Source organism: Panthera leo, chromosome B2, assembly GCF_018350215.1.
Source record: "Panthera leo isolate Ple1 chromosome B2, P.leo_Ple1_pat1.1, whole genome shotgun sequence".
Classification (NCBI taxonomy): Eukaryota; Metazoa; Chordata; class Mammalia; order Carnivora; family Felidae; genus Panthera; species Panthera leo.
In genome coordinates this window covers 125,359,733-125,431,821 of record NC_056683.1, presented here as the reverse complement: position 1 = coordinate 125,431,821, position 72,089 = coordinate 125,359,733, and the positions used below count along the sequence as shown (strand labels likewise).

The window sequence follows — 72,089 nt, the reverse complement described above, 5'->3', positions numbered from 1 at the left end:
AAAAGCAGCAGATATATATATGGGAAGCATATGTTTTCAAGAGAAAAGTGTATTTTCAAGAGATAAAGTATAACACCAGGGTAATATTAACAGTTTCAAATGATTGTATCCTAATGTACAGAGAATGCTATAGTAAGGCAAGCTTAGAATTTTTACAAAAGACAATACACAAATCTGGTGTGTTAATGAGATTTGAAATAGAGCAATGAACATTGTGTTTACCAAAAGCTTATATGCTTATTCAAAGTAATTAGAGTATAAGACAAGAGACCAAGACTTACGCAGTTACATAAAATTCCACGAGCTACCAGAGTAAACTAGAGAAGGGGCCATTTAGGTGAGAAATAAAAGAGAGGGAGAGAGAATGTAACAGAATGGCAGGACACTTTTGATGTAGGACAGCAACCTGTCCTTGTTAGACTTAATCCTGGTGCATGCCTGTTTTCCCAGTGAAATTGCTAATAGCCTATCTTTCACTCTCAAAAGTGTCCTGATTTGAATAAAAAGTATATGGTGCCCTTAGTGGAATGTAAATATAGACTGCAAACTTAGATTACATTTATAAATGCATAGTGTGCCTATTAAAAAAGAAAAGAGGCTCATTGTATTTAAGCGATACAAACAGTGCTGTGTTCAAACCTAGTTTCTATACATTAAAAATAAAACAAACGAGGGTAACCTAAGCTAACAAAGAGCTACAAATTCTATCATTAGAGAATCAATTCAAGCACGAAAACAAGAAAAGACTTAAAGCTAACATGATATTGACTTTATTGTTTTCATAAATGTTTCATGAAACAATGGTGATTCAGCTACATCTTTAATATTGTAACAGGAGGAGGGGCGTCTGGGGGGCTCAGTCGGTTGAGCGTCCGACTTCGGCTCAGGTCATGATCTCACAGCCGGTGAGTTCCAGCCCCGCGTCGGGCTCTGTGCTGACAACTCAGAGCCTGGAGCCTGCTTCATGTTCTATGTCTCCCTCTCTCTCTCTACCCCTCCGCCACTCATGCTGTCTCTCTCTGTCTCTCAAAAATAAATACACATTAAAAAATAAAAAAAAAAAATTATGTCATAGGAGGATGTAGGATTGCTGGGTAGAATTCATAGAAGGGCAGATTTCAATGGACCTTAAGCAAGCTCTTCCTCATATTGAGAATTGCTCTAAAAAGGAATGAACTGCGTTGAGAGCCAGTGAGCATCCTGTCCCTTGTTGAGTTGAATCAGAGGCTGGATGTCCGCCAGTCACGGATGATACAGAAGTAAATCTCACTTTCTTAGGAGTCTGGACTCTAGTACTCAGAAGACTCTATGTATCCATAGCTTAATTCTCCAGCAAATGAAGTGTGCCTCTCCTCTGAGCTCTCGGTAGCTCAGTAAAGGCAGATGGCCAATATCCACTTAGAGCTATAGATTCATAAACAAATAGAGTTTGTTGTTTATAGACCTGTAAGTAAATAATATTTAGTAAATCCCCACTTTATACCAGAGCTTTTCACAAGTAGTAATACTTTTAATTCTCAGAGTAGTCACATGAGAAACTCCCTGTTATCCTTTCCAAACAGAGAAAGAAAATGAGGTGCAGAAAGCTGCTGATGTGCCCAAAGTTATTCAGTTAAAAACTGGTAGAATTGGGATCCTCATAATACCCTGTGATACCCATCTATTCAAGCTGACTTTTATTTTGTGCTCCCCATGCCCCAGCAGTGTCCCCTCCTGGGAGGAGAGCTGAAATGCTCTATTTCTTTACCTCTTTCTGTATTTTCCATAAAATCAGTACAGCATAGCTCTTGACTACAGGAAATCAAATACCAGATGATACCAGAGGAATGTGCTGTAGAGAGTCTTTCTCCCCCTCTCTGTGTATGTCACCACTTTTGGTGATATACCTCTCTTCTCTCCTAAGGCTAAAATTAAACCAGTGGAAAATGTTTGCCTCAAAGTACATGCCCTCTTAATGAAACGCAACTGTAGTTAAAGGTCAGTAGATCAACAAGGGAACACAGATAGACAGTGTTCTTATCTGGTAGGCAGAGAGATAGTGCCAGCATAGGCATTTGGAGAATAAGAAAAATAAGATGGTGGGGGGGAAGGGGGACGTAATATAGACGGACCAGGGATAGCAGGTGAGGTGAGAGAAAATAGGAGATAGTTGAAGCTGGACAAGTGTTTGAAAGTCATGTTCAGACTAATAGCAATTCAGGGACCAGCAGCGATATGGTTTAAGAAATCATTTGTCCTAAAATTACTGCGAAATAATAAATAAACCTCATATGTGCACAGCACTTCATGCTTTACAGGACATGTTCACTTGCATTACTTTATTGGGTTGTTGTGATATTTGAGAAAAATAAGCATAATTGTCTCCCATTATACCAAAGAGGAAACTGGGCTCCAGAGACATAAGTGACTTACCAGTGTCCATAAATTGGGAGCTGTCTAGTGATAATGTTTTTCCACTATATTTCTTTTATTCCACAAATACATTATTTGGTCCTTTGGCGATCATTTTGGCTGCCTGTTATCAAGTTGCATGTAAAAAGAGAGTTTTGACTTGTATTAGAAAATCTGAGCAAACAGATGTTAATAAAGGGACCTAGATACCACCTCTATTTATGATACTTATTTGTTTTTGATGCAATGCTTCTTTTCCCTGTGTACAATTATTCTGAGTGAATAATTGTACTCGGTGGTTCCAGATGAAAATTTTACGGACCTGTAAAGAAAAAAGTTGTTTGAAATTAGCCAGAGGATTATCATCTGGTTAGATTTGTGACTCATTCATTCCAAAGTGATCTATCTGTCTCTTGCTTGCGAAACCAATCTTTGCTGGGGTTGATTTTCATTATTGAACAAGGTCATCTAAAATACTCCACAGCGGCGTGCCCGTGTGGCTCAGTCCAACAAGCGTCCAACTCTTGGCATGGGGGTCAGGTCATGATTTCACAGTTCATGAGTTTGAGCCCCACGTCAGGTTCTGCGGCGACAGCACAAAGTCTGCTTGGGATTTCTCTCTCCCTCTCGCTCTGCCCCTTCTTGGCTTGCTCTGTCTCTCCATAAATAAATAAATATTTTTTAAAAATTAAATTCTAAAAAAAAAAGTACTCTACACCAAGGATCAATGAAAGTCACAGTTTTTTACATAAAAATCTGCTTTAGGGAGCAAAAAGATAGTTAGACGACTTTTACCACCAAGAAATAATTTGTCAGCCAGCAATGACATTCACTGAGTTGAGCCATATGATTTTCAGCACTATTTTTTGGAGATTTTCTTCTATCCCTAGAATATCTTATAAATACCAACATAGATGGCAATATAACAAGATAAATTTGACAATGATTTCTACCTGTCCGTTTGTCAAGGGGGTAAAAATGGAGCCAATGCCCTGCACGTTGACTAAGAGGCATGACATCAAGGCCTTTGAGACAATTGAGTGTCTTTCCCAAATAAAAAGAATGGAGTCAAATTAGAAGGGGTTTTGGTGTATCGCAATTTTTCTGAGTTTATTCTCTTAACGTGTCACATCTTCTCGTGATCTTCACATGGAATCATCTGAGAATCAGCAACTTTTACCAAAGCAGCTTACATCGTTAGTACTGGAGCATTGAAAGTTTGGATTTGCTTTACAAGAGCTTCCAAGGAGACACTGGTGGTGGGGGTGAGAGATGTCGCTTTATCTTGGCATAATCCTCTAATGACCCTTCTACATGAAAGAATGGATTATAGCACAAAACACTCATTCTTTTAGTGTATTGACTAGAGATCACGGAGGAAACTGCAAATCGCCCACCAAAATATACTCTTCCCTTCTTCTATAGATTAGCCCATGACTGCATGGCTGCCCTCTGTTTCCCAACATCCTTCGCTGTTACGTATGGGCATGAGACATATTTCTCACAAAGGGATTGTTAAGGGAAGTCGTGTCTGCCATTTCCAGGTCTTGGACCACACAGGCATGGAAAATGCCCAGATGATGGCAGATCTCCTGTCACCTAAACCAGCCACATTTTGCTTGAAAGCAAAAGAGACTTTTACTCTTTTCTTTTAAACCACTGCATTTGAGCCCTTCAGATACAGCAGCCTGATCTCTACCCTAATTACGACAAAAGCTGACTGAAAGCTCATCAGCTGTCTGTTAACCTCATCATAAAGGAAAAGGCACCAGGCTACATAAAGGTCAAGATGAGGAACAGCAATTTATACCTCCTCATTGTCAGAATTCAAACAGAATTCAGCCTTCGAAGCGGGTGTGTAAAGAGGCATTTCAATTCTTTGCCGAATTTGTGCCCCTTTCCTTCCTGTCTACGAGAACTGTGTCCACTGTGAAACACAGACTTGACGTTTTGTCGCATCTATTTCTGAGTGCACGGTGGCCAACTGTTCTTAGGGCGTATGCAGTATTTTGCCAGACGCGAGAGACATCACAGTGACCCAGTTTTCAATGGAGACATTAACTACATTGAAGGTGATAGCATGGAACATTATTTCCTAATGAAGTTTCCTTAAAATGAGTATGTGCCAGGTTTTTGTGGGGGGTTTTCTTTTTCTTTTCTTTTTTTTTTTTTTTTTTGCAGAAGCAGAGGAATGTCCTTGCGTTCAGAAAGTGCTGAGGTCACGTCATTTACGTAGAAGTCCTGGCAGATCACTTTTTGTATTCTAAATTGTATCAGAAAAGTTAAGTCAACAAGCAGTGTTTAGCCACCTACTATGTGTTGAGCACTGGGTAAGGGCTACATGCATGAAAAGAAAAAAAGACACAAAGTCTACCTTAAAGAATTTGTGTATATGACAGTTCATCTTCATCCACCACAGAGCTACGTATCAATCACTGTTCCCGACTCTGGCATCAACGCCTGATCCCCACCTACCCTGTTCTACGTCTCTGTTTCCCAGAGTCCAATTACCTTTTAATTTATTATATAATTTACCTGTCATATTTGTTATTTCGTCCCCACCCCAGCTATCATCACTAGAATGTAACCCCAGAAGACAGAACTCTTTGTTTGTTTACTGAGGTATCTCGAGAATTAAAACAGTGCCTGAGACACAGTAGGCACTCAGTAAATATTTGTGAAAGAATGCTGTCCAAAGGGGTGATGGATACAAATGAGTAGTGCCACCTGGCATAGATGTAGGATTTATTGGGGTGGGGAGGAGTTACAAACAAAGAAATAGTTAGAATGCAAGCAATCATCTGAACTCTGTGACCCTGCCATTGAGAACAGTCATAAATGATCTTTATTTACACCCCATAGCTAACATTCTAGTAGAGAGGGTCCCCCACCCCATAATGCATTGTGTAGCAATGACTGGAGAAATAGCCACATTAGGAAGAGGTGCTTTTTATGCCTGTGATTGCTATCCAATTTGGGGCTAAATCTAACTCAAACCTGCTGAGCCAAACTTCAGCCAGACTACCAAAAAGGGAAAGAACATGAACATCCAGAGCATCCAATTTTCCTCTCACTAATAAATCTACAAATAAATACTAAATCAAAGAATACATTTGATCTCTTTAATCCACTAATACATGGGCAATGGTGTTTAGTCTACCACACGGTCTGTTTGAGTGAAACAGGGAAAGACTTAAGAAATATACACTACATCCTGTCTGTTTCCTGGCCCCATAGTCCATGAAGATCAGCTTCCATATTCACCATCATGGATTATGACTGGGTTTGGTGGCGGGGGGGGGAGTCCCATTTTACTGCCAATATATTGAGTGCCCCATACTTGCCTGTCTTAGAGAACTAGGAAAATGTAGCTGCTGATGGTGATGCTTCTTTTTATTTCATTTTGTAGATTTTGGTGATCTGCCAATATGGCAAGAAAAGTAGCAGGGACTGTATCTGAAGGTGTTACTATAGCAGATCAAAGAAAAATGGCTACAAATGGAAAAATAAGATCAAAAGGAATGAGTTTAGTTTGATTTCCAGAATTCAAGGAATAAAATATACGCTGAAGTCCACCAATGATTTTCAGTAAATTTAGTACCAGTATTGGGTACGCAGGTCAAAAACTCTTAAAATCGAATCTTAAATTTTATCTTTTCTCCCCTTTTTTTTGTTTCCCATTCAATCTCTATCATTAAAATTGTTATTATTACTGTATTAAGGAGGGCAAAGTGACTATATTACAAAAAAATATCTGAAGATAGGCTTTTTACTTACAGAGATAGGAAGGTGTAATTTGTATGAGGAAGGAAATTTATTTTTAAATAATTCAATGAATCTACTGTGGTATGAAAAATGAACCCCCTCCCGAAGAGGAGATCTGGAGGAAACCTGTAAGATGTTAATCAAGAAAATTAAGTTCCTGGAGCGCCTGGGTGGCTCAGTTGGTTAAGCCTCCGACTTCGGCTCAGGTCACGATCTCGCGGTATGTGAGTTCGAGCCCCGCATCGGGCTCTGTGCTGACAGCTCAGAGCCTGGAGCCTGTTTCAGATTCTGTGCCTCCCTCTTTCTCTGGCCCTCCCCCGTTCATGCTCTGTCTCTCTCTATCTCAATAATAAATAAACGTTAAAAAAAAATTTTTTTTAAAGAAAATTAAGTTCCTATTAGCAACACAGGCGAGAGAATAAGGGACACATTAACAGTAAGAATTGGTGACGAGGGGCCATGGAGACAGAGGCATGCCAGCAACAAGGTGTAAGCAGGAGCAGACATAGGGATGTGACCTGTGAAAAAGTCCTCAAGATAAGAGATGCTCAGTACATTTCTACTATACTACGTGACATCGATTTGAAGGTAATTCTGCTTTACTGACTAAATAACCTCACCAACCACAAACCTTTAGTAAAAAGTATGCTCCACGCTTTCTGCTGATGGTGAAGTTATTTTCTGCTCTGTTCTATACCCCCCACTGTCTTCTAACCTTCAGGAAAGCCTCTTCTGTACCCTCCCTCTTGGGTTAGTGGTACATAAAAGTAATGCAAGAATCGGAGGTGGTGGGCGGAGAAAGCAGATAGTCAGAGACAGCAGCAAAGTATGAAGCAGACTGCAGAATCATCTGACCAGAAGAACAGAAATAAGTTCACAGAGATGTGCGCCATCTTGCTGGATATTACAGTAAGGGGTAACCTCTGAGGGTTGGAAGCCATGTGGGTGCTCTGAATTACACCTGGAAAGTGTGTCTGGAATTGCTCTCGGCTCTGGTGCATAGCCTCCAACATCCTGAACCAAGCAGTATGCAGGATCTGAGCCAGAAGTGCACCCTTCCCATATTTACAAAATGGGAGCGGCATGTTCTGTGGACGTGCCATCACACAGCAATCTGGGGACGGTGGCACCAACTTCCTTACCAGGCCAGATGGGGACATTGCATTAGAAGTTTTGTTTTGTTTTGTTTTGTTTTTTCCTGAAGGCTTAGCCTGCATCTTGTAACACCAGTCCTTCCAATGATTCCATGAGCAACACCTTCTTGTGTAACTAGGTAGAGTGGATTCTGATGTTTCCAGCTAGGAAGATTGACAAATATAACAGCCTAACCCTGAAATAAAAGAAAGTAGAAGAAAGAAGAAGAAAGAAAGAAAGAAAGAAAGAAAGAAAGAAAGAAAGAAAGAAGAAAGAAAGAGAAAGGAGAAAGGAGAAAGAAAGAAAGAGAAAGGAGAAAGAAAGAAAGAAAGAAAGAAAGAAAGGAGGGAAACAAGGAAGGAAAGAAAACTATTATTGTAAAATACACAGAACATAAAATTTACCACGTTACCCATTTTTTTAATGTGTATTTATTTATTTTGAGAGGGGGAGTGAGACAGTGCAAGCAGGGATGGGGCAGAGAGAGAGGGAAAGAGAATCCCAAGCAGGCTCCACACTGAGCGTGGAGCCCAACACAGGGCTGTAACCCACAACCCTGGGATCACAACCTGAGCCAAAATCAAGAGTCAGACGCTTAACCACCTAAACCACCCAGGCACCCCTCTGTGTTAAGAATTTGTGAATGTACAGTTAAGTGGTATTAAATACATTTGTCATGTTGTACAAGTATCACCACTATCTCTATAAATCTGTTCATTTTGTAAAACTTAAACTATATCCATTAAATACAAACTCTCCATTATCCCCTCCTCCCAGCCTGTGGCAACACCCTTCTACCTTCCGTGTCTATGATTTTGACTGTTCAAAGTACCTCACGTAAGTGGGATCATGCGGTATTTGTCTTTTTGAGACTGGCCGTTTCACTTAAAATAACATCCTCAAGGTTCATCCGTGCTGTAGCTTACGTCAGAATTTCCTTCCTTTTTAAGGCTGGATAATATTTTATTGAGTGTATATGTCACATGTTTAACAATCCATTCATCCATCAATGGACACCTGAGTTGCCTCCACATCTTAGCCTTTATGAAGAATGCTGCTGTGAATATGAGTGTACAAATACCTCTTCGAGCCTGCTTTCGATTATCTTGAGTATATGCCTAGAATACTTGCTGAATTTCACATGAGAGACATCTTTATATGATTAAGATCTAGTCATTAGACTTCTGATATTGGCAGAAGTCCTGGTTATCATAAGCAGATACTGGGGAAACTATTAGAGATGCACAAGTAACAATTTTTAAATTATGCACCAAAGAGAGGGAGAAGAAGTCTTCCTAATATGCTAATATTAGAACACAGCTAATATTAGAACAAGTCATTTACCAGGTTTATTTTCCTCCACCAAGTTCACCGTCTTTTCGTAGTCCACTTTTAAAAACATTATAAAACCCGACCTTCTCTCAGTCATGTTAACTACATATGCTACCTCCCTCATTTTCTCACCCTCCTGCTTTTATTAGTTATAACATTTCCACAATTTCATGGTGTAAAATGTTCAGAGTTAGTTCCATAAGCATAATTCCCACAGTTGTTAGCATTAGTCGAACGTTTAAATGGATTCACTGCTCACCATGACTCCATTTATCTTGACTTTTAAATTCATATTTTGGTTGGCTTAACTCTGTCCTCCAGGAGTTTTTACAAGAATGTTTATGGAAACAATATTTCTTGATTTCTTATAGGTTCGAAAATCTCTTCCCTTGGTTCTTATTATTGCACAGTGGGATAGCTGGACATAAAACATGATGATGTTCCTTTTCATTAAAACTTTGTAGACATTGTTCCATAGTTGCTAGCATTGGATGTGATTCTAGAGGACTTTAAATCCAGACTTACTGTTTTTCCTCCCTAAATATCAGGCTCTATTTTTTCTGCCTTTGCCAGAGGCTCACAGGAGTGTTCGGATATGGTTACATCCAATAACCTTCCTCGGGAAAGACTCGTAGTTGATCAATCTGCATCAGTGTTTCCTGTGACACATTCCTGCTCTCAACTGTTAGAATGTCTTCAATTATTCCAGGAAATTTTTTTTAACATATTGGTGGAAATTTTGTCTTCTTACTGGATATTGACAGACGAACATCTATCGATGCTTCAGAGGTTTTCACATTTTCCTGCTAATTCTTTGAAACTTTTCGTACGTACTTTTGCTCACTTTTTATCAAAATCTGCTCTCCCTGATTGTGTTTTTAGCCGTGTCTATAGTTTTATCTGCTTCTAAAATTTACATTGTATCTACGGTGGTTTTATTTTTTTCTCCTTCCATTTTTTGTTTTGGTGGTGGTTGTCATTGTTTATGACCTCTGTGTTCACACTTTGAATAAATAATGCGTGAATAGCGTTCAAACGTTAAGCAGCGTAAGCTTTATCCCCTAGGACTCCCCTTCTAGTCTCCATCTCTACAATGAATGCTCATCTGTATCTTCCCAGATGTGCAAGCAATAAAAAATATTTATTATTCTCTCTCTTGACCCACATAGTGGCCCCTCATACATGTGCTATTCTGAATTTTGATTTTTTTTTTTTTTTGTATATTTTAAATTTATCTTGGAGAGCTTTCTCTATTAATATATAAAGGGTTTCTTTTCTTTTCTTTCCTGATTTCTTTCATTTTTTTCCCTTTTCCTTTTTAGTTCTCTTTCTTTCTACAGTTGGATAGCATTCTTCACATAGAATTTCTTCAGACTCCTGTAGGCAGACATCGAGGTTGTTTTTATTCTTTTGTTATTACAAACGATGCCGTACTGAATAATTTGGTAGGGATGTCATCTCACAAATGTGCACATATATTTGTTAGGGACATTCTTAAAGGTGTAATTGCTGAACTAAAAAATATTTGTTTTAATAATTTGTATAAATATTGCCAGCTTGTGATCCGTAAGAGCTGCCCTAATTCACACTCCCACCAGAAACATATCAGTTTTCTCACACCCATGCTAACACATGTTATGAAACGTTTGCTCTTTGCCAATCTGATAGGGAAAAGATGGCATTTATTGTTGTGTTTATTTGCATTTCTCTCAGTATGAGCGAGTTGAATACCTAGGCACGTGTTTAAGGGCTGCTTGTATCTTCTTTTCCTTGTGTTTTTCCTTGTATCCCTCACTCATTTTTATTGGGTTATTGATTTTTTTTTTAATTTTCTAAACACGTAATAGAAGTTATAAATAGTAAGTCGTTTTCTACAAGTTTCTCGTCCATATTCTAATTTCATTAACGGCGATTTTTTTTCTCAGCATACTTTTTAGGCCAAATAATCTTTCAACCTTTATCTTTTTATGATTACTGAAATTTATATCTTACTTCAAAGTTCTTGGCACTCTAACGTCATTACAACTTATTCCCATATGGCTATCCTTTTTTTCAAGCATGATTTATTCAATACTAAAATTCAATAATTTATTCAATTTGTGCATCTCCACTGATTTGAGATGCTAGCCTGTGCATTGAATGATTTCTGGACTTTTATTTCTGTTCCATTGATTGGTCCACCCAGTTTGTTTTTTTTTTTTTTTTTTTTTTGCCATTACCACATTGTTTTGATTTTTGCAACTGTGTATTATTCTTTTATTCAGAATTTTCTCTGCTTATTTATTTTGAATATGAATTCAAGATTGTCTAGATACCCCAAAATCATCTACACGTTTTATTGTTATTGTGCTAATATGTTCACCTAAAGAAAATTGATATTTATATTATATTGATCTTCCTATCTAAAAAATGTTATGAGATTCACTTTGTTTAAGCCCTTGAATCACTCAGAAAAGTGTTAAACCTTTCTTTATAGAGATCTTACACACTTCTTACATTTATTCTACATATAGAATTCTCTGTCCAATCATTTGGTGATCACTAATCTAATGCAACAGACTGCAGTGGTCACACCCATTAGAGAATACAGACTTTACAGAGTTAGGTGAATTGAGTCATTCAGAAAACAAAACAAAACAAAACAAAAAAAGAAAAAAAAACAGCAACAACAAATTCTGAAGAGGGGAATATTTAAGATATATCAGGTTTCATATATTTTTTGTTGTTGTTTCTGAACAAAAATTGTGAGATATTCAAAGAATCAAGCAAGTATGGGCCATAAACCAGAGAGGAAAAAAGCAGCTAATAGACCTCTGAGGAGCTCCAGGGGTTGGACATGCTAGATCAAAACATAAAATCAAATATTTTAAATATGTTCAAAAATGAAATAACTAAAGGAAACTGTGCTAACAAACTAAAGAATAGAATCAGAATGATGTCTCACCAAATGTAGAATATCAATAAAGAGATAGAATTTATCGTCCAATAATAATGAAACAGAAGAATAAAAAAGACACAGGACACCTAGCAAACAAATAAAAAATGGCAGTTATAAATCATCCCTTATCAATAACTAAATTAATTATAAATGGATTAAAGACTCCAATCTAAACTAAAAAATTTGCAGAATACACTAAAACTATGATCCAAGTATATGTCATCTATGGAGACAGAATTTAGATTCAAAGGCACATACTTCAGATGCAAATACACAAAACGATTGAAAGTAAAAAGATGGAAAAAAGTATATCATGCAAACAATAATTAAAAACTATCAGGAATGACTATATGGATATCAGATAACATACACTTTAAGAGAAAAATGATAACTGGAAACAAAAAAAGGATATTTTATCATGATGAAATATCAATCCATCAAGAAGACACACCTTTCGTAAACAAATATTCACTTACCAAAAAGAACCCCAAAATGCATTAAGTAAAAATTGATAAAACTTAAGGTAGAAAAAGACATTTCAGCAATATTTAAAGGTTCAGTAACTCACTTTCAGTAATGGATAGAACAACTAGATAGAAGATTAACAGGTAAAACTTGAACAACATTATTAAACCACTAATCTGAATAGATATCTATAAAGTACTCCATCTAAAAATAGCAGCATGTATATTCTTTCCCTTTGCACATGGAACATTACCCATAGGTTAGGCCATAATATAAGACAACAGTTGTGCAAGTATTGGAATCATACAAATAATATTGAATTAGAAATTAATAACAGAAAAAAACTGGGGAAATTCACAAATGTGCAAATTAAACAATCTGCCAGAAAAGCCAATTAGTCAAAGAAGAATTCACAAGGAATATTAGAAACTACTTTGAGATGAATGAAAATGAAGGGATAACAAAAAACAAAATGTATGAGATGTAGCTAAAGTATTGCTTAGAGGTAAATTTTGAGAGAAAACTACATTCAAGTAAAGCAGAAAGAAGAAAAGAATAAGTACCACGAGAGAACTAAGTTGAATAAAAAATAGAACAAAGAGACAATCAATGAAACCAAAAGTTTGTTCTTTGGAAAGTCAACTAAAGAAACTAAAAACTTTTAGGTAAACTGACCAAGAAAGGAGAATGAAGACTCAAATTACAAAGATCAGGAATGAAAAGGGGATATTACTACTGGCCATACAGAAATAACAAAGATTATAAGGTAATACTATGAACAATTGTATAGTAACAAATTAGATAACCTAGATGAAATGAACAAATTCTGAGAAAGAGAGAAACTGCTGAAATTCACTAAAGAATAAATTTTTAAAAATTGAATAGGACTACACAATAAGTAGATTGAATTGAATCAGTAATCCAAAATTTCTTACAAAAAGAAAAAACTCTTAGAACTAGATGGTTTCAATGGTGAATTCCACCAAATATTGAAGGAAGAATACCAATTCTTCACACACAAAGGAAACTTCTTAAAAAAAAAAACAGAAGAAAGGGGAACACTTCCCAATTCATTTGATGAAGCAAGTACTATCTGGATTCCAAAACTGAAGACATACAAGAAAATTACAGATCAAATATAGACACGAAAATCCTCAGCGAAATATTAATTAAATACAGACACACACAAAAAAGGTGTATGCTATGAAATAAAATTCATCCCAGAAATGCATGATTTTTAAGCACATGAAAATCAATCAATGTAATAAATCACGTTAAGAAGATAAAGGAAAAACCACCTGAGTGATAAGATGGAAATGCCTATCAAAATCCTGGATGCTCTTTTTTGTAAGAAATGGGTACACTGATCTTAAAATTTATACTGAAATGCAAGGGACCAGAATAGGCAAAACAATCCTGAAAAGAAGAACAACGTTGGAGGACTCACATTTCCTGATTTCAAATTTTACCACAATGCAAAAGAAATCAAGACAGTGTGACACTGATATACGGGTCAGTGGGATAGAAGAGACAGGAAAAAATTCTAAAATTATGGTCAATTGAGTTTTGGCAATGGTGCCAAGAAAATTCAACAGGAGACAAAGTAGTCTTTTCAACAAATGGTACTCAGAATAATGGATACCCAAATGCAAAATAATGAAGTTGGGCCCTAACGCATACCAGATACATAAATTAAGTTAAAATGAATAAAAGATCTAAATGCATACACCTAAAAGTATATAGCTAAAAGTATATGGTTCTTAGAAGAAAACATAAGCATAAATCTTTGTGACTTTGGATTAAGTAATAATTTTTTTTTTTAAATATGATACCAGGAACAAAAGTAACAAAAGAAAACCCTTAAATTTGACTTCATGAAAATGTAAAACTTTGTGTATTAAAGGACACGATGGATAATAACAAGTATTGGTGAGGGTACAAAGAAATTGGAACTGTCATTTATTGCTGGGTAATATCAAATGTCATAGATGCTTTGGAAACCGTTTGGCAGTTTCTCATGGAGTTATTGTAAGATTCAGAAAATCCATACCTAGATGCATACACAAGAGAATTAAAAGCATGTCCATGGCAAAATGAATATTCAAATGCTCATTGCAGCATTATGCATAATAGTAAAAAAAAAAAAAAAAAAAAAAAAGAAACAACCCCAATGTCCACTGACCACTGAATGGCTATATACATGTGGCATATCCATACAATAAAATATTATTTTGCCAAAAATGAATGAAAAACTGACATACTACAGGATGGATGAACTTGAATGTATTGTAAGTGAAGTAATCCAGACAGAAAGGTTACATATTATATGATAACATGTATATAAAATGTCCAGAATAGGCAAACCTATACAGGTAGAAAGTAGATTGAAGTTTGGGAAGAATGGGGTGTGCCAGCTAATGAGTACAGGTTTTGTTTTGGTGACAACAAATATTCTAGAATTAGAGAGTACTGATGGTAGCACAAGCTTGTGAGTATACTAAAACCAGTGAATTGTACACTTTAAAAAGGTGGATTCTATGGCATATGAATTTTATGACAATAGAAGAAAAGTTAAAATGGGCTACCTATTAGGAGAATTGTGTATTTCGCCATCTTGGCCCAAGGTTTTCAGCAGCAGCCATCTTGTGGTGTCACTTTCTCTTCTATTATTCTAGTCCACCTTTCACTGTGTTTAGCAATTCTTCGTCAAATGTTTCAGATCAGAATTTCAGCCTTTCCATTATTTCATGGAATAGCTTCCATTTTTGTTTTTCTCTCTTTGTCATTTTTCAATCAATTTTTAAGGAAAAGCAAAAGCTAATTTATAATTTTCTTCTCTCACATTCTGAAGATGTCTGAAAAACTCTTTTCCCCTAATATTATCAGGCATCAGGTTTTTTTTTGGGGGGGTGGTCTCAGGACCCCTTTGTGATATTGAAAATTATTGAGGATCCCAAGGAACTTTTATCTATGTATACTACATGCTATGTACATCATAGCAGATATTAAAAACAGAATGTAATTTTTTTTTAATTTATTAATTTGTTTTAAAATAGCTTTAACAGCACATTACCTGTAACATATTTTTTCCATTTTTTTAACGTTTATTTATTTTTGCTAACGTTTATTTATTTTTGAGAGAAAGAGACAGAGCAGGAGCGGGAGAGGGTCAGAGAGAGGGAGACACAGAATCTGAAGCAGGCTCCAAGCTCTGAGCCATCTGCACACAGCCCGACGCGGGGCTCGAACCCACAAGTGGTGAGATCGTGACCTGAGCCAAAGTCAGACGCTCAACTGACTGAGCCACCCAGGCACCCCTGTAACATATTTTTTTTTTTTACAAAAATACCTATATTTTAAAACATAGAAGTGTGGCATTATTTTACATTTCTACGAATACCTTAAATGTCTTGCATAATAGAAAGCAGCTGGATCCTCATCTACTTCTCTGTTCCATCTGTCGCAATATCAAACATCTTGTCAAGCCACTGGAAAATTCCAACAACCATTTACAAGAGAATAAATGAAAAATGTAAATGACATTTCAGTATTATTATAAAAACAGTTTTGATATCATGGAGTCCCAAAATGGTCGTGAGGAGCCCAAGACTCCCCAGACCATACCTGAGGAACTACTGTTCCAAACTATATGTATTATACTATACACTTCTTTCCAAGCCTATAAAAGTCCATTCTCAAAATTCAGGGAGTCTGTGTCTCCCCTCTGATTCCCCATCTCATGTTCTGCCTATCTTCTTGGACACATCACAGAAGCAAGAGAAATAGGCTCTAAGAGTGAAATCCGTGCTGTTCGATCAATCCCGTTAGCAGAAGACATTTGCCACCTGGACAGCTGCTCTGTAAAAAATAATCCTGGCATAACAGGAGCCTGAGTTAACATGGGGAATCTCCTAAGGGAAAAAGGTATCTTTTCACAGTGTTTAAGCCCTCACCAGCTTCGGGGACAATATGCTAGACTGTGGGATATGTTTCTCAGTGAAATGTTTTGAATCTACTCTGATGTTTTGAATCGACTCTACCACAATGGGTTGCTCACCATTCTGGAATGTTCCACTCTGCCCAGAAGAAAAAAAAGGCAATGGCTTCTTTCAAATACTCTCTCCGGGATCACCTTGCTTGTTGATTATTTTTTCAGGTAAACTATGTTTGATCCAAAATACTTTAGGTTGGACGACTTGACATCTTTTCAGAAAGCTAGGGAGGTTGGGGGAAGAGAGGCTAGCATGTGCTGTTACCTAGCGATGCTGTGTCTCAGTACCTAGGACAGCATCTTACACATGGCAGGACCTCATCAACTTGTTTGTTGAATGACTAAGAGAATGAATGATGGTCTCCCAGCACCAAAATGGGGCCATCATTTCAAGTAAATAGTATAGCTTTCTGGCACTTCTCTCTCCCTTTCCTCACATTGGTGCAACGTACTCTTCTCCCTTACTCTTTGTGATTAAAAATAATCTCATAATGATTCATATACAATATAGATTTCAATAGAGGCAAGAGGGTACTTTTGTAAATTTTCATGGAAATAATACCTTTAGTCTATGAAAATAAAGTCTAGTGATGAAGAAAGTCATTACAAATGGCAAAAATAGTCTGGACAGGGAAGTTATTTCATGTACTTCATAAACCACGAAAGAGAAAAAATATCTGGTCCACCTCTGGATAAAATGGTCACAGCTAAATCCTTTCGTGGGAAATCGGATTTTTTTTAGTTATATTTTCCTCCTAACTCTTTTGTGGAATGCATGTCAAGGGCCCTGCAGTGACTTTTTTTCTTTAATATTATCTCTACCCATTTTAAATTAACAGTTAGGATATCCTTCCCAGTCCAAGAGTCAGATTCTGATCTTCTCTATGCCAGGTGTATACAAACAATTTTTCACAATTCAGAGATTTTTTTTATCTCTTCATGGAATATTTTAGGTGCCATATAGCCCAAAGTCTACCAAGACCATCTTTTGGTCTATTTATTTACAAACAAAAATGAATAACAGCGACTTAAATCTATACTTAGTCCACATACCATACATTTTGTTTTGTTTCATCTTCATTTTCATTCATCTCAAAGTATTTTCTTTTTTTCATTTACTGTTTCTATTTTATTTTTGAGAGAGCGAGAGACAGAGAGTGAGCAGGGGAGGAGCAGAGAGAGAGGGAGACACAGAATCCCAAGCAGGCTCCAGGCTCTAAACTGTCAGCACAGAGCCCTATACAGGGTTTGAACTCACAAACTGTGAGATCATGACCTGAGCCGAAGTAGGATGCTCAACTGACTAAGCCCCCCAGGCACCCCTCTCAAAGTATTTTCTAATATCTCTTGTGATTTCTTCTTTGACCAAATGGCTATTCTGGAATATTGGTTAAATTACATACTTGTAAATTTACCCAGTTTTCTTCTGTTATTAATTTCTAATTCAATGATATTCATCCGATTCCAATACTTATACAACAATTGTCTTATTTTATGTCTTAACCAATGGGGAATATTCCATGTGCACTGAGAAAGAATATGTATCCTGCTATTTTTAGATGGAGTCTTTTATAGATGTCTATTAGGACTAGCTGGTTAATAATGTTGAAGCCTTACTTGTTGATCTTCTATCTAGTTGTTTATCCATTATTGAAAGTGAGCGACTAAAACCTTCAAATATTACTGTTGAGTTGTCCTTTTCTACCACATGGGCATGCACATGCTTGATTTTGATAACTGCTATGTTTACATTTGGAAGCAGTTAAATGTAATGGATATACTAAGGGGACCTTAAGTCAGAGGCCTGAGTTTTACCTTGTGTCTATGTATTACCAGCCGTATAAACTTAGGTAATTTATTCAGCACTTCTGATTTCAATTTCCTCCCTTATATAGTGGGTATAGCAATAATAACACTACCTGACAGTAATATTATGAGATTTGAAAGAAAAAATTGTGAGCATGCCATGTAAACTATAAAGCATCTTATGGGTATCTATCCCATGACACCGCACAGTCATTCTTGACCTTATTTCTGCTATACCACTAGAAATGGGTGATGTGCATATACACAATGCACTGCCGTGCTTAAGCTTCAGGATTGGGCAGAACTACATTAGAATCCTTGCTCTGCCATTAATTGAACATCTCTAAGTTTTCCTTTCCTATCTAAAGCATGGCGAAAGTAATAATAATAATTAATAAGTGACAATGCATATAAAACATAGTGATTGACACATAATAGTGACTAACAGATGTTTAATTACTACTTTGATTCCAATCATACTGCCTTTAACTCTATCCATTCTCTCCTATGCACAGAAAAATACCACCATAAAAGTGGGAGTAATGATTTTCTGATATACCATTGAATGCACCTGATTTAGTCTTTATTGGATCAGTCTCAAATTCGACACTTTAACTATTCTTTTAAAAATATTATTTCGGGGCACCTGGGTGGCTCAGTTGGTTAAGCATCTGCCTCGGTTTTATTTAGTTCAGGTCATGATCTCACGTTTCATGGATTGGAGCCCCACATTGGGCTCTGCGCTGACAGCACGGATCCTGCTTGGGATTCTCTCTCCCTCTCTCTCTGCCCCTCCCAGTTTGTTCTCTCTGTCTCTCTCTCAAAATACATAAATAAACTTGAAAAAGCAAAAATTTTATTTCTAACCCACCTCTTGATCAACTTTTATACACCAATTTTATATAACTTTCTCCCCAAGTTGTATATCCCTGACTGATAAAAGAGCTCGGGAATTATTGAAACACGTCCTGAGTTTTATCTGTAAACCAACTACATAAAATAAAACTATTCTTAAGTTGGAGTTCACCAGGTATTTTAACATTTAACATGGTTAAGAATTAAAATATGAAGAAGCTTGGAAGCAATACCTTTCAGAAAATTTCCAAATGACTGAAACCATAACCAATTAATTTACATCATCAAAATTCTAACACTACTGTAGGCTAGGGGAATAGTTAATCAGTTTTTCTTGATGATGGTTTGATGGAACAATGCGAGGTGAGAACGAAATTAGGAACCTGAAATTAGAGGCGATGAATTCTGACCTAGATGTCTTTTCTGGTAAGTAAGCATTATGCTTCTCTAAAATGTTGAATTCTTGATTGAAACAGCCGCCACTAAAACTCCTTCTGGTTAGAATTATGATTCTGTTGTCAAGGTGCTGCTAATGGATCAGCGGACAGATGCTTTTTTCGATGAACATTCATTTTCATGATAAGAGATTATAAGAGATTATGACAGATACAAGAGGAACAGAAGCCAGTCTTGAAGATGCCACCGATGATGGTAAGGTTAGCTATATGTTACTACAGCTGCACAAGCATGCTTGTTTGAATGCAGTAAGAAGTGAGAGGAAACTCAAGGGAACGGTTATAGAAGTTTTCTATAGACCTAAATAACTACTTGGATTAACTTTTTCTTTCTTTTTTCAAATCAATTGCCAAATCGATTTTGTCAAATCAATCGTGTGTTGACTGAGATTCAAAGCAATTAATCTCTCTATAGATACATAGAAAAATAGATCGATCTATGTTTATCACATTGGATGGGGGATTTGAAATATTGCTGGAGTTTGTGGGACTGGACAAGTGAAGTATACTCAAGGAGAGTGTATGGGGAAAAAAAAAGAACAGAGGACAAAGTTGAGTCAAAAACTTGTCTGTTATAGGTACTAACTCTTACCTATGGTGAATTTCTGATGCCTACCCCAGCTGTTGCTTTCAACATTCAAAACCTTTGAATGGCAGCCAGGATTAGATCTTTTTCTGAATCAACAGCATAGAACTTTAACCATCTCAGTCAAAACTCTTTCATTTTGTCCAATAACATCAGATTGAAAACGTTACCAAAACATAATTTTCCTACCATCAGTCCACTTGACAGAGATTATCTCATTTAAACCTTACCGCAACTCTGTGAAGTAGGGATTAATATTATCTCCATCTTACTCATGAAAAAGCCAAAGAACAGAGAGCAAATTGTGTATCATCACATATCTCACAAGCTTCAGAGCTGAGATTTGAATCCGGAGAAGTTCATGATCATACTTGTGCTTTGAATCACTATATCTATACTTCTTCCAAGAATAAAGTGCTTAACAATGGGATCCTTGGAAGATAGATACATATTCATTTCATTGCAATTACCTGAAAAAGATTTGGAACACTTTTTGGAATTATATCCATAGTACTTTACCAGATTTATTTATCTCTATGTCTATTTTTCTATATCATCTATATCTTTAACTATATCTATATCTATCTATATCATCTCTATCTATATATAGTTATATATAAATATAAAAAAGAAACTTTAATTACTTTCTTGTTACAAAGAAGTGAAAGTTCCCTTTTTCTCCTCCTTTCTTAGATTTCTCAGTTTGATTCACTTACCTACATAATACAGAGCTTAATTTTAAAAAATGTAGGCGGGAAAGGTAATACAACATAAAGAAGTCGTGGAATCAACTCAAGGTTGGAAGTTGGAAGGTCAGAGGTTAGTCTCTCCCTGCTGTACATGCTCTGAAAGCGTGGATGTGACAGGTTGAGGATAGCGAATGGGAATATTTGAGAGACCACACTAAGCCAAGGACTAATATTCTACAACACTATGCGATTAAATGTTGAATGCATAGAAAGAAAACAAAATCAGTTCAGAGATTGGAAAAAGATCAATGTTAGAATCTTTATTGTAAATGGAAATTAAACTGGATTTTAGAGGAATGGGGTACATTCAAAACAGCAGAGAAAATGAAGGCGGGAATTCCTAGCAGAAGGATACTATGAGCCACGCCTGCAGCCTGACTTAGCGGGATATGTTTACAAGACACCGAGGAGAAACCATGTACTAGAATGCTGTGAGCATTTTGTTGAAAGTAGAAAATAAAGTGAGGACTGGAAGATAAGTTATAAAAAGCTACTTAGAGCTGAATTATTTAATGCCGAATGATCTGGTATAAGTCTTTACACTTTTATTTGTAAGCATGTCCGGGCAATGAATGACATTTTATGCAAGTTGAATTTATGTGAGGAGAAAGTAGGGTAGAGAGAGCATTACAAAATGCTTGTACGTTGAAGACAGGAGATGACAAAGTTCTTGACTACAGTGGTGGCAAAGGGCATAGGAGCAGCAAGACAGATGTGAAATTTTAAAAGAATCTGCAGAACTTAACGACAGATGATCCTTGGGAAGAGAAGTGTAAGGATTCAAAAAATAACTTTAAAACTAAGACCCTCATTATCTGGTAAAAAATATATGAGTGCCTTTGGTGGACTCTAGGAAAATGGAAAGAGGTTGTCAATTTTGACAGGAAAGAAAGAAACTCATGTGGAATGTGCACTTGGCAATCTACCAATATGGCAGAGTGGGAGGTCACAGGTTGAGGTTCATCTTTGGGAGATAGACCCATAAAGGTAAATATTATATTTCTATGAATGATAGGTCCTTCAAGAACAGTTAAGAAATTTTCTTCTGACCATGATGAATAAACAGGGCTCAGATTTATACTCCTATCTTAACTAAAAAATATGAAACAAGAATTCTGAAACATTTGACATAGGACTATACATTTGACATTTCAGGACGATAATCCCTAAAAAAATCCCTAAAAAAACAAATGAGGTGAACCCTAAAATTGCACCCACATTTCTGCCACAGTTCAGACAGGCCAAAGTGGTTAAAATCTACAGTTCAGAATATCAGAGAGGAAGGGCACAGAGAGATTACTTCAAGGATTGCAGAGAGGGCCCCTCAAGTACTTGTGCGAGTACTGCTCTGCACACATACGGAACAGAAACTACCAAAGGCTGAAGAAAAATCTGCTGGAAATCAATACATTAAATAATTTCCAGAGCTCACACAAAACTGGGAATGATTCACATTCCCACCAGCCAATGTAAATAGGCACAGAACACTGGGTAGAGTTCTTAGAATTTAGGAGTAGCCTTAGACCCTTAGAATGTTGGTCTTAGACTAAAGGTTGCCTGGATTTCACCCCACCAATCCGAGAAAGTTTCAAATGAAGCCTAAAATGACCTATTTGATTCCAGTAAATGTGCATTAAGAAAAGTACAAGACTCCTGGGTGGCTCAGTCAGTTAAGCGTCCGACTTCAAATCAGGTCATGACCTCAGAGTTCGTGAGTTCGAGCCCTGAGTCGGGCTTCATATTGATGGTGCAGAGCCTGCTTGGGATTCTCTCTCTCTCTCTCTCTCTCTACCCCCCTACTCCACCCACTTGCAGTGGGCACATGCTCTCTCTTTCTCAAAATAAGTAAATAAACTTAAAAAAGAGAAAAGTACAAAACACCCAATATTTCTTAATATAATATTCACAATGTATGTTATCTAATTGAAAATTGCCACATCTAAAAAAAAGCAAGGAAATAATAACCCACAACCACCAGAAAAAAATAAATCAAAAGAAAAGACACACATTTGACACAGGTAGCAAAATTAACAGGCCAAGAATTTGTAATAATATATAAAATAAGATATATAATATAAAAATAAAACATAATTATAAGTGTAATTTTATAATATATATTCAAATATTTTAAATATATGTGTATATTATCTATATTAAAGAAAGTAAAGCATGAAAGTGATAAGGGAAAAAATGGAAGTGATTTGGGGTACCTGGGTGGCTCAGGCGGCTGAGCACCTGTCATCAGCTCGGGTCATGATCTCATAATTTATGGGTTCGAGCTCCATGTCAGATTTTGTGCTGGCAGAACAGAGTCTGCTTCAGATTCTTTGTCTCCTTCTCACTGCCCCTCCCCAACTCGCGCATGCTCGCTCGCTCTCTCTCTCTCTCTCAAAAATAAACATTTAAAAAAATTAATGAAAAAAAGTAAGTGATTTATAACACAAACCCTCATACATGTGCAGAGGTAGAAGGTATATGAGAAATCTCTGTACCTTTGGTTCAATGTAGCTATAAACCTAAAATTGCTTTAAAAATAGTCTATTAAGAACAAAACAATAAAAATTTAAATAAACCTCAAACTTCCAGAAGTGAAAAATGTAATATCTGAAATTAAAAAGGCACAGGATGAGATTAATAGTGGATAAAATATTGTAGAAGAAATTATTACTAACTTAAAGATGTAGCAATAGAAACTACCTAAAATGAATTAAAAAAAGAAAACAAGCCTTTAAAAAACCCACAAAGAACAGAGCTTCAGCAATTTGTGGGACATTACCAAGCAAATGAACATACATATAATGGGAGTACCTGAAAGAGAAGAAGAGATACTAAAAAATATTTTAACAACTATTGGCCCCAAAATTTCAAAAATTGATGAAAATTATAAGCTACAAAGATCCACAAATCCAAGGTTAATGATTACCAAGAAGAATTATAAAGAAAACTAAACCACACGATATATAATCAAATTGCTGATAACCAGTAATAAAGAAAAAACCTTAAAAGCAGCGGAGAAGAAAAGACACATTACGTGCAGAGAAACAAACACAGTGAAGACTGCTAATGTCTCACCAAAAGCAACATTAGCCAGAAGACAATGAAGTGATAATGCTAAAATATTCTAAGGGGGAAAGAAAAAAAAAAACTGTAAACCTAGAATTCTACATGTGGCAAAAATATTAATCAAATGTAAAAATGAAATGAGATTTTTTTTCAGACAAAGGTAGAGAAAATTGATTGTCAAAGACCTGCAGTAAATATATATTTATAAAAATTATTGAGGCAGAATTATAACTAAAAAGCCAACGGTAGAAATAAAAAAATCATAATAATCCGATAGAAGACAGCATAAAGAGGCGGGGGAACAGGGATAAAGAAAAATTGCAACAAAAAGAAAATAAATAGCAAGATGTTTTAAATCCAATCACATCGATAAGTATATTAAATGAAAATGATCTAAATGCTCCAACTAAAAGGCAAATATGCCAGAGAGGATAAAAAAGCTAGATCTTAGCTACACATCTACAATTTATAAATATTTTCAAAACATGTAATCCTAAAAGACTTACATCGAGTATATGTAAAGAATTCGTACAACTCACTAATAAGATAAACAATCCAGTTACAGAGTGGATAAAAATTTAAATGGATACCTCTCCAGAAAAAGAAAAAATGAAAATAAAAACATGAACTGATACTCAACATTAGTTACCATGCAAAAAAAATGCAAATTAAAGGCACCATGAGATACCACTATAAGCCCACTAGCATGGTTCAAATTCAAGAAGATTGACAATACCTAGGATGTAGAATAATTAGAACTCATACTCTGCTTGTGTGAGGGCAAAATGGTACATCCACTTTGAAAAAGATTTGGGCAGTTTCTTACGATGAAAATATATACTTACGATATATACCAACAGTACCTCTCGTAGGTACTTACCCAAGATAAATAAAAATGTATTTCTTAGCTGTTCAGAATAGCTTTATTTAAAAAGGATCAAATAGGGGCGCCCGCATGGCTCAGTCGGTTAAGCATCCGACTTCGGCTCAGGTCTGATCTCACTGTTCATGAGTTTGAGTCACGCATCAGGCTCTGTGCTGATAGCTCAGAGCCTGGAGCCCGCTTCAGATTCTGTCTCTCTCTCTCTCTCTCTCCCCTTCAAAAATAAACATTAAAAAAATAATAAAAAATAAAAAGGATCAAATATAAATACTCCAGTTTCCATCAACAAGTGAATAAATAAACAAATTTGGTTTATAATAAAACTGAATACTACTTATCAACAAATTATTATTCACAAACAAATCACTAAAACATCCACGACATGGATGGATATCTAAAACATGATGTTAAGTTAAAGGAGTTAGGCCTAAAACACTAAATGCTGTATGATTACATTTATAAGAAATTCTATAGCAGGTGAAACTCTAGGCAGAGAAGACTGATTAGTGATAGGCAGGGACTAGGCTTGTGGAAAGGAGATTAAGTGTAAAGAGGCAGAAGAAACTTCTTGGAGTGATGAAAATATTCTCTACCATGAATGTGGGGACACTTGCATGGCTGTATACATTTACGTGTATGTTGTACACTGAAAATCAGAAAATCATACTGGGTATAAATGAATATAATGTTTCCATAAAGCAAAGTAGAGATAGAGAAAGAGGTGAAGAGGGGAGGGAGGGAGTAAGAAGTAACCAAGGACCATGCCTTGAAGAATGGCCACAGTTAAAACTGCATAGGAGAAAGGGGCAATTGCCCACCAAAGGAAAAAGAGGGATCAGAGAAGCAGGAAGGAAAAGAGAAATGCCACTTGAGCCAAAGATGAGATCATCTAGAATACAGTTCTTAAGAGGCACCACACCACCAGTAAGGGGTATTTTGGAAATTTTAGGTTGCCAACAATAGTGGAGAATATGTTTACATTGTGTGCAATGATGGGTGTTGGGGGAGGAATGCTAGACATCTTTCAATGATTGAGACAGTCACACATAATAAAGAATGGTCTTGCATCAAATAACCTTTTGAATGATTCATGGACATTCATACATGTAAAGTAATGTTTACAATTATTTCAGGATAGGATCTAAATTTATTTCATAAAAACACAAAGGTTTTTGCCTGTTGTTAAATTCATAACTACTATATTTTCTTTATTGAAATCTTTATCAAACTTTGCTCATCAGTCATTAATCATATTTTTAAATGTTTATTTATATTTGAGATAGGAAGAGAGAGAGAAAGAGCATGAGCAGGAGAGGGGCAGAGAGAGAAGGAAACAGACAATCCCAAGCAGGCTCTGTACCATCATCGCAGAGCCTGATGTGGGGCTCAGTCTCACAAACTCTGAGACCATGACGTGAGTCAAAATCAAGAGTTGTTTGCTTAACCTACTGAGCCACAAAGGTGCCCCGGGAATCGTAGTTTTCATGGTAGTGCTGCTAATGATATTTGATTCACATTTATATCAATCTGAATTTGTATCTATTGTATTAATGGTGTTTCTATATATTGATGCATATTTTTAATTAATTTATTCATTTATCTTTTAATTCGCATCCAAGTTAGTTAGCATATAGTGCAACCATGATTTCAGGAGTAGATTCCTTGATGCCCCTTACCCATTTAGCCCATCTCCCCTCCCACAATCCCTCCAGCAACCTTCTGTTTGTTCTCTATATTTAAGAGTCTCTTATGTTTTGACCCCTTCCCTGTATTTATATTATTTTTGCTTCCCTTCCCTTATGTTCATCTGTTTTGTATCTTCAGGTCCTCCTGTAAGTGAAGTCATATGATATTTTTCTTTCTCTAACTGACAAATTTCGCTTAGCATAATACCCCCTAGTTCCATCCACATGGTTGCAAATGGCAAGATTTCATTCTTTTTGATTCCCGAGTAATGTAATACTCCATTGTGTGTGTGTATATATATATATATATATATATATATATATATATATATATATACCACACCTTCTTTATCCATTCATCCATCAATGGACATTTCGGCTTTTTCCATACTTTGGCTATTGTCAATAGTGCTGCTATAAACATTGGGGTGCATGTGCCCTTTCAAAACAGCACACCTGTATCCCTTAGATAAATACCTAGTAGTGCAATTGCTGGGTCGTAGAGTCATTCTATTTTTAATTTTTTGAGGAACCTCCATACTGTTTTCCAGAGTGGCTACACCAGCTTGCATTCCCAACAGGGGTGAGAAAGAGATCCTCTTTCTTTGCATCCTCGCCAACATCTGTTGTTGCCTGAGTTGTTCATGTTTGCCATTCTGACAGGTGTGAGGTGGTATCCCATTGTGGTTTTGATTTGTATTTCCCTGATGATGAGTGATGTTGAGCATTTTTTCATGTGTCGGTTGGCCATCTGGATGTCTTCTTTGGAGAAGTGTCTGTTCATGTCTTTTGCCCATTTCTTTGCTGGATTATTTGTTTTTCTGGGTGTTGAGTCTGATAAGTTCTTTATAGGTTTCGGATACTAACCCTTTATCTGATATGTCATTTGCAAATATCTTCTTCCATTCCATTGGTTACCTTTTGGTTTTGCTGATTGTTTTTTTCGCTGTGCAGAAGCTTTTTTATTTTGATGAGGTCCCAATAGTTCATTTTGCTTTTGTTTCCCTTGCTTCTGGAGACGTGTTGAGTAAGAAGTTGCTGCGGCCAAGGTCAAAGGGGTTTTTCCTGCTTTCTCCTCTAGGATTCTGATGGCTTCCCATCTTACATTTAGGTCTTTCATCCATTTTGAGCTTATTTTTGTGTATGGTGTAAGAAAGTGGTCCAGTTTTCCCAGCACCACTTGCTGAAGAGACTGTCTTTATTCCTTTGGATATTCTTTCCTGCTTTGTCAAAGATTAGTTGGCCAAACATTCGTGGGTCCATTTCTGAGTTTTCTACTCTATTCCATTGATCTGGGTGTCTGTTTTTGTGCCAGTACCATACTATCTTGATGATTAGAGCTTTGTAATACATCTTGAAGTCTGGGATTGTGATGCCTCCCACTTTGTTGTTTTTTTTTTTTTTTTTTTTTCAAGATTGCTTTGGCTAATCAGGGTCTTTTCTGATTCCATACAAATTTTAGGATTGTTTGTTCTAGCTCCGTGAAGAATGCTGGTGTTATTTTGACGGGGATTGCTATATTGATGTATATTATTTTATTATAAATTACTTTCCTTTAATTCTTATTTATATACAGTTAAGGCATTATGTTGAATTATTAAAATTACATGAGTAGGAAAGTTATATTGTCAATGCATTTTACTTCAAGACTTACAGCAGCATTACAAGCATTTGTTCTAAAAGAAATTGAGGGTCTGAGGGGTTGAGAGTGATTATTCTAGAAGACAAGATTGTTAGAAGGGTTGAATTTCAAAAGACACGGAGAAGAATCAGGACTTAGTAATTGCCACAAGAAACTGTCAATTTGAGGTTAATCAATCTTCTAAAACATGAGTAGTCACTGAGAAACAGTGGCAGGGGATATATAGAAGATACACTTGAAAGCCAGGGCAGTAAAAAGGGGGAGATAACCAAAATTGTGAAAGTATGCAACAGGATCAAAGGAAGAATTATCAAGTTGAATGAACTTATACGTCCTTAGCCATAGAAAGTAAAGAAGTACAGATGACAAAAGGCCATAGAAAGTGCCAGAAAAATCATAAGAACAAGGTCCATCCTGAGGTAAATGGAATGGGAGAGTTTCCCTAGTTTGAAGATTTGGCTTTGAGCTGATAAGCAGGGCAATCTGTCCATGTATAAATGGAAGAAATGACCCACCCGTGAGGTGAGGGGATTTTAGGACTGTTGCTCCCCAAGTGCCTTAGTCATTTTCCATGGTGCCTGATACCCCAGAGTTATCAATGTGTTTCTTTATATGTGGCTGCTTTATCCTATTAAATAAAAATTTAAAAACTCATGTACTGAGAAAAATACTATTGAGCCTTAAAGATTTTTACAATTCCATGTCTTAGGCTCTTCTCTGAGTTCGGATTCTCACTGAGGGAGGTCGGGTGGTTCACGGGTCCCAGACTTCTGAGACAGAACGGGGGGAACCTTGAAAGCTAAGAAGGACACCAGCCCCCCAAAACAACCCTCAACGGTCCTACCAGTTAGTGTCGGAAAGTCCAGTGAGGGGCAGCTCTTCTGGCTTTGGGCAGGACAGTAGGGGAGTTGGGAGTGCAGACGTGGAATTTATTCAGGTGAAAGGTGGTATGTCAGATGATGTCAATGTTTGCACTAAACTGTAAAATGAGATCATTTACCAACTGCATCGAGGACCTGGAAAGAGAGAATCTCTCCAATGGCTCCTGGGAGTCTCAGAAGGAGATGACTAGCCCTGTCAGTGAGCAGATGTGACCACTCAATGGTAACTGGGGACCTTGACGTTGCAGATGGCCAGGGCTGCATGGGCCTCCATCTCATTTGAGGTTTCGTCTATAAAGCAAAAAGAAAAGCAAATAGCAGGGGTGTGATAGATGCGGCAAACCCAACAGAAGGAACATTGGACCGGGCTTCAAAAGACAAATCGTGATCTCATGTCTGCAAATAAGAACTTATTTGGCCTTAGGCAAGCCACCACTAAAATTTCTTCTGAAATAAAGTTTTATTACTGATTTGATGATGAAGTCTGTTCAGGGAAGGAAATCTAAATACAGAGAAAGTGAGTGATAATTCATTTGAAACTGACACAGATAAGGGGATAAGGGCCTGGAAGTTTCAGTGAAGACACGTAGAGAAACTACTCAGCAAGGGGAAAGGGAAGGGAGGCCAGGCTGATTGCTCCTTCAGACCATCTCCCTTCCATTCTTTTTCCAAGCAGGTTGAGAATGTGGTGAAGAGTTAATAGACTGAAAGTTTAAAATCCTGCCCTGCCTCTTCTTTTCCGACATCACTCTGGACGAGTTACTTATCTCTCTGGGCTTCAGTTTCTTTCTCTATTAAATGGGGGTGATAATAATACGACTCTATCCACACACTGTTTTACGTGGCATAGCACCTGTAAGATATCCACAAGAGCTGATACTCCAAACATAAATTGTTCCTTTTCTCTACTCTGTTTTCAAAAAACATTTAGCTCAGAATTCACTTTTTCCGAATTCCTATAACACTTCTTGTTCATGCTCCCATATTTAGTCATTAAACAAAATCCTCTGTTGCCTTTGTTCCTGAGAGTATATGTGTGTGTGTTTATCCGTCTGTCTGTCTGTCTGCCTTGTCTTCTTATCCAGACTACAAGCTTTTAGAGAGTAGGAAGATATGTGTTAGATCCCTTGTGTATCCCTTTCAGTTTCTAGAATATACTATAGCATTCAGCAAATACTTGTTAAACAAATGAGTTTGTAAGTCCTAGAGAGAAAACTTCTCCGTGCTCCCTATCAATTACACAGCTTAGGAAGAGGCAGGTGTAGAATAATTTAGCTCGGGTTTGGTGTTTTTGTTTGTTTCCAGTTGGTCTGTGACTATACATAGATTCAATCATAATGAAGCTGACAGAGGAGAGATGACATTTTGGAAACAGAAAAGGAATTTTGGATATTACAGCCCAACATTTGTCACCTCCCCGGCTGATAGCCTCACACGTTCCTTCGTTCCCTTTGGCTAAATTTGGATCAAATGCTGGCTGAGTGCACTAAGCAAGCCAGAACTGCATTGTACCTCTATTTTGTGACATATGAGCTCCCTGCTTTAATCTCCCCTCTACTGTATAAAAGAGGATCTGAGGCTGTTAGACTTCAATCCGGTGATTCATGCAGCTGGCACACAATAGATTCCACCTCTCTCCTCACTGCTGCACAATATCAAGCTAAACAAAATGTCTTAGAAAGCTTCAGTACATGTAGTTAGCCTGTCACGGATCCCCCCCCCCCTTTCCCTCCCCACACACACACTCTCTCCTTTTTTTCTTCTGCTGAGCAAAAGAGTCCAAATGCCCAGCACCTGCCTTTTTACTGACATTTCCACAAAGGTAAAGGAATGAACCTTTTGTCAATTCCAACCAAACGATCTGTTTTGAAACAATGAGATGAAAAGCCTGGGCCCCTCTCCTTGGATTACAGTGCAGAGGCTTAAAATAAAAGACACTTGATTTTATTGATTTAATGAGGGACGGAGGCTTTTGCTGGAGCATCCCTTGTGGCAGAGGAACAAGCCTTGTTGGCAGGTACCTCCACTGAGGCACTTCTCTCCCATTTGTTTGGTTTCGCGATGGTGCTTGTTTATGGGTTTGGCTGTTATGATGACCCCCCGTGTTCCTTCCCGTGCGGCGTGAAGCGGTCAAATGCCTGCAGTGATTTCCGTGTGGCTCTCTAGACAGGGAGCCGCGCAGGGGAGGCGGCACGGTACCGCAGGAGAAAGAGCTGCGGGAAGAGGTGACGGGGGGAATGCACATCTTTGAAAAAAGAAAAGTCAAATAAACCGGACTGGAAGAGAAATAGCACTTCTAGCTGCAAAAGAGATGGTGCTCAAAACCTATTATTTCTCGGCAGAGTCTATTTCAGCTAGGTTTCTAACCCGTCTGCGTCCGCACCGGTGGCAAGGTCCCCACCCCCACCTCTCCCCCTCCCCCTCCTCCTCCTTTTCCCAACTTTGAATAGTGAGGAGGCTAAGAGGGTTCGGACACGATTTTTTTTATTGTGAACGGTCCCAGACACAGCTAGATAATCTTTTTGCCTTTGTTCTCTTCTTCTCTGGGGTTTCTTGTGATATTATTATTGACATGTTCATATGGAAATTTTGGCATTATATGTTTCTTCTTTTATATTTGTCCTATTTTTTTCTCCATACGGTCTGACTTCATTGTCCACTGCGCCGTGTGAAAGGGACGTTGCCAGTCACCTGCTGACCAAATGCAAGCAGCGATCTACTTTTAATACCGAATTGGACCGCGTGTTGCTTACTAGACATGTGGGGAGCCAGGATTCCTCTTAATAGGAGCATATGTCCCTATACACTCTGTACATTTATTTCAATGTATTTATACAGTCCACCCATAGATGAAACACCCCAATTCCCTCTGGTGTTACTGTCTTACTGATTGCTGGCTTAAAGAGAAACAGTTCCTAAGAGCATATGGTTTCCAAAACCCAGCCCTTCCCCCTCCTTTTCAGTCTACACAAAATAAGCCGCTGCCCCTCCCCCGACGGCTTCTCTGCTCTCTGCCCAGAGTGAGTCTGAAACCAGGGGGCAAAATCATTAGTTCCCAATTACCTTAAGCCATGTACGATAACCTCTCTCAAGGGCTGTTGGTAAAATATGCACACGGTTCCAATGTCTAGACAGTTATGAAGTATAGGTGCGGGGTTGTGCGACTCCAGAACCCCAATGCATCTCAAACGCAGTGCTTTTATTAAAGAAGTGTAATCACCAGGATAACTAATTACGTCAATACCACATAGTTAATTAAACCCATTATAGTTATTATTCCCATGGAGAGGAGGTCAAATAAAGCGACCCTCATCTTGATTCTACTATCCTAACAAAAGAAAAAGAATATTAAATAAAACATAACACGGACCTCTTCATCTTCCATCCTTTTTCTTAGGTGCTTAATAACTACCTGGTATGTCCCCCAAGAAGATCTTCAAGGGTAAGCTAGACCCAAAGATTGCCGGGCTCTTCAAAACACTGCTTTCAAACTTACCCGTACTTCAAGTAAATGATTACCAACTGTTTGCTTGATTGGTGCAAGAAGCAGTGACAGGTAAAAGTGAAAAATAGAATGTACGGCCACTGTGTTTTTATTAATATCTTGCAGAGAAACATGATGGAGGGCAGTGCTTATGTCTCAGTTCAATCTGGTTTCATGACTAATGACAGGAAGGTGGCCCGTGTACCCCTCCCAACCCTGGCCAAGGACTTCCAGAGGGACACACGGAGGTGAGGTATTAAGGCTCATCGAGCAGACTGAAGGCACACATGACATATCCCGCAGTTGCAACAAAAACAAAATCTTCTGGCTCGGACACTCAAATCCGAAGGAGAATTCAAATATGACCGTGGAAAAGGAGAGATTTCAAGAACTCTATTACATAGGGACATAGTTTGCCAGAGCAAGAATGTGGGCAAAAAGACACACATCTCCCCACCCACAAACACACGCACACGCACACGCACACACACACACACACACACACACCTCACATACTAATCTCTGGAAAATAAAACCAAGATATTTTGATTCCCCTTGCCTGAAAATTCACCAGGTCATTATATCACTGTCACACCTTCTTCTCAAAGCAGTTCATTGTCCATCGAGAGGATTTGCATTTACTTCTCCTGATTAACAAAGAAAACTTTGTATAAAAGGGCTATGCACTGAGACGTGCAAATGTGGCCAGCCTGACCCCCTGCAGGAGAAGGCAGACAAGCAGTAGGGAGAAGAGGTAGATGAGGAAGGGGAAAGAATGCTTTGATCCCAGTGCAGCACACACAATGGAGCAGCGGCAACCCCAGCAAGCCCTGACCCTGGGCAGGCTGGAGTTTGGCGCGGAGTCACCGAGCGGGAAGCAATATAATGAGTAGCGTTTCATGCGATGGTGAGCGCCATAAGCCTGCAAAATCTCTGCCCTTGCTGGCTTTGCTGGTCACCGTTGTCCTGATTGCTGTCCACGTTACTGCCGCGGTGCTGTCGCTGTTGTTTTCCAGCTCGGGAGATCCTAATATCGCGACAACTGCCAGAGGGGCCCGGGGACTTTTCAATGAGGACACGCTCATAAAATCGAGGCTGTGAGCAAAAGGCAGCACCATCCCATAGGCTGCATGAGGAACAAAAGGTCAGGTGTTAAATCCCTTATTTGTCCAGGGGTTTAAGCTGACATATGCGGCATTTAGTTTAGATGTAAAACAACCTCGTATCCGCCATCCACAACCCTCACCCCTGCCCCAAAAGCTCCTCCCCAAACTTTTTTGTTCTTCCTGGGGAGCCACCATTGCTACCAGTCACGCCCCAGCAGAAACACTGAGGGAGGGGTCTGTCTTTCCTTTTCGTTGTTGTTGTTTTGTTTTGTTTTGTTTTGTTTTGTTTTGTTTTGTTTTTTAACTTCTGCTCCTTTGCTCCTTCCTCAAATCAATGGCCAAATCCGGGGAGTCTCTTGCCATCAACCGACCACCTCCCTCCAACTCCTTTCTATCACCACCCTAATCACACCTGTTTTCTCTCTGCCCCCCCCCCCCCAATTTCCAGTCACATTCCCCTTCCAGTCCCTGTTACACAACTCACCAGATTATCTTTCTAAAGTATTATTCTCATCTGATTACTCTTTGGCTCAGAGCATGCGTTGATTGCCCAGCATTATCCTGTAGAATAAATTATAAGCTCTCAGTTTGCCCATAAATTTGTCTCCATTCTGACTCTGTCCCCTGTGCTCTCAGGAGCAAGATTTACCTCTCAGGACTTCCTTACCTGTGACCTATGTCCCCTCCCTGATTGGGTCACACGCTTCAGACACTCAGGCCTTTGCCCTATATGTGTGCTTTGCCCCTAATCCCCCTCACCTTACATCCTTGAACTCCCACACATTGTTCAATGGTCATCTAAATGCCTCCACCAGGAAGCCTTTCTTGATGTGCCTCAGCTACAGGTGTCCTTATCACTCTGATTTTCTAGACCATTTTTTAAATATGTATTTTATGACCATTATCATAATCTGCCTGTAGTAAGTATTGATCATATCATGTCTTGAGATTTTAAGCTCTGAGAATTCAGAGACCATCTCTTCTGATCTCGGTAAGAGCTTACCTAAGTATCTGTCTATTTTTGCTGCCCCTTTAATGTTACACGTATATGACTAATTCAAAGAAGAGAGGCAAACTATAATTTAAAAAAAAAAAAAAAAAAAAACTATGACACAAACTTGGAACAACCCAAAACAAAAAGCAATATAAATGTGATAGACACTCAGATGAATTATCATGTCGTGTCACCGCTACCACTTGTATATAACTACCGAAGAATACAGAGTGATAACTGAATAAACCAAAGACTGCCATTCTGGATGCACACGTGTAATGAAACTCCAAGTGATTTGGAACCCACATGAGAAACCATGGGCTCTTTAAGGTTTTACTCCTTATAGAATTTACTTTGTTTAGTGATTAAGAAAAGCAATTATTCGGGTTGATAATGATTTTATTGTTTGAAAACTGACTTCTCCTCCTATTGGATACATGAGGTATAACCTACTGAAATACAAAAAAAAAAAAAAAAAAAAAGAAAAAAGAAAAATTCTGAGTCTAGATGCTTAGAATACTGACTCTGTGGGGCGCCTGGGTGGCGCAGTCGGTTAAGCGTCCGACTTCAGCCAGGTCACGATCTCGCGGTCCGTGAGTTCGAGCCCCGCGTCAGGCTCTGGGCTGATGGCTCGGAGCCTGGAGCCTGTTTCCGATTCTGTGTCTCCCTCTTCTGTGTCTCCCTCTCTCTCTGACCCTCCCCCGTTCATGCTCTGTCTCTCTCTGTCCCAAAAATAAATAAAAAACGTTGAAAAAAAAAATTAAAAAAAAAAAAGAATACTGACTCTGTCACAGCCTGAAATGAGCCCCAGATGGTTCAGGGTTTACCATCAAGCAATGGTAATGATATAGAATATGTCATTGTCATCCCAAGAGGTCTTCTATAAGGGAACAAAAATATAGAAGCAGTTTCTGTGTTGAAGAAAAGAAGGAAAGAAGTTAAAAAAGAGGCAGGGGAGGAAGGAAGGAAGGAAGGAAGGAAGGAAGGAAGGAAATAATGGCCCAGAGAGAAAGACAGAGAGTAAGGGAAAAGAAAGAGGGAGGTAGGAAGTGGGGAGACAAGAGAAGAAATGATATATAAAGGAAAATCTGAATGAAATTTGAGAGGATGACGAATCTGGAGAACATTTAAGTGACTCCCCTAAATTTCTGTCAGGTTCTTCATCAGCTGCCTCAATTTTCTTCCTGACTTGGGTTCTTGTCAGCTCACTCTAATTATAGCTTTACTAGCAAAATGAGAACACATGGACGAGGAATGGTCATGGATAAAAAGAAATGGCAACCCTAAGCCTAATTATAATAAAATGTCTTCCTGTGAATGTCCAACAGACAAAGGTACCCAGTCTATTCTTGAATAGCCCAATGTACTTAAGACATCACCAGTACCACACATAAATATTTCCTTCCAATGGCTTCCCATTTTCTACAAGATCTATGATCCATAGGCTCTCTAAAAACCAAGCGCAGTTCAACACTGAAACCTCAGTTTCTGCTACACCTCCACTCTCACAATGTTCTCTAGAAGTACCAAAAGCCTCACAATTTCCTGGGGGTGTTCATCAGATAATAAAGGAGAGATAGTCATTTTAAGTGAGGGATTCAATGTTGACTCAGAGTTGCTGGAGAATATAATCTCTCCTCTGTGAAGCCTCCCTTGACCTCCTGGGTGCTGTGGACACTCCCTTACAAAAAATCTCTGACCTGTAGCTTTCTTCTCCTAAAGTACTTGCCCCGCTCTATTGGGTTTCTCTCTTATGTTTGTGCCTTCTCTACTGAACCAGAAGTTCTGAGAGAGCTAGAATATTTAATCATTCCCGAAATCGGAAACCTTCACAATATGCCTGATACATATTAACAGCAATACTGGTTGATATATGCATCAGGCATTCAGAAGAATTCTGCTTTTGTGAAACTTAGCAGAACTATAATAAAAAATCCTTTCATTGTTGGGCACCTGGGTGGCTCAGTGGGTTCAGCGGTCAACTCTTGACTTTGGCTCCAGTCGTGAGCTCACGGTTGGTATGACAGAGCCGTGCGCTGAGAGCCTGCTTGGTATTCTCTCTCCTTCTCTCTTTGCCCCCCACCCTGCTTGTGCTCTCTGTCTCTCTCTGAAAGTAAATAAATAAACATTTTTTAAAACCCTCTCACTGCTTAAAATATTGTCAAATATAATCATATTTCATCATTAGGTCCATGAAGACATTTTTTATCCTCAATTTTAAGTTGAGCCAAGTGTTACTAGTCCAATTAAACTAACCAGAAGAACTTAGATTAACCAGTTGAAGATTAACCAGTGTAGAAGTTACTGAACTTCTCTAGGCCTCAGTTTTTCTACTTATAAAATTAAAATATTTGATGTGAGTCTCTTTAAAACCCCTACCTCTCTGTAATTATTTATTTGATCTTAGAATGTAAGACTCATCTGGACAGGATGAACTCTAAATCTAACTTAATTCTAAAATACCGGTAGGATCAACTCTCAGGTACTACTTCTGCATGAAACTGAGGGCACTCTGAAAACATAAGAATAGACAATATAAGGAATAAACAAAGAACAGAGGCCTCCTGTAGCAAACAGCTAAACGGAAAAATACAAATAGCCAAAATCGCATTGTATTAATGAAATGGAAGAAAGGTCAAGAAAACTCACAGCATGGAGAACTATTATAATTTCCAGCAGTTGCTGGCTCTTTCTGTAATCCTGCAGATGGTAGACAAGAAAGGGAGATTTTTAAATTTGCAGGAGGATAGAAGAACCATGAAGGAGGACCAAGGAGCTGTACAGAGTAAAGAAGATGAGGATCAATAAATTTGATGTATAACTTTCTGGAAATCTTTTCACTCCACAGAGAGGACACATTTTTCCCCCAGATATTCATGGATGACCCAAAAAACCTGTCATGAAACAGGCCACCAAATGGCTGTAATGAATTCCAAAAAAAAAAAAAAAAAATCAATATCATATGGACCTTTTGATCTAATCACGATGCAGTAAAATAAAAAAAAAAAAAATTAGCAAGTGACAACTGTCAAAATCCCATGTAACTGTAAACTATACAGCATTCCACCCAAAAATGCAATGTAAACGTAATGTGAAGAAAAATACAAGAAAAAAATTGTGAACATCTACAGTGAAATAACAATGAACATTTACAGGTCAAATTCTGGAAGTGAAGGAGTACTGAGAGAAGAGTTTTCATTTTAAATACATTTATTGGAAACCAAGAAAGATTTAAATAAACGAGGTAAGTGATTACTCAAAGCGCTAGTAAAGGAGTGACCAAGTAAACCAAGGAAGCAAGAAGGAAATAATAAAAGATAACAGCAGGGAATGCCAGTTAAAGATGGGGGATTGGATGTGTGCCTTTTATCCAGCCCTTCCATAAACCCCATAAAACAATGGTGAAGGGATCTTTTGAGGCATAAATCTATAAAGACAAAGAGCACAGAGGATGAAAGAATAGCAATAAAACTTCAGATGATGAAAAACAGAAGAATAAGTATTAAATGGCTTAGCAAACGAAAAAAGAGAATCCTAAACTGGTAGCAGAGAAATCTGAGAAACTTTCATTTGTCTCGCAAAACCTCCCTTACACTCAGATATTTTCAGCACCTGCATCCCTAAAAGTGAGGGTGAAAGTGGAACCGAACAAAAACAAAAGATGACTGATGAAGACTGTTTGTGAAACAGATGTCCATATGCCCCCCTCCATTCTGTGTAAAAATCCTTACCCCACCCAACAGCGGAATCGGAAGCTCTCTAGAGACAGTAAAACAAAAATTCCCTGCCTTTGGGAGCACCAAGTCTAGTGGAGAAAAGAAATGGCATGCTGCATATTGTGGAATTAACGAAAGGCTTACGTACTGAATTTGAGATCTCCATTCCTCTCTCCACTTAGTGAGGGATGCCAATAGCCCAGCCTTAGAACCTTGCAGCTGGAAATTGGAAGATTTGTCTCTGGGAAAACTGATAGAGCAAAGAGGAGAGGCACTAAGATACTGATGTTGCAGTTTGCCTGATAAGACAGCCAGTTTAGGTGACAATAAAGCCCACAGCTGACAAGTTCCAACCATGAACGCAGAGCCTCCAGTCATCTTGGCAAAACATCACTCTTAAATATGACCAGGCATTGAGGATGAGTGAGATGAGAAGGAAGTGGGAGGAAAAAGAGACTTTCAAGGAGAAGAAAACTAAACAAAGAAACAAATAAAGCTATTATCACTTTTAAAGAGGTAAGAGAAGATATTGCATCCATGAATCAAGAACAAGATTTCGGTCAGCAAGGAACCATGAGAAAACATGACAGAGATCTGGGCTATGAAGATGATATTAGTCAACATAAAAACGCAACGTACGTTCTGAAATTAATGTTGGGGAAATCCAAAGGCCAATAGAGTAGACTAAGAGAAGGCGAACAGGAGAATAATTATTAAAATATTAAATTAATTAATTAATTAGATCAATAATATTAAATATAAATAATAAATTAATATTAAAATATTATTAATATATTAGCAGATCTACTAATATCAGCTAAAATCTACTGATTGAAAATACTATAAAGACCCAAACAATACAAGGGGAAGAAGCAAAGTCATGGTCTCTCATGACAACTGGGTAGCAGCAAACACCAGTGGAAGAGAATACAGAGGCCAGGAAGAGTCCCCTGTTTAAATGGACTCTGTATTCGATACAGGTTGGCACTACTCATTTAATCAAGGAGTAGATACGCACATATACACAAAATGTTGCATATTTTTCAATTATATGCATATAATTAATGACAAATGTGTATTGAAAAGACAAATTTGGTTGAACCATTTGCAATTGCTGATATTTGGCAGTTTTTGACCTACATAAATATCAACTTCATAAAGTTCAACCTAATATACTAGATGCTTAATGGTCACTTGTGAAAGAACAGCTATAGAGGAATGGACTAAAGAACAAAACAAAAGGATGGTCGTTTCTGGATGTGTGAAAAGCTATGAACTGGAAATAACTCCACGCACCAGGAGGTAATGACGGTGGTAGGTTTGTAGACCAACTTACAAAATTATAACTGATGGAAAAAACCTTGGTAGATGGAATTCAAAGTTGTTATGTAAAGAAAAACAGCAAAACTATAAAAAAGGGAAGACAGATGAGATAAGAAATGATAAAGCTGTTTGGGGAGAGGAAGAAATATTTGAAAAATGAATAATCATCACTGAGAGAAAGGGTACAATTAGCTAAATAGGCTCTCAGTGAAAAACAACAACAAAATGCCTAAAACTCAGAGGACAAAAGGAAAACTGAATATGAGAATTTTTAATAACACTTCAGGATCCTCCCTAACCAAAACTAAAAGGCAGACTGTCACACTTTCCTCAATGAGTTAGTGGTATTAGCGAAAGCAAGGCAGATGTCCAACACTTTTTTTCCACCTCCTTCCACCAGGCCGCCATGCTCAGCATCATGTCCAATACATGCTAAGTTCACCAAATGTGCTTGATGAAATCTAGTGGGAGGGGGTGATGGTAAATGATTTTGTTTTTCCCCTTGAGAGGGATTTTCCTTTCGATTGCACAATTCTTAAACTCCAGATTTAGAAAAAGACATAGGCTTCCTTCCCATATTTTTCTGGGTAAGAGTGATTTCTCTTGCCCTCTTCAACAGACACTTATGACAGTGAAAATTAAGCCTGTAAATTACATATATTAGACGTGATCATGACATGATACATCTTCTACTTATAATTTAGGTGATCTTATATAATGTGCCAGACAGTAATGTTATCATTATTTACAGAACCTTGAATGCAGCAGTAATCATCAATCTAAATGTCCGTACATTATCCTTAACAGAGCAGCACAGTGATCTATTCTAGGTTAGTGCATAGGGCGTAGGCTGGAGAGATCAAACCAGGAGACAGAAATAGAGATTTCTCTGTAGCTACATTAACGATCTTCTGAGTGTTCTCTTATCCCCCACCCCTCCCTGGACCACTCTTCCCTTACTTTGGTGATCCATTAAATCAACTTCTTCAAGCATCTCTGTACAGTTAATCCTTTACAATTTTCACAAATAAAGCAAAAGGTGTGGTAAATTGCCAAGGACATTAATTACACGAGTAGCATAAAATGTTTGCACATCATACTCAATAATCTCTCAAATGAAGACTAAATTGCTGTGCTTGCACTTACCCATACTGAAACTCAAGTTCTTTAACAATTTTAATAGGCTTTAACGTTTAATTTGCTTAAATTATTACTTTGTTGATATAAATAGGATGTTTATTTACTCTAGCCTAGCAAGAACTGAAAGAGGAAGCCTCTAAAGGCAAAATACTCAATTACGTTATGTACCAGGAATCTATGAATCATAACACAATCATTGAGGCAAGCGTCTTCCGTCAATCTCAGAGTTGCTGTCCATTCGCAGCACGAGACCAGAATGAAAAAGCTAGGTAGCTCTCCAGGTCCTCCTGAGTCATTTTGGTGTATAAAACTGGGTTCTCTGGATTGAACGTCCAGGGTGTCTGACCTTCCCCAATTTTGTGTTCAAAACCACTCTCTGGCCGTGACAGAAAATACAGGTGCTCATAAATACCTTTTGACTGAAATGAGTCTCTTTCAACTATTTAGATCATTTTTGCCTGCTTTAACCACAGACAATTGTTGATTCTTCCTTACCTTTAAGATAAATAATAATGCCCCCAGAACATTGTGAATTCTCAGAACATCTACTACAAACATATTAACCAAAAATACAAATGAATTTGTGTTTGCTTATTAGTTGGGAATTTTCCTGTGCCATTTCTTTTTACATATGCACACATAAACTTGTGTGTGTGTGTGTGTAAATAATTACGTTCTAGACCTACAGCTTTACACATTTCAAAAGGTGTTCTGGTTCCAGAGCCAGAGGAAAAAAGGTGAGCGATGGGAAGCCACTACCTTGAGGAAGTTAAATATATGTTTAACAGTCTTTCAACTAAGGTCTCATTACATAAAATTTAAGATGGAATTTATAATAAATTTACAGAATTTATATTATGTAAATACATTTTCAGAAAAAATATGTACATTCAGGTACTGCAAATTACTAGTTATATGATCTCTGGCAGAGTACTTAATCTCTCCAAACCTTAGTTTCCTGGCCTAGGAAATAGAGATAATAACAATTACTCTATGGGGGTGTGGTAAAGTTCAAAGGAAAGAATGAATGTAGAAGTAACTTGCTCGTTTGAGTATTGTATGCACGACCTCCTATGCACCCAGCCCTAAATCTTTAAGTTTAGAGAGAATATAAGAAGAATGCAAGGTAGATTCTTTTCCTGCAACAATCCCAGTACCCACTTGGGACCAGGAAATAATTAGAAAATGAGACGGAACTACAGAAAACTAAGTTGTACGGTCCAGGCTATGTGTGCAATAACAATTCTAAGAAAAGAGAACTTAAAATGGGCTGGAAATTATGAATATTTTCTTCCCAAATGGAACAGGCTAAGCTTTGCCTGAACAAAGAAGCAAAGATATCTAACAGCTGCTTACCACTCTCTGTTGCTTAAAATATCAGAGGAGTATGAGGTTTAGGCAGCTCTGAGGGCTGAGTCATCTTCCTTCTAACTTGGTATTTATTCAGGACGCAGCCCTCACCCTGATGACAACAGCATTCCTGACCTCTGAGCCGCTCAAAATGCTAAGATGTTTCTGAAGGTGAAATGGACACCTCACGCAGATTCCCGGGTGGTTACGGTTCCCAGCTATGCGCTGCCTCCCCGTTTTGTCGCGGTGTTTGTTCCAAACCAGAGAGGTCTTGACAGCTGAAGAAGAGGAACTAAGGCCAACCGAGAAATATCCGAGATTGTCTTCTCATGATGATGCTTAAGGCTCATAGCTGAGGTAATTATAGAAAGGACTAGAGCCCGAGCCTCTACGGTGTATCTATCATCCCATGGTTTGGTGTCCCTTCTCCCCCCCTGGAAACGATCTAGGTACATGGCTATATAATTAAATCCCATTTAAATATCATTGCCTTTTATATTCCTCAAGTAACGTGGGGACAATTCTTGAAATGTCACTTGTTCTTCCTTCCCCAGGAGCATACCTTCTGATGGAGCCGGGGGAAGGTAGGGCTTTGAGGCTCAGTGTCAGCTAAGGTGCCTGCTCCCGCCCAGGTGGCAGCCCTTATTACATGGGTAGACCTCTTCAGGGCTCCGTTTTCCTGCCTGTTCTCCCTGCTTCAGCTCTCTGAAGTTTATTTTGGAATTTTGTCTTCTATTCAGTCTAAGAAATACTCTTAACTGTTTTTTTTTTTTAATCACTTAAACAATATATTTTATTGTGGCAACCTCAGAAAATACAAATACAAGGGGAAAAAATTTTCCTTAAAAAGGTTTAATCAATTCATTTCAATTGATAGGAGGGCCTATTTTTTTTTTTTTTTTTAGTTTATTTATTTATTTTGAAAGAGAGAGAGAGACAGCATGTGCATGCAAACAGGGAAGGGGCAGAGAGAGAGAGAATCCCAAGTAGGCTCTGTGCTGTCAGCAAGGAGCCCAACAAGGGGCTCAATCTCATGAAACCCTGGATCAGACGTGAGCTGAAATCAGGAGTCAGATACTCAACCTCCCAAGCCACCCAGTTGCCCCCTGTGAGAGCCTATTTTGAACAAAGCTCTGTAAGTATCAGATATGTGAAATTTAGCAACGGAGATAAAAGATAAAATGATAGTTATTGTGACAGACAATCTCATTATATTTTAGGTTCTCATCTCCTCACATCTTGCTATGTGTAAACAGGGCTTTTGTCACTATTTTTCCAGGTGAGGAGGCTAAGGCCTAGATAGGTTCCATAACTTGCCCAAGATCCCACAATTTATAAAGTACAGAGAGCAAATTTAAACCCTGAATATTCTAGCTCTAAAGCCTGGGCTTTTTATACTTAGGTTGTCAGAGGGAGAATTATGAACAAATACAGAGACGTATTAAAGAAATAAAATTTAAAAAAAGGAGGAGGAGGGATCAGGAAACAAAGTATTTCCACTGTTCTAGATGATGGTGATTTCTTCCTTTCATAAGAGAGGAGATGTGGAGGGGTAGGCTAAAAAGACGTTGAGGCCATTGGTGGAGAACTTTGTTACTGGTCATCACTTTGCATCCAATTATGTCAACAATGAGGAGTTACCAGTGGCTGACTAAATATGGAGGTGTTAAGAGTAGCTCCAGGTAAGGGCAGTAGGTGTGTGGGGTGGGGATCCCTTGTAAAGATTATTTTGAAAAACAATAATAAAATCCAGTCATTCTGATTGTAATCATCACCTTGTGCCTAAAATTCTAAACAGGGAAGTGATCAAATACCCCTCCTCTTCAAAAAAAAAAAAAAAAAAACAATTTGTAAATTTTACTCTTAAACAATTGCTGTCATTAATGTTGAGTTTTAAAAATACATAGTAGGGGCGCCTGGGTGGCTCAGTCGGTTGAGCGTCCGACTTCGGCTCAGGTCACGATCTCACCGTCTGTGAGTTCGAGCCCCGCATCGGGCTCTGTGCTGACAGCTCAGAGCCTGGAGCCTGCTTCGAGTTCTATTTCTCCCTCTCTCTCTGCCCCTACCCTGCTCATGCTCTGTGTCTCTCTGTCTCTCAATAATAAATAAACGTTAAAAATATTTTTTTAATAAATAAATAATAAAAATACACTGTAAAGTTTCAATGATCACATTCTAATTATTTATCCTTTACTAAGCACTGTGTTCTACATGGAAGTTATTTCAGCAAACTCCCAGTTATACGGTTAGCCCCCAACACACCCACGCTCAGCTGCATGAATCCAAGAGTAAATTGGGAATTTTTGAGTTTGCCTTGGGCAGACACAGCTGGGATTGTTGAGTCAAAAAAATCAGAACTTGAGCAACCTCACTGATGTCATTGTATGGGATCGCTTGGAGTTTTCTATTTTCTTATAATAAATGCAAAATACAAGTGTAATATTTTTGCCTGAAAAAGTGCGAATTTTAGTTCATACATAAAATATTCTATGAAGCTGAGAAATCTTCAAAATTGAAACCATCCATTTTATTTGTTGTTTGAAAAGATTAAAAAAACTATGTTGATTATTATTTACTGCATGAAAATCATTTCATCACACAGTGGAGCTGGGGAAAGGGGGTTATAAAAATGACCCAGTCAGGGTGTCAAATATGTTAGGAATGCCACTGGGAATTACTGAATGTTTTTGATGGGAGGAGTCACAAAAGAATGGTCAAGGTGAATCATAAAAGACACCATCATTAAATCTGCATGTGCTTGTATATATGTCTAGTTGCCTATATGTTATAACTAGAAAAGGAAAAAAGCAAGGTACCTGTTGTCAAAACAATACAAATATTAGTTATGGAGAGTATTCTGGCATGGGGTCTTGAGAGGTTGCTGTGTTTTCAGGGTACAATATCGATTCTACCTCCAGCTGGTCTGCCCTTGAAAGCAGACAGTTCTCCTTTTTAACTGCCAGGAGAGAATACTGCATCAAGGAGTCAGTAGGAAATAAGACAATTTAGAGGCTTTTGTCACCCAAGATCTCGGGAAACGTCAGCTGAGAAAATCATTCCTTAGAGTTTTTTGTTAAGGATGCACGGTTGTCATGACTTGTACTGTTGTTCACAATATTCCATACACATCCCTACGGGAAGATTATACTTCCCCATCCTATAGAAGACTGGCCTGGCTCCACAGCCGACTTGCTTCAGCTAGTAAAATGTCAGTAGACGTAACACGGCTTTTGGGCAGTTTTAAGAGTCAGTGTGTGGTTTGCTGTGTTTTTTTCCCCAGTCTCTGTGATCACGAAAGCATGGAGCCAATAATCAGTTGGGTTCCTGAGTGACTGCCGTGCGCATTACTCTTTTGTCAAACTATGATGAGTATATAGCATGGACAAGAAATAAACACTGGAATTTTAGGCGGCTAAGACATCCCGGTTGATTATTTGTCATCACAACACCAACTAGCCCAACTTAATTGCTAGAGCAGTCCTTCCACTTGGGCAGATACTCTCAAAACTATACCCAAATGTAGCCAGACCAGGAGAAATTACATTTGTGGAACTCATTGTATAGATATCGGTAGAACTGCTTTTACTGAATAGCAGCAGTTGATGTGAAGTTCATCCAGATTGAAAGACACTATAAACATGCCTCATAAAACTCATCCTGGTCCACACCTAAGAATATCGTCATGGTTTAGGAGCATTCTGCTGATGTAACTTGCTGAACAACCTCAAAAGAGGCTCTCAGCTTCCTGGAAATCAACCTGAAAAAGATGAATTTGACCAAGTTTATAATATGAAGCATTTAAAAGACAGACATAGGCACTGATTTTGCTCAGGAGAACGTTAAGAATCCTTAACGCAAAGCCCAGCCAGAGGAGGAAAATGTTGACCCAGGTCTATTCATCACTATTCCTTCCAAGCTTCCCTTATCACACTCTCCTCCCCCTCCTCCCTTAAACATGAGAAAAAAAAATCCAGCAATTAAAATGTCTGGCCCAGGGAGACAGAGAGCCCAGCCCCAGTCCATACCTAAAATTGGGCCTCAGGACCCCTAAGGCCTCATTCTGGTTTAGGTGCAGATCTGCCATTTGTTGACAGACTCTTTCCCAGCACCAAGTATGTTGGGGTCACTGGGAAAGAGGAAACTTATGAATAAATTTGAAAGGGGGTCTGAAAATTTAGATGAATGCCAGAGGAGTCCTTTGTGAATAAAATTAAGCAGTCAGCGCCATTGAGGACAAACATTTTAACTGGCTCGACTTCACAGCTACCTCCCAAGGCTTCCTCCAGGAGGCAGAGGCATGGGTCTGTGTTAAATGGCTTAATTTTCTTAATCAACTATTTCATTGTGAGTTTTTAATTTCATTCCCATGCTTATTTTTTTTTTCATTTTGCCATAATACAGCTCTAAGTACCGTGGCAAACATTTGACAGTTTGCTCAGCAGGTGCTGGGCTCTGCGGGGCTCGCAGAGCTCTACCTTTTATTAATTGGGTTTCAAAATGTGTTCCTGTGTGAACAGAAGCTAAGATGGGACTATTGTACCTGTCAACATGAAGCTGGGCGAAATAAAATATTTGGAATGTGTTTTAAAATAACTCATTGTGAGCTTGATCGGTTGAGAATTTAAAAGCAGAAATATTCTTTAATGTTGAAATAAATAATCATGCAATCAAAACGGCAATAAAATTAAAGAAACGATGAGGTTTGTTCAAGGCGCTTCAGTATTTGATAACAATGAGAACATTTTCTTTATGCCCAACAGGTTATGCATTGAAAAGGTAGTTCTGAAAAAGCATTTTAATAAAAACTTCAGGGGCCCGGGGAGGTCGTACCTACTTTGGAAACCAACAACGAAGGCTCTCTAAATATTTCTGATGGTTCCAATTTAATTTTTTGGCTCAGTTTGGAAGGTTTTCTCCCCTTATCAAGAAAAACTCTCAATCTGAAATTTCAAATTTCAGTCTAAAGGAAGCCCTCCCAAGCAGTGACGCTCTGGGAATGTGTCTCTCTTTTGGCGATGCAGAACTCTTTGTGACTCTTTTCTCCCCTTTTCATATATGCACTTCAAATTCAATGAACTTTAATGACATATATTCTAAGACTCCCACTCAGAGCAGAAGGAGGGGAAGGGAACACAGTAAAAGTTGGCCCAAAAAACTCAGGCCCTGTCTTGTCATTATTATTGTCCTTTCTATCATTAATTTTGCTCAGCTCTGAAAAAATGAATGTTCTCCGTGTCCCCCAAAAGGGGCTGTGTCCTGAAGTTTAAGCATGGGGAAAATAAAGATAAAGCCACAACAATCCTAAGATGAAAGCCTAAAGAATTTATATTCACACACATATATAGAGACATGTTTGTTTGTTTCTGATTTTAAAAAAATAATAAATTATCATTATGAAAATCTTGAAGAGTTGTGGCAATGGGCAAGGTAAAAAGAGAAAAATCCCTGAAATTTTACTTGCAGAGATGGCCGCCGTTTGGGCTATTCCCTACTGGACTCTTTCCATGCATTTTTAACACGCAAACACACACACACACACACACACACACACACACACACACACACGGGTTTTTTTATTGAAAAACAAAAATAGAGCCATGTCAAACAGTGTGTTTCAACTTGCTTTGTACACTTGTCAATATATAAAGGACAATGTTTTTGTTTGATGTATAGAACTGCCACATTCTTTTGATGTCTGTCCAGTATTTTGCTGAAATCCAATACATTGATGGAAAGTAATTTTTTAACCAACTCTTATGGACAAATGTTTTCAAAGTTTCTGATATATCAATGTTACAGTCATTTGGTTGGATATTTCCAGAGGATAGATTTCTAAAAACAGAACTAAGGAGTTAAAGTTAAAATATTGCTACCTATTTCCAAGTTACCTCCAAAAATGTTGCAACAATGTGCATTCCTATCTACAACGTATGAGAAAATATACCACTCCACCTTATTTTTAAGTTTTGCTAACCTGAAAGATAAACTATATCTCATTATTGTGTAAATTTGCATTTTTAGCTATGCTGAGGTTGTTTACACATATTTACTTGGAATCTTTACAGCATTTGTGTCATCTTACCAAGGAATATGGGACAGCTTTATTAAGTCTTCTTTATGTCTTTCAGCAAAGCCATATTATTTTTCCTGATAGATACCTTGCAAATTTCTTATTAAATTTCTATGTATTATATATGTTTTATTGTTGATGAACTGGGATTTTTCTTTCATTATATTTTCAAGTGATTTTCCTAATATACCTATTCATATAAACCTATTCATATAAACCTATTCATATTTGGATTCCTGTTTTATTTCTAGCTGCTTTCCTAAACTCTATGAGCTTTAGTAAAGTTTCATTTGGCTTCAGTTTTTGTATTTTGATTTTGCTCTTAGGTAAACTATCATAATGCCACAGGTAATACAGTTTGCCTGTTATTTTCCAATAAGTATGCAGTCATAACAATGGTTATTCTCTTCTTATTTCAGAATTCACTGAGAAAGCCTTCAGTTTTTCACTGTTTATGATGGTGTTTTATCATCTGTTTGGGGCCTTAGACCACTTTAGGAATCTAATAAAGTTATAGACCCTTTTTCCCCTTCCTTCAAATGTATGTGCTGTACAAACAAGAAAATTTTTCATATATCTTGAGTTGATTCATACACCCCTGGAGGCTGATGAATACACTCACACAAAAACACAGCACAAGACAGGCTCCACTGACATAACTAAAGTTGCTTCAACGGGACTGGCCAAAGGGAAAATTTCCAAGTAGGCGAAGGGTGTCGATTTAATGCAACAAGTATTTGTTGAGCTCTCATTAGGGGTTCTAGTTTCCCAACAGAAGGGTTAGCTTTCCAACGCAATTAAAAACAGACACTCTGCAAGACACTGGCTATAAATCCTCCCTGAATTACTCTCAGTCCATCCAGAAGGAGGGACAGATGAGTAAACAGAAAAACACAAAACTGGTGTTAAAGATGTGTGTGCGTTCTGGATGAGAGCATACCTGAATATTGTTTCCATCAACTACAGGAAGATTTACAGAGACTGTGCTTTTTGGAGTACAATTTTAAAGATGATATTGAAGGGGCAAAGACAATCCAAAAAGAGGGAAAAAAAAACAACAGCAAAGGTAGTTTGGCCTCAGATATTTGTAGAATGATGGGTAGTTCCCTATGCTCGACACAGAAAAAGGACAAAGATTTTCACTGCACTGTTTGAAATGACTTTGTTTTTATGGTAGCCTCAGCCAAAATAACATAGTGTTACAAATCTTGCAAAATAAAGATTCCTCAGAAACCTCACACAAATTGCATAACTCTTGAGCTATTTCTGTTTCAGGATAGAAACCTCATAGATACGCTCAGTCTTACCAATGGTTTACCAATTTAGTCCTTTTGTTCCTTCCTTACTTAATTGATCCAGACTACTGTGGCCCGCTGAGAATGCCTGAGGGCTTGCTTTGTCTGGTACCAATTTCAGAGACTTCTAACTGAATGCGTAGCAGAAGTTGTTAGCAGTTGCTGGAAATTAGTGTGAAAAAGTTGGCTTTGGGGAGACTAACCTAGAAATACCAATTATCTATTTTACATCCATACACAGAAAAGAATATGTCTCTTAGAAATATTCACTTACGTTCTATTCATCTTTTTTTCTTTCCTTTCTTTTTTTTTTTTTTTCTTTTTTGAGAGGGAGAGAGAGAAAGCGAGAGCAAGTGAGGGGCAGAGGGAAAGGGAGAGAGAAAATCTCAAACAGGCTCCACACCCAGCTCAGAGCCAGAGGTGGGGATCGATCTCACAACCTTGAGATCAAGACCTGAGCAGAAATCAAGAGTCTGATGCTTAACTGAGCCAGGCAGGTACCTCACATTCTATTCATCTTAATTGAATTCCTTGGCCATATTTGTCCCTGAATGGCATACTTCTTTTTCATTGTTTCTGTCAATCCATTATCTTTTCTATCTTGATCCCCTCTATATTCTAATTTTCTCCATGGTTCTTCTTTCCATCACTATTCCTAGGTAATCTCCAGTGCTAGTCACCAGACCAGAGGTTGCTCCTTCATTCTTGTGCAACAATGGTATTTTGCCTTCCAATCTCAACTGAATCAGAGTATAATTGGGTGAGGCCGTTGTGGGGCTGGGGGAAGGGGGGGAAATGGGGAGAAGGGTATGGCAGACATCAGTACTTTTTTAAAGCTTCTCAGGTGATTTTCATGAATAGCCAGTATGGAGAACCACTGGAACCAAGAACATCACTCATTAATCCCTCTATATAGCCCTCACCGCTCATCTACCCCTAATCCTGTCACCCATCCCCAAATAGGCTTTTACTGACTAAACCTAGCTTCTCTAGAAAACAATCAATAGTTGCATTCTACTATGGATAGGACCGCTTATGGATTAAATGTTCTCATAATTATGAATGTCTATTAATTTTCACAATTGAGATGCCAAATCTATATATATAAAGGAAAAACAACTTTAAGAAAAATATGGTTTAGGGGCACCTGGGTGGCTCAGTCGGTTGGGCGTCCGACTTCGGCTCGGGTCATGATCTCGTGGTCCATGAGTTCGAGCCCAGCGTCAGGCTCTGTGCTGACAGCTCAGAGCCTAGAGCCTGCTTCAGATTCTTTGTCTCCCTCTCTCTCTGCCCCTCCCCTGCTCATGCTCTGTCTCTCTCTGTCTCAAAAATAAATTAAAAAAAAAGAAAAGAAAAATATATTTCTTATTTTTTTTTCTCTACCTCGATCTCCCCAGTGTAAAACTACTCAGTTCTCTTTATGCCCTACCCATTGGTCATCTGCCTTGTTCCTTTAATTTGTGAAGTCATGTGACTGGGAATATATTTATATAGTAGGATTGCAACGGTGCTGATTCTCACAGAAATTAAGTAACAGTAATGCTTAGAAACACGTTAAAGAATTAGTCTTTCGAAAATGCTTAAACATAAAATATTGCCTAAAGTATTCTATTGTAGACACAAACTGCACCCATTTGGGTTTTCTTTCTCTTATTATTTCTTAGGCTTTATTGGCACCCTTTAAGTCAAGACTGCTTTGGTAAACTCTTCATTAGTGTTTGTCAAATTATTGTTATATTCAGCTACCTTATGTTTTGTTATTATTATAGTCATATCCTCAAAGTGTATTTGTAAAGCATTCTTCACAGATGATCCTAAAACAAGCTGTTATTAAGCATATCATTATAGCATATACACTAGGAAATTTATTTTCAGAAAATGTCAAATAGCTTGAGAGGCTTCCAGAGAATTCTTAAAGATATAATCCAAAAGCCTTCATAAGCTTTCTCTTTTCCTTTCAGGGCTCGTTCCTCTTGGTTCTAGTCGCTGCCTGACCCCTCTTACACCAAGCATCACACAGTGGGTTCCCACTGGACTTGTGGTACGCACATGACTGGAGGGGCAAACTTGCTTATGTCCACTCCATCAAACTCTATCCTGCCCCCAGTCTACTAGTAAGCTCACAGAATGAATTACAATTGAATGATACTGCTTGAAGGGCAGTATGTTTCACCCAAACCAAAATGTCATATTTATGCTTTAAAGCAATTTAAAATAATTAAAAATAATGGTAGGTCAAAAACAATTTTCCTAAACTTAATTGATGTCATGCCCACAAATAGCAATAATTTACTTCTGTGCAAAAGCTCTTCAACTCTACACTAAATGCTAAAAGACCTGAATTCTATTTTTCGCTCCAGCACTGATTTCCTGCTATAAGTCTTTTGGTTTCCACATTTATGAGACCAGCAAGCCAGAGAAAAATAAACTGTTGTGTCCTTGGGGCATAAGGACCTCAGAAATTAATGAGTTAATAATTTACACACAGCACGTGTCCCTTTAGAGGGGAATAGCTTTCATAACACACAACAAATATAAAGTTGAAATAACTAAGGATGATAGATGTAGCTAACTCCATTTATTTTGTAATGCGTATGGCATTGTGATTGTAAAAATTTGCCCTAACATGTGGTAGCATTTAGCCAGCACTCCCAATAATATTTATAAGTAGATTGAGAATTAGCCCACAAATACAATTCAGGAAGTTTGTTCTGATGATTTGTTTTTCATGTTCTGTAAAATGAATTGCATTAAAGGTCAGAAAAAGTGCCTTAAAGGAGCACTTCTGTAATATTTAAGGCGCAGTTGATCTTGTTGAACATTATAATAAGACACACATAATTGGCTTCTCTCCTGGGAGTCAAGCTCAGTAACTTTCTGCCAAATTAGCCAAACCGTTGCATAACACGCAGAAAGATGGCAGAATGCAGAGCCAATGGTTTCTGTATTTACTGTTGTTCATTTTTAGCCACAGGAAAGAGGTAAAGAAACTACTGTATGTGATGACAAAGCAGGAATTGGGACCTAACTCCACAGCTGGCTAAATCCACTGTTCTCACAGTTCATTGCAACATGAATGCAATTCCCAACAAGTGTACTTAATTTGATCCTGTGACCTCTTGACTTGTAAGGGAATTTTTTTTTTTAGATAAAAAGAAAAGAAATAAAGGGAAGGGAAGGGAGGGGGAAGGGAAGGGAAGGGAAGGGAAGGGAAGGGAAGGGAAGGGAAGGGAAGGGAAGGGAAGGGAAATAATGGTTGTCAGTCAAACCAAAGGCAATCACCTCCCAAGGTTGACATCAGCTACCTGAACACATCACTACATACACACCTCGAACCTCAATTTTCTCCTTCAAGACCCACTTTCCATATCCCAGCCATTCCACCCACAACACACACGCACGCGCACAGGCACATTCACACATCCCACGGAGGCAGATGGAACTATTCGACAAGGTCAACAGCATCGATAAAATTTAACAACTTAGAAAAAATGTAGAAAATGTTAAAGAAGAATCAGTTTGGGGGGTCTGGGGGGCCCAGTGTGTTACGTCTGACTTCGGCTCAGGTCGTGATCTCATGGTTTGTGAGTTGAGCCCTTGTCAGGCTCTGTGCTGACAGCTCAGAACCTGGAGCCTTCTTCTAATTCTGTGTCTCCTTCTCTCTCTGCCCCTCCTCTGCTCATGCCTGTCTCTCTTTCACTCAAAAATAAAGTAAACCTAAAGAGGAATCAATTTGACAAAATAATTTGTTAAAGGAATACAAATTCACATATATTTTTCTAGGGCAATTTTCTAAGTAGTGATTTTGCAAAATGTTCATTTGAAAAGGGAAGCAATGTACTTCACACATTGTTTTTCAACTTCAGTAACCAATCATTTGAACGTGCCCTTAATTTCAAAATGCAATTAAAGTTCAAGTTTACCTGTGGCCTATTTAAAGAAGCTTCCTGGATCAGAAATAAAAGAATATAAATGCTCGTTAAAAGTCTGTGATACGCCTTAGACATCTGACGGAACATCCTAAGATTTTTGGATAAAGTGTTCTGTTATAATGAAAAGACTGTTGTATTAAGTGTGAACAAGTCAAAAATGCACATGAAATGCTTCATTTATTCTGCAAAGGGGAAAAATGTTTAATCAAGTGAGTAAACACTTTTTTAATAACCCAGTAAGAGATTTCATGGAATCCTCCAAAACATAGAAATATTTTGAGATTTTTACATCCTTCTATATGGCAATAAGTTGTCCATCTCCACTTTTCATTTATTTAATTTATTGTTATCTCTGCCTGTGAATTTTGGCTTAATGTTCTCTTTTAGAATGTGTAAACACAAACAAATAAGCAGATGATTGTTATCGGGCCTATTCTAACTAAAATGGCCAAGTTAATATTAAAACAAAACATATATACCACAAAATTTATGTGTCAACCTTTTTAGCATTTATTTTCTGACACATTTTCTTTCCATTATATCTAAATGCGAATATAAGCCAGGATGTGCATTTTCTGTGCCTTTAAGAGCCCTTAGTGTAATAAGCAGATTCATTCTACACTTACCAGAGTATCAAAGCACTTGGAACATTAGTGGTAGAGTTATGCAGATATGAAAGAATTTTCCCGCCAAAGGAATCTAATGTCATCTGAAAACAAATAATTTTTGTCCCTCAATTACATAGGCAAATAAGATCTCTGGGGAACCAAAATAATTTTCCTGACATCCAGGTGGTAAAGTCCATTCACATCATAAGGCATTATTCTCCTGTTTTCAATTTTAAGACTGTTAGCTATGTACTTCCTAGACCCCTGGCAGATTAGTAGCTGTAAATGGAAAAGGGATAGAAAAAAAAAAAGCACTCCAACAATGACAAGGATAAATAGCTACAGAAAAACTACTAAAAGCAGACAAATAAAATATAGTAATTTGAGATGATATAGAGATTTATTGAAAGGCAAAACTTCTCCATACTTTTAATGGGCCATAAGTGCATTGGTACATGTATATTTATAGTTATACCTGAGTCATAAAATGTTATATTTAATATGCTATTTAGTATATTTAAGAAAGCAGAAATTTTCAAATGCAAAATAATCAGATTTTTTTAAGTTTTAAGGTTAAAAAGTGTAACTTTTAGATATTGAGGAAATTTATTTTTGCAGAACACCTCCTTCTTGGGCAACCACAGAACTATGTAAGATATTTGGCTTGATATAACTTTAAAGTTCAAATGATTACTCTGTTGAAGTAAAAAGCTATAGGAAGTTCAAGTAAAGGACTAGAAGTTTTACCTAGAAGAGAATAATCCTGTTGTCACATTGAAAATGTTTTACCGGTGACGAGACAAACGCAATAAGTAAGGCAGAATGTTGTTGACTGTCCTCGTCTCATTGTTTTTTTAACCAATAAGCACTGTTTACAGAAAGAGGACAATAGATATGAGGGTTAAGATACGGGAGGGGTGGCTTGCTGCTGACTTCATTTCCAGGTTTGGCTAAACCCTACATTTTTCTAGTCTCTGAAGATTCTTTATTTTAAAAACCTGCTGGTTCTTTTCACACAATCCACTGATAGATAAATACATGCATGCCAAAATGGAAGTATAAACCATTCTTGGTCTTCTGTTATGGCAAGGGGCAGAGAAGGAAAAGTTTGGACAGGATGATAGTTTTTAGGTTAGGTGTTTTAGAAAGCATGCAAAGCTGATTAAATAGGGGTTTTCTTGAGCATAGCAATCAGAAAATAATGTACTTAGCTGATGAACCCAGTTCATGGTAAACATTCACTAGCTACCTTTTTGATTTGGCCATATTCTCTCAGCTGAGAGATCTTGGCAGCTTTAACCCATTATCCCATGCTGTTACAGGGCTTGTATTTTATCCCATCATGCTTTGCAGCAGAGTGGCGAACTGATATCACAAACTTTCAGTAACTCAATAATGCTTAGTGTCTATTGCTCAAATGAGGGAAATATTCATTCAGTGCAGGTTGGATCCCACTGGCCAAGCTGATGGCTTACAACTGATCCAGATGTCTATAGTCATTCATAGCCAATTCTCTAGTCCAGCCAATTAGTCTTAACATTGAAGCAATTGACTTACCTGCTGACAGCCTGAATCAACAGATAATTTATGACCTGAACTTCTGTAATTATTTTAATAGCCTTTTCATACCCTTTCCATTCTATTTATCATAATAAGAGCATTTGAAATGAGAACTCCCCACTAAAGAAAAGAGATGGGTAGGTATTAAAGAAACATTTTACTGAAGAAATCAGAGACGTGCCCTTTTAAGAGGGTCCATACTGGAAAAAGTCCCCCTCTTCCTCCTTTCAACCCATCAGTTTAGAAATATACTGGCCCCTTTTTCACCATTTTAAGTCATTATTATCTCTTAAATTCCAATTTGCTTATTGCTTATTATCTTCAAACATCTCGAAGATCAACCTACTCTCCATTCTCTTGCTATTATTAACAATGGCGGCTGAAAGAGAAGCCATTCATTTACGTATGATTTCTTCCCACTAATCAGGCCAAGGGGGTTCTTAACTTCAAGAGGCCAGTTTGCCGCCAAGATTGTGCCAACCTGTCTTCATTCTGTGTTCATTCACTTTCTGCTTCTTCTCTGCATGTTGCCAGAGGTATTCCCAACATCACTAACCTTGATGACAGACAACTATCATGGCCACCAGAGATGGGCTAAAGAAGAACACAGAACAAGACAAGTTTTGTGAACAAAAACGAATACATGGTTTTAGTCTACTAAGAGAACTAGAGAAACTGTGGTTCAATATTGAACTGCTATACTTTACAGCATACCATAGAGAATACCAAAGAAAATATTGCCTGGGGAGATGCATGCTCAAACCTTCCCATCTGCAGCTGCTATCAATTATTCTGCCCTGATGTGACCAGAAATCTCAGTTTTCAATAGAGAAATATGAGTTGTAAAAGAATCCTTATTGGCCACCCTTACATTCCCCTCCCCACCCCCCCCTCCTGATTCTGTTTTGCTTTCCAAACATTTGAAATGTCCACATACTTTGTATCCTAGCCCACTGGGAAGTTAGAAAAGCAAACTTAGCTAGTTTCAGGGCAGAGGAGAGATTTTGTGGCTTTCAGAGAATCTCCATTGGATTACAAAAGCTCATAAAAGGGTACCTTCACCCTAAATGTTATATAAACAGAGTTCTGTCTGTGTGTGTGATTTATACTCTTATTGAAGATCTTGAATCTTCCTTCTCTTCATGCTAGAAGATAAGTGAAGGACAAAAAGTCCATTTAGAACAGTTAACCTGATCATTTTTTAAAAGACGTGTGCAAATCACTGGGGCTGGGATCCCGTTTGTCAACCAAATTGCCAGGAAATAATTTATTACCGACAAGAACAAAGTATGCAGCTGGATATCCCAAACAACGGCATGCTAAATGAGCCAGAGACTTGTTATAAATATCTTCCCCAGGACTGCATTTCCTATAGTCTAAAATTATTCTAAAAGCAGCATGGTATTCATGGAAAAAATAATTGTACTGGGCATCAGGATGTCAGAGTTTCTTTTGCCTGTTCTAGTAACTAGCTTTGCTAATCACATTGGGCCAATTTCAGATTTCTGTGGGGATAAAAATATATAGATATAAATATGTATGTATAATATATATGTATATATAATATACATATATATTATATATACACATATATGATAATAAAATAAAAAGGAGAAAAAGAGAAAGAAGAAAGAAAGAAAGAAAGAAAGAAAGAAAGAAGGAAGGAAAGAGAGGAAGAAAATAAGAAAGGAAGGAAGAGGAGAGGGAAGGAGACTTTATACTGGATGACCTCTGAATTTCTTTCGAGCTCTAAAATTCTACAATGACACCATTAATATCCTGGACAGGAACCCCAAATGCTATACAAATTAGTCTAGGCCCATTTAGAAGATGAGAAAACTGCATTTAGAAAAAGGAAAATGAAGGGATGTTGTAAAATAGGCTTTTGCTTTCTGTGTGAATTATATCATTAAGAAATTGTTCTTCAGGTGCAGTTAGTATAGTAACTTTGAGAAGTGAAAAACGTTAATAACAAATCAAAAAGCAACAAAGTAATTGGAAATGAGACTTCACTATTTAAAAAAACACATTTTAAAAAAAGAAATTGTAATAAATGAAACCTCTCTTCTTGAGAACCCCCAGTTTTTCACTTTTGTTATATTCCACCTTGCACTGAGTCCCTGTGTGTCCGTCTTCTCTGCTAAACTATAAGCTCTTAGATGTCAGGGGTGGCATTTTATTTGTGTTTCTATATTTCATGCTGATTCGCCCAGAAAGACCCTCAATAAATGTTTGTTGAATTGAATCCTACGTTCAATATATTGGATGAAAGTGGGAAATACTTAGATGGAATAATTAATCAAACTCGACTTATAAATCTAAATTTTAGATGAATCTCCAAACTTCCTTCTTTTACAAAGGACTTGTGGGACAATGATGACAAGTAGAATCTGTGAACTCTCTAACCAACTGGAGAAGACTCTTCTTACGTGCATAGAAAGAAAAATATCAAAATGCAAGTATGTAATTTTTCCCTTATCAGAATTTCTCCATGGCCCGCTCATTTATTTATCCATTCATCACATATGTAATGGATATCCAATAGTCCGGTTGTACAACTATGATTAAGATATGGCCCCTGCTTTCAACAGAGTGTTTCTAGTTTATGGAGAGAGAAGGTCAATTACAATACAGTGGGGTAATTGTGGTGATATTGATATGTATATAATACATTTATAGCACATAAAAGGGATGCCTGAATGAATGTTGAGGATGATTTAGCTTCTCAAAAGAGGCTATGGATAGCTAAGCTGAATAATGAAGAGTAATTCTGAGTCAGTCAGGGCAAAGATCTAAGACTTGTAGACAAAGGAGAGTGGGGCACATTTTATATTTAGTTAGGAAACTTTAGGTAGCACTTACTGTATAGCAGGCATTTTTCCAATCACTTTGAAAACAGTAACTCCTTTAATACAACAATTATATGCAGAAACTCTTACCAGACCCATTATAAATGAAGAAACCAGGGCACTACCAAAAGGATAAGTAACTTCACAAGGTCAAATAGCTAGTAAGTGGCAGAGCAGAGATTTGAACCCAGGCACTGTGGGGTCAGAGTTTATGCTTTTAACACTGTTGATTAATTGCTGTTGCTCTAAGGCTGGGAGGCAGAGAGCCTGGCTCCTCCCCACTCACCTCTTCCTCCTTTGGTCTTTGCCTGAGCATCCGATTTGGTAATGACTTGCTGTCAACTTGTGTGCTGTCCATCTTCCTCATTGCAAGGGTTCTCACTGAGGGGTTCCAAGCAGGAGAGTCATGTGGTCATATTTGTACTCTACAAACGAGCACTCTGATTGAAGCTGAGGGAAAAGATGTCATTTTGGTAATAATGTCTATGATGTATCTGATATTAAAGTAGAGTTTCAGCCCAGGCACAATTCAAAACAGGGAGATAGACCAAGAAGTAAAAATATTTCAAAGTAAGAGTCTAAGATCTACTCCAGAAGACTCTTAGATGTCTCAACCACATTAAAGTATAAAAGGGTCTAGAGCTGGAGATTAGAAGAGAATTTTTGGAGAGGAGAAGATGTATTTGAAGAAGTCTTTGTTCTGAGTCACACCGACCCCATCTCTGGTCCAGGAGAGAAGGAGATAGCCCTAGCTTCAAATCTAGTCAGACAGTTTCAAGGTGATAGTTGAAGGAAGAATGTTCTGGAGAAAGCAATAGGAGACACTGGCCCCTAACTCACCCTGAAGAAAAGCAACTTTATTAGGATTACTCCAAGAACTTAATGCTTGTCCTCGGCAGTTTAGGTGCTGACTCCCATCCAAAATCCTAAAGGACAAAGATGGGCTGGTCATCTGTGGGCATGTGAGGGAGCCTACTGTACTGAGATGGGGCAGCAGGTCTGCTGTCCTGGCCATGAATGTGGGGAGGACGGGGGGGGGGGGGGGGGGGGGGAGCCATGCACGGGAAGCCGGCACAGAGCTGAGCCGCCAAAGGGCTATCCTACATCCCTGCAGAAGGAGTGTCCAGAAGCTGTCACGCTGGCAAGAGCTGGAGCTTATGCTGGATACACAGGAAATACAGATGAGTAAGGAATCAGGCTCAGTCAAACAGCACTTGCCTTTTCAAGCAGAAGTGCGTGTGAGAGACCCTCCCTGATCTGGGAGCAAGGTGTGGAGGAAGGTCTTCTACAGATGCACAAAAGTGTCCATGATAGAATGAGATGGTTTCACCGACCTGCCAAGTTCAGAGAGAAGATGATGCATGATCATCAGGAGAGTATCAGGTGAGTGAGGACTTCCTCGCTGCCTTTTTCTCTCCACTTTCCCTCACCCCCACTTTAGGAGGGATTCAGAATCTGCAGTTGGCCAAAGAGGGAAGAGAAGTGGAAATCACCACATGACTGAAGAACGCAGAAGCCAACCTTACTTCCCCTTACCTAATAGCAAATTTGATATGGGACATCTTAATGGTTCCAAAGAGGCAATGTTCAGTGACTTAAAGTACAGATAAACATGACCACAGGAAACATGGAGGTTGCCGATCACTCTAAAGGGTAGAGCTTCCTCACTTCCTCACCCCCCCTCCCCCCACGCCCCCACCCCCCACCCCCACCCCCGGAATCAATTTAAAGGGAACAGTGAGGGATGAAAATAAAGATCCTTGGTGATTACATTACCATCACAACTGGTATGCAGCTGAAAGGACAGATCCACCTAGAGTATGCTGCCCCAAGCCAGCAGGAGCCAGATCCAGGTGAACTTCAGGAACACCAGTCACCCCCAAACTGCCCCGGGGGAATTGTTTTCCTGTGGCAAATGACTTCGTGCAGCCTGCAGCCTTGCAGGCTTCGTGGTCTTTCTCAGTTCCAGCCTCAGGACCCGACAAAGCAGGCTTCTCCAGGAGCTTCGCACTGAGGGCTAAAGATGCTCGCACCGCTATCTGGCCCAAGCACAAGAGGGAAGATTTCAGCTGCACACTGCCGGGTTCTCCATCCCCTCCTGTTGGCAACACCTTCAGCCCATCTTCCGCCACCTTTCCTACTTTGCTCCTGCAGGTCAAGGAACGCCTCAGAATTCCTTCAGCAGAAGGGGAGCTTCTGTTCTTCGACACGTCATGCTCCTTCACCACCAGAGAAAATGACAGTGCTGCCCCCACATCTAGAACCCTCTCTGATCATTTCCTGCCCTGTGTCTGGAAGCCAAAAACGTGTGATTAAGAACATGACTCTGAAATAAAACACGTTGGCTCTGAAGCTGACTTTCCCTACTGAGTAACTTTATGACCTCGGATGACGTATTTAGTTGTCCTAACCTCAACTTCCTCATCCGTAAAATGAGCATAATGGTATTATTTACCTCATAAAGTCATGATGAGAATTGCATGACATGATGAACAAAAAATATTCAGCCTACGGTCTGGCACATATAAGGTACTGATCAACGTTTGTCAGACAAATTGAATAACTGGGTCATGACACATCCAGTTTCCTCGTATTGGAAAGCCACTCCCTCTGCCATCTGTGTGGCAAACTCCTACTGACCCTGCAAAACCTAGACTGAGTGACTGGGGTTATTACAGAGAAAGTAACCTCTCACTGTATCTGCTTCAATAGCCAGAATGTATTGTTAGGTGAGAAAAGCAAAGTGCTTAACAGTGTATATGGCACTGTTTGTAAAAGAAAGTTATGTTAACTTTTGTGTAGAAAGAAGGGCAAATAGCACATAACAAGTATTTTATATGAATTTTTGCTAAGTAAAAACACTAAAAAAAATAAGCCGGAAACTACTAGCAGTGATATTTGAATTGAGCCTTCACAAACAATAAAGTCATCTCTGACTCTGCACGTAGGTGATACAGATATTTATGCACCAACATTGGTTATTGTTTAAGACCCCACTTCTGTAGAGACACCTGGTGGCATGGTTGGTTGAGCATCCAACTTCAGCCCAAGTCATGATCTCACCACTGGTGAGTTCGAGTCTCGTGTCGGGCTCTGTGCTGACAGCTCAGAGCCTGAAGCCTGCTTCGGATTCTGTGTCTTCCTCTCTCTCTGCCCCTCCTCTGCTCAAGCTCTGACTCTCTCTCTCTCAAAAATAAATAAACATTAAAAAAAAAAAGAAAAGAAAAAAGACTCTACTTCTGTATAAACCAAATCACTGGCTGACTCCGTTAAATTTATTCTAGAAACCTATATTCCAAGCAAGAGAGGAGGAGTAAGAGAAGGGAAAAAGACCTTCACTTGTGCCAGGCACCAAGTTCAGCACTTTATGTATACTAACTCATCTGATCTTTACAGCCTTACTAGGTCATTACTTTGCAAAGGAGGAAACTGCAGGTCAAGGGCCAGACAACTGGAGGCAGAAATGGAGCTAGAATTCAAATTCGCTTCCGAGTCTCAAGTCCTGCACCCTTGCAGTCGCAGTGTGGACTCTGTATATTGCCCAGTTTGGTGAATGACAGTGACTTGCGAAGCATGACTTACTCCTACTTCTTTATTGAACTTGTTAATAAAGACATCCAAGTACAGACTCTGGCTGCATACCCAGACAGACCCTCTCCACCAGGCATAGATTATTTTACGGCATTCCTAGCATGTAGTTAGTTCTTCAACCACTCATGAATTCATATAAACATACTCTCCCCTGACTTGAGTTCCACATATTTCTACACGTATCACCTAATCTCGCATTAAACTCCACACTGAGGACTGACGACTATAAAATGCAACGAGTTTACTTTGTCATGAATTATTTTAATAAGTCAGGGCTGATGTCTAATTATCGCTGTTTTCTACTCTCAATACTTCCGAGGCATGAAAACACACTGATAAGCCTAGTATAATTTTCTAGAAAGTTTTTAGAAAATTATATTAAGGTCACCGTCCTCTATTAATTTTCTGGAGTTGCCAGGAAGGGAGTGGGGAGGCACTGCCCATTTTCCACAGTTTTCCATGTTAAACACAATGGGTAAGCAAATATTAAAAATTTTTGTGTTCTAAAAATGTATTTTTCCGAGTTTAGATACTTAACATGATTTTTAAAAGACAGATATGTCCTTACCATCACATTACCAATTTAAGGCTTTCGTTCAATCATAATGGTGATGTATGTTCATGCCTTTCCGATATGAAGATCCTTGATAGAGAAAATGTCAATAGAACCAATTAGTGGTTCTGCTTCCTCTGTGACATTTGTTAAGGTTACCTATTTGTGTCACGACTCGGCCCCATTACTCTTCTTTCATTAGGTACTGCTTTTAAAGTCCCTTTTGTACTAATTAGTATTTTTCACAAGCCTTCACTTGAATGAAGCTCATTCTCAACTTAGCCGCGGTAACAGTTTTGAGCCACTTTTGCTGGTGGTAGTGGTGATCAGTGATATAGTGTCCCCCGCCCCCCTCCTTATTTACACACACTTTTGAACTCTGGCATCAAGGATAGTTGAAGTCACACAAGTGAAAATATTTCTGTAAGCCAATGTTATTACAGTCTTAAATTTAAATGACATGGTCTGATCGGTAGAAGAATTTAGGGTTTGGAAATATTATCAAAACATCGTAACATTAGCACATCCTTCACTGCTTTCCTTCCTCTTGTTTTTCATTCCCTGTAATTCATGAATGATGACATTGAGAATTAATCTTCCAAACAGAGCCTATCAACACAAACATCACAGTGGGAAGAGGGTATCTCTGTTTCCGTAACCTAGGCACTCACTCATCAGATGCACGCAGACGGGGGCATTTTTGTAATTGCCAATTGGAAAGTTGGTATTCTTTTTGGGGAGGTAGACTAGTTTGTTTTGGAAATCAGATTCTGGGAGAGTCAAACTATAGGACAGATGCAAATCATTTCCAGGGCTGGAGAGATTATTCACTCCCCTGGGACAATTTTCATTTGCCTGTCCTGCATCTTCCTGTGTCAGATGGGACTCAGTCAATCTTCCCTCTCTTGTGCAGAATCTATGTGGAATGTTCAATATAAATGGAGATTAGTAAGAACTCAGTAGCTTTAAATACAGAAAGCCATCACTTTGCTCATTTAATTTTTTTCAGGTCACTTTGCTTTTTGGGGAAAAAAAAAAAGAGTTTCAAGGGGGCGAGTTTCCTAGACCAGACCTAAATGAAAATATCTTTTATTATTATTAAGAGACAGTTCTCTTTGCTATACTTTATACAGTGACTACAAGTTCTTTCTCAGCTGAGATACCACGGGCTCTTCTTTGACTTGTCTTACAACCAAGCAAGCATTTGCAAAAAGACATTATAAGAAGCATGGGCAGCTCTCCTGACACAGGCATTGACTTTGACACCCAGTTTCCTGGACTGTGCTATTCGAAATGCTGCTTTCTGCTTCTTCTTTTTAAATGTTTATTTATTTTGAGAGACGGGGTAGGCAGAAGGGCAGAGAAAGAGGGAGAGAGAGAGAATCCCAAGCAGGCTCCACACCGTCAGTGCAGAGCCTGATGCGGGGCTCGAACTCACGAACTGTGAGATCAGGACCTGAGCCAAAATCAAGAGTTGGGTGCTCAACCGACTGAGCCACCTGAGGCACCCCAAGTACCGCTTTTGTCTAAACCCTTTTCCACATCCATGCACTGATGGAGAGAGAGGAAGGGTCTGCTGTCATTTCCATTCCCTCCCCTCGATGAAGCCACTCCTTCTATCCTTCAGTCTCGAATTTAAACAGAAGAACTTCGAGGAGTAAAAACCTCATTAACAGAGAAAATGTCTTCTTCTAAGACAGAACCTGTTTATTTCATAAAAGAAGAAATTGACAGCAGTTTATGTCTGATGGAGAAAACTGTTCTTTGGTCTGTGCGACATGTAGGCCACTGTATTAAACTCCTCTTTCTTATATATGCCTGTATCTTTATAATGTGTTGTCTTTTCCTGACTAAGCAGCTTGCTGAACACCAAAAAAGTGAAGGAACGATTCACTTTCCATTCAAGCAATCCATTGCTTTCCATTGAAGCAAACCATTCAAGGGCGGCAAGTACCTTGCAGCAAGATTGCAATACCAATGCCCAGCAGTGCCCAACAATGCGATAGCAATGCCAGCGCCTGGCTGGCAGTATGTTTATGAAATTAACTCCTCTCTAGATTCATTCTGTTTCTACTGACAAGAAATGAAAGGACATTAAGAAGCCCATCTAAAACTAAGATATTAAGAAAATGAAATTACCTTCTGTCACGTAAACTGAAAAATAAGCAAAATAGGTCAGAACAGAGAGTTGAACCCCCCAATGGCTCACAGCCTTGCATGTCTGGTTCTGGCCCTCTCATGAATTGCATAATTTTGAAGAACTCACATAACTTCTGTGAGACTTACTTTCCCATCGATAAAGTTAAGAGGTTAGCCTGAAATATCTCTAAGCTTCCTCCCGATTCAAACATACCATGTATCCTCAACAACTCCCATAAACGCCTCGACTAGCATTGTCCGGCACTAGTTTTTATGGGAATTCTAACCCTTTGAGGGGAACAGATGTGGGAAACCAGGAATTCCAGGATGCCATGCATTTCAGAGTATTGTGCTTCCCACCCACTGGCTCAATAATCTCTACTGTTCCTGTTATGTACCTTCGCTCCCTTTGTTAGCATTTGTTTCTTTTCATGAACTGATTAAAGATCTGACAGTGGTCAAGTGACCTATCCAAAGTCACACAAAGTACCTAGAGATGAAGTCTAGATTTTTCTTTTGTTTTCTGTCCCAGGTTTCTCTTCGTGTTAAACGTGGCTTTATTTAATGGGATCATATTTATCACCATCATAAGACTTGTTGGGTTCTTGCTGCGTACAGAGCCAGTTACCAGACCCCATGGGATTTATGTGGCTCACAAAAGGCATGACTCCTACACATGCACTTTCAATCTAAAATAATCCCATCTGTTTGACCTTTTGAGTGTGGTACATAAACATCTCTTTGTCCTTCAGTAAGCAAATAATACCACTATAGCTCAATTTGAATGGTATTTACAGATGAAGAAACAGAGATTCAAAAGAAGCTAATTAATTGGTTCAAGACCATATGGCTCGAAATTGGTAGAATTAGAACTAGAATTCAAGGTCCTTTTTCTTCTTGTTCCACTTACTTTCATCTAAACTTTCATTTTACTTCTGAGTTGCATGGTACAGAAAAAAAATTTCAAAATTCTGCACAACTCAAAATTCTTATTCTTTCGCATTAAAAAAATGACCTTCCCAGGTCTCAGAGATCATAGCAGAGCCATTTTAGATCTAGCACAGTGAGTATTACAACCTGCCATGGATGAAACAGTGGACTTCAATCATTAACCGAGCATCTTCTGAGGCTGGGCAAAAAAGCCAGAATCCCTGAGAGTCTTAAGTAAGAAGAGGTTAGCCATGAGCCCGTCCTTCCACTTGAAAAGGCAAGGCAAATGAACTCTTAACAAGATACCTTGCAGTGTATGGTAGTAAATGAATGGAAAGTGGCAATCTTCCAGGTTCACTTATTCATATATTTAGTACCTTCCATATTTAAGTTACTGGGTGTACTAAAGGCTGCTGAACATCTTTTAACAGCGTTAAATAATCCCTAAGAGGAAACTAAAGAAATAACCAAACCGGTTCTTGACAAAAGGGCATTATATAGGGGTTCCATGAGCCTGTGTGTGCACCTGTGTACATTTGTTTGATCGTCTCACTCTTGCTGCTGGTAGACATCTTACTTACCCTGTCAGGGGTACTAGCGTAGTGGCAGAATTCTCCAGAGACCCATAAAACATTATAGACGAGAAGAACCTTATTGGAGACTTAGCCTCCACTCCTGCCCTTCCTTCACAGGGAACTATTTCCCTCACATCCTTCACATGGGTGTTGAGCCTCTGTGTGCATATTTCCTTTGGAAGGAGGTTATTTTTTCTTGAGCTACGTCATTCCACTTGAGACCAGCTCTAATTATTAAAACATTTTCTTTATGCAGCAGGAATATAAAATTGAGAACTGAGCTGTAGCGACCCTCTCGTTCAGATGTGCTTGTCAAACCAGTGGAGGTGGTGGGGTCGGGCTAACCAATAGAAGAGTGATTCAAGAAACATAAATTTGACCCCGGTGTCAGTAAGGCCATTTTGAATAGACCACATTGTCAGTCTTCCATGTTTCCCTCTAGCCCAGTGGGCTCTGATATACTGGATAGACTGAGTCCTTTGAAGCAGTAAGCACACTGAAAAAAAAAAAAAAAAAAAGGAACGAGAGAAAGAAAAAGAAAAAGAAAAGAAAACAAATCTCTATATGAGACATTAAGATCACAGGGTAACATTGACTGAATTCAGCTTGCACTGAGGGTAAGACACAATGTTGACTATGGGCAGCATACCAGGGCTGAGGTTCTTTCCTGAGAGAGAACAAGGCCAGACTACAGCAGGGATGAAAAAGGACATAAAATCATCAAGTTGCTGTATGTGTCTGGCCAACCACTGGCCCCAATAGTAGATATTGCGATCATGAATCAGAACTAGACAGGATTTGAAAATTGGTCTGACCCTTCACTATATCATGCTATGTCCTGAAATAACAAGCAACACACAGGTTACATAAATATTAAATCAAAATCTGCCTCCTTAAATTTTCCACTCACTGATCTGAGTTCTGGCTTTTGAAAAAATACTGTTGTTCGTGGGCTACTCCTTCTACCATATGGCGGCTACTCAGCGATCGAAAAATGCCTATCAAGGACGGCACTGAATCATGCTCATCTTCTTTTATTTATTTTTTACTTTTTTAATGTTTGTTTATTTATTTTTGAGAGAGAGAGAGAGAACACAAGTGAGGGAGGGGCAGAGAGAGACAGACATAGAATCCAAAGCAGGATCCAGCCTCTAAGCTATCAGCACAGAGCCCGACACAGGGCTCAAACCCACGAACCACGGGGTCGTGACCTGAGCCAAAGTCAGACACTTAACCGACTGAGCTACCCAGGCACCCCGAATCATGTTCATCTTGACCTCAGGTAGTCCATTGTCCAATCTCCTCATCAACCTTGTTTTCCTCCACCGGGAAGGAATGTCTAGTTTGTCAGTGTCCGCAGGACTCCAGATGTTCTCTGATTTCCACTAAAAACAATTTTCCCACTATACCATGGTGCTCCCCTGAGTTCTCAGGACTTCTGCATGCTGCCAGAGTTCCCCATTTTCCCAAAGTCTGACATGAGATACCAACTCAGCATCACCGTCAAGAGCCACTGAGGTGGTGGACAAAGAACCCCATGGCCCACTGGATTCCTGGGGCCCAGCTTCCTGCCATCCTAATGTAAATGCTTGATAAAATATTAACCTTTATGTATAATTGATGATTACTTTATAGTAATTCAGTGTCTTCTTTGCATCAAATTCATTATTTACAACTTTCTACTAGAAACAACTTCTGTTTGTTAATCTCTCTCTCTGACTGCTAGACACATTTTCCTAGGCAGATTGAAATGTTTATATTCTTCTTAGAGTTAGCATCTAAATTTCCGGTAGATGGTGTTTGTTATAATTTTCGTTTTTGCACGGTGAAAAATGCCTACATCTACGCTACTTGGGGATATTTGTGGACAGACGTGGTCCAGCCGGCATCATACCTTATGCATCCTAGTATGAAGCCCATGGTATAGATTCCACATAGCTAAACTCTACAGATGATAGTTCTGCAAGAGGCCGTGGCTTATAGACGAAAGAATCGGCGTCAGTGAAATTCGTGTTTCTATCATTAAATAAAATGTTAACATAATTAGAATTTTTGACATCATTTACATTGAGTGCAATAGAAAGTTTGGAAAGTCTCCCTGTAGCACCCCCGCTTGTGTGTTGAAGGAGAAAGAGAAGTCAATTGACATTTTCGAGAAAACTTGCCAAGTCATCCACGCAGTGAAGGGAACAGTTGCATGAAAGGATCTCCTTTGTTCATTGCTGTGGTAATGTGTAAACCGCCTCCAGAGGCGACAACAGCGGGAAGCCCATTTCTGCCCATCCAGGAGTACGTGCAGTTTCTAGATTTGAAAAAGGAGACCCACGCTTACTAACGTGAGTAAAGCTTTTTCCCACCTTGGCTCAGTCATGAGCCTTCCAAAGAACTGACCGTATTAGCTTACGTGGTAGGTAACTCAATAACTAATAAAGGCTAACAGCCACACAACTCCTCCGAGAGGATCCATATATTTTAAGGAAGACATTACATTTCCTGACACTTGTTCAGCTATAAATCAACTGGGAAACTAGTCCTGACAAAAAACCATGAAAGGTTTCCTGATGACTTCTTAAATCTGTGTATGCAGAAGATGGAATTATTAATAGTTTATTGTTTGACTGACTTAAAACTCATAAAATAAAACCACGTAATTTAATCATATCAAGAGGTACACTTGAGCCATTTGGTATCTTCTTTTCTGAGTATCTTTTGATTTCCAATGAAAGCAGCAACTCCTAAAGCATTAATTGCATGCTGCCCTTTATTTAACAAGTACATTGAACCATCTGACATCACTTGCTGTCTTTTTTAGTTTTTAAATATGCACTGTTAATTAGCTTTTTACATTACAATTATTCATAAAATCTTTAAGTGAAAATACCATTTCTCATACTGCTTTCCATCTTTCCAGAGCACCTAAAATAGTGCCTTCAATAATTATTCATTCACCTATTCATTCAACAGTCTACGTGTTCGCTGTGTGCCAGCAGCTGGGGATCCCACCCTTGCCCTCAGAAAGCTCTCATTAAATAATCTCCTCTGAGGGGTGCCTGGGTGGCTCAGTCGGTTAAGCATCTGACTTCAGTTCAGGTCATGATCTCACGTCTCATGGGTTCGAGCCCCACGTCAGGTTCTGTGCTGACAGCTCACAGCCTGGAGCCTGCTTCGGATTCTGTGTCTCCCTCTCCCTCCGCCCCTCCCCTGCTCATGCTCTGTCTCTCTCTGTCTCTCTCAAAAATAAATACTAAAAAAAAATTAAACAGTAAATAAATAATCTCCTCTGAAACAGAAAGGGCCATAGTCCAGATCATCTGGAGCAGGGGAGGGGAGATACTGAAGAAAACTGAGGACTTCAATGGAAGGTAGGGGGTGCCTGACTCTTCTCTGGGATCAGTGAGTAGTACTTTGCCTGTGGAAAGCAGGTAGGCAATTGTTGTAAAGGGGGTTCTACACATAGTAGGCACTCAGTAATTGTCTTCTTGTTCTGGAAAAAGTGGTACTGACTTGACATTAGTGACCTCTCAACCCTAAGATTCAATGGGTCTCTGACTTTCTTAAACTATAAGAGGCCTGTTTATTAAGCTGGCGTTTCAGGCTTTCTTTTCACCCAGGACAACAGCCCAGAAAACAGGACAGCTTTTTCAGAAAAGAAAAAAAAAAAAAAAAAAACTCGTCGGGCTTGATGTCCATATGTCCGTTCTAAAAGTAATATACACTAATTTTGGTATTTGCAAAATGAAGAAAAACGAAGGGAAGAAAAGAATCACACATCCCACCACTAAGAGCCAACCTTGGGGTTTATTATTTTATTTGACATAGTTATGATCGTATTAATTAACAGTGCATATTTAAAAACTAAAATCAACAGTATTAGATGTCACACGGCACAAGGTACTGCATTGTTAAATAAACGCTAGCACGTTATAAATCCATTAGAAGTTCCTTCTTTCATGGGAAGCCAAAACTAAGCTTTTCTATTAACATTACAACAAAGCATTCTAACCATTAGATTTATTGGCTCCTCATCCCATGGAGATTTCATTAGATGTACATAATTTAATCAGTAGTTCTCGTGTTAGACATTTAGGTTATTTCCACAATGTCAGTGTCCCAAATAATTCTGCAATGATCATATTTGTATAAACTGATCTTTTCCCCTATATTTTGGATTCTTTTTAAGGATCAGTCTTAGAATTAGAATGAATGGACCAAAGGCTATGGAGTTTTTAAGGTTCTTGATACACTTATGCCAAATTGCCTTTAAAAGAGATGATACTAATTTTCACTCCTGCCAGCCATGAGTGTTTTGTTGACTGCTGACAGCACTGAAAATTATCACTTAAATCTTTAATTTGATCGTTGAAAAGATGGATCGTTCAAATCCGCATCTATTTGATTACTAGTGACATTGAGCATTTTCCCCTTTGTCACTTGGTTGTATTTATTTGGGGGGGATCTAAGGCTGAACTCACATCAGGTCAAAATCAACAGCTCAGGTCATCTCCATGCGGAACAGCATGAAGGTTTCTGCCCCTTGCTGTATCACCACCCCATGTGAACACTAAAATCATCTCGTTGCCCACAAATTGACAGTCATACGCTTCTCAGCTCACTCCAGGTTTCAGAAGCGCCCTGGGCCAGGTACCATTTGCAACAGAACCTGTCATAGTTTCCTAGACTTCCACTTGCGTCATCTCTTGGTGCTTATTTTTAAACAGATGTATTTCCTGCAAGACTCTATGCTTCACGACGCCCAGAACTTGGCAGTCTTGTTCGGTGCCGTGTCCCCGGTGCACAATGCACAGCCTGGGAGACAGCAACCAACTTCCTCTGTTCGTCAGACTTGATGTCACGTGGGAGAAGTCAGTCTGGAATAGGACAGAGGGACATCGCCAAAGAGGCTAACATCCTGAATTTCCCCTCCCCCACAGACATACCCTACAATAACTTCCATTAAGTGTTCGCCACTTGGGAGCACTTTTGTCTTTCCGTGAAGAGGTAGTTTGGTAGACTGAATGCTCCCTCTATTTATCTGTAAATTTAACTTGACCTTCCTAATCATTAGGCACAGAGCAATCATCTCTGTGCTGCTGCTCAGGACATGAGATAATTAGCGAAGAGAAATTCCTCCTGCCAGTGTGTGCTATGAATAGAAAACTTTTATTTGACTTCCTGAGTGCTGTCCAGTTGTGATCCGTCTCACTCTGTAATCCTAACGTCATGAAAACTCACACACAATTCATGATTTTAACCTCAGCTTCATGTGGGATATACTATTTGGCAAAAATGCACTGGTTTAGGGCAAAAAAAAAATCTATTTCCAGTTTCAATAAATACTGTCTCCCTCTGTGATTTTCTGGTGGGCTGTGCATGAAATTACTTCTTGGGAAGATCTATTCTATCAAACTATTCGTATGTCTCGATGATTCCACTAACATTTACTAAGCTTTGGTGCATGCCTTTCACTGTGCAAGTTGCTCTCACATGCTGTTCAGTTAAAAAAACAAATAAATCATCTCCAGTAAATATTATTTTTCCCATTTCATTTAGGTTTGGCTAAATGACCTACCCAACCTCATCTAACCAGGTGGTATCCAAGAGAGAACGTAAACTTTGATCTCCCAATCCTTCTTCCGTTAATTTGTCTCTCTGAAACTAGCATGATTTGTCCCCATGAACATTTGTATGATGATACCTCTCCCCTGCCATAACATGCTGTGTATGCCTTAGCACATCGATTGTAGCCTTCCAAAATTACTGAATTACTTGCCTATCTCCCCCTGTAGGTTACAAGTCCATTAAGGCAGAAATCATGTTCTATTTGATGTTGTATTCCCAGAGCCCAGCAGACTACCTAAGATTCGTGTGTTTGATAATATTTTTAATTAATGCATGCCTGAATCAATAGACCACTAAATAACTGACGGAGATGGCAGTATCTGGGCCATGCGCTGCTGTGTTTTGCACATAGGAAAGTCTAAAACAATTAATAGTTCCCTTTTCTTCATCTATATAGCATTTATTTTACATCGAGTGTTTATTAATTAAGGCACATCTCCAACCTCAGTTATCCGACTCGGGGCCTTTGTTGACTCCAACCTCCAAGTTGTAGAGAATTGCTTACAAGCACCCCACTGTTGTTTTTACCTTTTTTTTTTTTTTTTTTTACTGTTTCATATAAACTGTCACCAAAATCAACTGATTCATGTATATATAAAACAGAGTACAGGCAACAGAATTATTCAACATCCTT

The 72,089-nt window shown here is 38.5% G+C and overlaps 1 long non-coding RNA gene across 4 annotated transcripts; it reads right to left on the bottom strand.

The window, feature by feature from the left end:
• Positions 1–31,088: 31,088 nt before the first annotated feature.
• Positions 31,089–60,473, bottom strand: LOC122220440. 4 transcript variants are annotated; one of them, XR_006202849.1, is made up of 5 exons: positions 59,825–60,473; positions 59,383–59,503; positions 58,335–58,498; positions 33,696–33,772; positions 31,089–33,231 (listed from the first exon to the last, which is right to left on the bottom strand). It is a non-coding gene; the product is annotated as an uncharacterized LOC122220440 (long non-coding RNA). The 4 variants fall into 4 exon arrangements; XR_006202847.1 differs by lacking the exon at positions 33,696–33,772 and having other exon boundaries at positions 59,825–60,457; XR_006202850.1 differs by lacking the exons at positions 31,089–33,231; positions 33,696–33,772 and adding an exon at positions 43,929–45,491 and having other exon boundaries at positions 59,825–60,465.
• Between the last annotated feature and the right edge of the window lie 11,616 nt (positions 60,474–72,089).